This window comes from Ambystoma mexicanum, chromosome 3p, assembly GCF_040938575.1.
Source record: "Ambystoma mexicanum isolate Mex_15411 chromosome 3p, UKY_AmexF1_1, whole genome shotgun sequence".
Taxonomy (NCBI): Eukaryota; Metazoa; Chordata; class Amphibia; order Caudata; family Ambystomatidae; genus Ambystoma; species Ambystoma mexicanum.
Genome location: NC_090925.1, coordinates 231,493,877 through 231,565,965, shown reverse-complemented (window position 1 = coordinate 231,565,965; position 72,089 = coordinate 231,493,877).

The window sequence follows — 72,089 nt, the reverse complement described above, 5'->3', positions numbered from 1 at the left end:
GTATTCATGCACTTGACACTACTTCAAACTCTCAATTGGCCGTGTGCTTTATGACAGCGGCACCTGTGTATCTCTGTCCATCATTTTGATCAATTCTAGACAAACCATCAATAAAGAGAATCTCCCCAGCTGCCAATGCATTTTCCTTTACCCTTGGGAGTTTGTCATAGAACTCTTCATAGTTCGAACAATCATGCGCATGTTCAACCTCTGGCAGTCGTTCAGCTACAAACATGGCAGGATTCACTATTCTACATCAAACTATTTTGATTGCTGGATTCAATATGACCACCTCATAGGCAGAAGCTCTTTGAGATGTCAATGTACCTTTAGGTTTTTCCAGAATGGAAAATAATGCATGTTCAACAAATAACATCATAGATCATCCCATCACTATGCTGGCAGCCTTCTCAATGGTGAAGGCATCAGCTGTCAAAGATTGTTCGCACGGGAAGTGACCCCTAATTATGGGGTATAGAATCCCACTGTAATATGCAAGAGGCTTATATCCCAATGTAGTTCTCTGAGAGAGTACAGCTGTCATAATAGTGCCATTCGTATGCTAAAATAAGAAGAATTCCTCTGCATAATTGGGATTACCTAGAACTGGAGCTGTACAAATTGCTTTCTGCAATTTGTCAAATCCTTCTTCCATTCCCCCGTTCCAAACAATTTTTTCCTGATTTACCTGTGCTTTTTTCAGAGCTTGCAACAAGGGCCTTATGTATGAAATGTTGTCAAAAACCCATGCTCTCACATAATCACATAGTCCTAAAAATCTCAGCATGTGTTTTATTGTGACTGGTTTCACTGTGTTTAATATAGCCTCAGCCCTCTCCAGAGTGACCTTCTTTCCTTCATGCGAAATTAACTGTCCTATGTACAGCACTTCCTCCTGACAGTACTGTAACTTCTCCTTGTCCACTTTATATCCTTTGTCTGCACAAATAATCATCGACTGAACTGAATTGTGTCTGTCCTCTGTGGTACTACAGACTAATATGTCATCCACATACTGTAATTCAATACTTTCTAAAACAATATTGCTCAAGTCCATCTGTAGGACTCTATTGAAAATCGATGGAGACTCATAGTACCCCTGAAGCAGGCAAGTACTTTTCAGGCGGGTTTGTCTGAATGTAAATGCCGTCAGATCTTGCGAGTCTTTGTGGAATGGGATTGAGAAAAATGCATTTTTCAAATCAATCACAGTGATATATCGTGCCTCAACAGGTTTATTACATAAAATTGTCTCCGGACTAGGAACGTTGGCCCTTAAGGAAACAGTTAGCTTTGCCAAATCTTCCTCGTAGCACTCTAGGCGTTTTAGTGCTAACATCATTTACTGAGTAACACCTTGTTTAATGGCTCTTCCCCAATAAGTAATGTTTATCTCAAAAATCACTAGATCATCAAATAGATAATCGCCAAACATCTCCTCATCAGTGACGTCATTCAACCTAGAACCCTCTCCGAATCAACCCATCAAGCAAAGCTATATCTCCTCGCACTATGGCTGCTTGTAATTCTAAAGGAAAGATTTGCCCATCCTCTTCATCCATAGGTATCTTTGGTCTAAATAGAAATTCATCAGGTATTCTCATAGTTGTACCCACTAAGCCTGGTAGCCATGTTAACAGATGCGTACCCCATAAAGATAAACCTCTTTTTCTAATGGCACTCCTCGTATGGCTACCTTTCCTGCAAATGCCATAACAAATTTGGTTACATTTAAATGATACATTCCTGGTGTCAAACACACTGGTCCTCATTCATGGATTATTTGCGCTGAGAAAAACATGATTTGTGCGACATTCTGCCCGCAAATCTCCATTTGTTAAACAGGGATTTGGGGGCAGAATGACGCACAAATCCCATTTTTTTCAGCGCAAATAATCCATGAATCAGGCTACTATGCCTTTGTCAGTAAATGAGATTGTCATATTCAACTTGGTCATTAAGTCTTGACCCAATATATTGACAGGTGTCTGTCTTGAATATAATAATGGTTAAGACATGTTACACTCTCCTATAGAGACTGGTAGTGCATCAGTCAAAGGAACTATACTTGTAGCTCCTGTAGCTCCTGTGAAACCTTGAGTATTCATGGCATTTCCAGGCATTGAAAATTTCCCCTCTCGTATGCATGAGCGTGTTGCACCCATGTCTACAAAAAAGCATTATTGATAGTATAGAACACATCAATTCTCCCAGTGAGCTGTCCTATTGCAGGTATATTCTCATTCCCATACCTGTGAAAGGATTCCCTTCATCGACAGTGATACCTCCTATTTTGAAAGTCATTAGCTCCCCTGTGCTCGTGCTTTGCTGTATTTGCAAAGGTGAATGCTGAGACTGCCGATTTATTGGCGGCTGCTGTCTTTTAAAATGTTGCTTAACTCTCGGCACTTGTATCTGTTCCACTATCATTAATGATAGTATAGAACACATTAAGTCTCCCAGTGAGCTGTCCTATTGCAGGTATATTCTCATTCCCGTACCTGTGAAATGATTCCCTTCATCGACAGTGGTACCTCCTATTTTGAAAGTCATTAGCTCCCCTGTGCTCGTGCTTTGCTCTATTTGGAAAGGTGAATGCTGCGACTGCCGATTCATTGGCGGCTGCTGTGTTTGAAAATGTTGCTTAACTCTCAGCACGTGTGTCTGTTCCACTATCTGATTTTGAGCAAACGCATCTCCATTCTGCTGCAAATATGCAGGAACGTTTAACATCCCTCCTCTTGAAAATTGATTGTTCTGCACAAACCCTTGACTTCCACACATACGTGCAATACGCCCTGTCATTCCACATGTCCAACATACAGGAGGTCTCCTAATCTGTCCTTCCTGCATGCCTTGGTTATCATTCTGCATGTTCTGAAACCCACTCTGATTATTCTTGAAGGTTCTGTGATTATTCTGGAAGCATCTTCCTCGAAAACGTCCCCCTCCCTGTGGGATAAAACCATTATTACCTTGGCCAAACTGTCTTTGATTATTTCCTTGTGGCATGTTTGCAAATTGTTGTGAACCAGATCCGTCTCCACTCGCCAGCATTGCCCCTTCAATGGCATACTTGGAAAGGTTTTTCTGCACTAGTTTTGCCTCTTTGCCTTTTCTAGTATCATATTTCTTTTGATTCTTTTCTTGCAAAAGCCTGCAATAATGTGCAGTGGTCAGCTGAATCTCTGACCATGGTTTGGCCTCCATGCCTACTATCTTCTTGAGCTGCTTTTGTACTGGGTCTGGCAGCCCTTGGCATAATATGTGATGAAACACAGGTATAGATTTTCCCAAAGCCTTGCATGTCTCCAAAGCCCATTGCTCTTGGAAATGTTGAATGTAAATAAGCAGATCATCCCCTTCTTGCATCTTTTTCATCATTATAGCTGCCATATCTGATGTGTCCGGTTATAGTACTCTAAGCACTTTCCAAACTGCTGCTCTGCAATTATTGAACGGTGCTCCATCATGAGCAGTGTTAATCGTGGTGACACTAGAATATCCTGCTCTGGACCAGACATCATCAGCTCTTTCCCCAAGAATAGCAACCATTAATGTCCCCTACAGCTAATATATTTCCGCCTGTCATTTTCTCTTGCTTATGTATCCACTTCCCAGCACCAGAAGTTAAACTCTGGAGTTTACACCTTAAATTATCCTTATCCATTTGCAGTCATGGTATATACTGTGGTCTTGTTACTCCCTTCTCCAACAAAGGAAACTGTGAAACCCCAAACTCACATTTGTCAATCATCGTTTGCCTATCCATAGCCGGAACAATAGTTCCATACCACCTTCTTCCTGGTAGTGATCTTAGCCTGCTCGCATATGATTGTGAGTCCCCCCTCTGTCCATGGGATCTCTCTTTAGGTCGATTTAGCCACATCACGGAATCTGATGCCAGAGACATAGGGGGGTATAAATCTGACCATCTTACGTCCTTGTCCATTGACAAACACCCTTCAGGTCCACATATTGCCTTCTTCCCCATAAGTGGATTCTCTATCTTCATCTGACATCTCATGTCCCCAACGTATGTGACCTCTCTCTTCGGCATCTTTGTTCAGAGTCAGTCTATCTAAAGACAGCTCATTTGGTTCAAAACTACATGAGGCGCCTTCCTTATCGAACAGCTGTGTACTCTGAAGTCATTGTTACCCTTCCCCTGCAATTTTTTTCTGGGACTTAATGTCATGATAAACTTTATTGATTGCCTCTCCTATATTTCTAGATTGAAACTCATCCTTCATATTTCTCTGGACTCACGAGTAATTGGCTCATGTTATCGGAAGAACTCTTCTATGTCCTCCCATTACACTACTGGATTAGAATCCATTACCTCCTTTTCCATGCGATCAAGATCGCGTTCTCTCTGCCTTCTCTTTCGTTCCATTGCATCGTCAAATTCCGTTCGCTTCCTTGCTTCTTTCCTTACCCTATCTTCTTCTTTCCTCTTCATGCTCCTTCTCTCATTTGCCCTTCATATTTCTTCATCTCTTCATTGTTGTATTCTTTTAGCTGTACATTTCTGTTCCTCTTCTTCCCTTCTTTTCCTTTCTAATCTTTCTCGCTCTTCAATTGCCCTCTGCCTGTCATATTTCCTCTGTTCCTCTGCTTTTTCTTGTTTTCTCCGTTGCTCCTCTTGGTACAACTCTTCCCGTCTCTGTCTATCCTTTTAATGTTTCCTCTCTTTCCTTGTCCTTTTTATAAAGATCATCTTGATCTTCTCTTTGCCTCATGTCCTCAATGCTCTTACCATCGAGTTTGAGCAAAATCTGACCACCCATCCATTCGTGCTGTATAAGTGCTAACTCATCAGCCTTATCTTTTTCTCCTTTCCATCTCTTTATTTCTTGCCCTATATCTAGAGATGTATTTGGTCGAACACTTTTCTCCTTATAGTGTCTCTTATTTCCCCTTGGGACCTTAGAAATGTCATCTTTCTCAGTGGTTTTCTCAAGGCCTTCGTCGCTACTTTGCACAGGTGACTAATATGCCAGGTTACTATACCATGTTGCTGCCTTGAGCTCACTTAATGGGTATAGCCATTCATCTTTCTGACCATCGCCGTCTGCTTCAGGCACGATGGAGCTGAAGGCTCTTCACTCCCCTCTGTGCATACATTAAGTATCCAATCTACAGGAGGCGGATCTTCTCTCTCCTCCTGGTACATCTTCCAGAGCTCTAAGCTCGCTAGTCATGTGTCTAACTTTTCCCCCATATATCGCTAGTCGTTTGTCTAACTTTCCCCCCGTATATGCGGCATGAAAATATGTCATCATGTCCTGCAGAACTGCTTTTGATAGCGATCCTCCTTGTGTCCATGGCATGAACATCTTATCCGCGGTTCCTTTAACCCATTCTGCATTATACTGTCTCAGCTTGGGTGTGTGTTTTGGCAATTGCTTGCAAAGTTTTATAAGTGGAGTAATATCCTACATTTTGACATGCACTCTTTGACCATCGATACTCACCGTTTACTCTTTGCAAAATATGCTAATACTTTTTTAATACAGTCAAGCAATATGAGCGAGCACCAATAGTTGCAAGCTCAAAATCTTTTATAATTTTGTTTATTCCTTTAATCTGCTAAAAATGCAATCAAATCAAGTTCTCTAAATATACGCTTAGTCCTTAACAACTCTTGCGTTTTATCTTTTTATCATGTTTTATACAATCGCATAAAACAAACAGACAGACAAACACACTTGGCTGACCACATATACTGCTCGTCGTCTCTCATAAGACTAATTTTACCTCTAAAAATACCCCACATGGAATGTGAACAGCCATTATTAAGTTTGTCTTTAACCGAACCCGTTTCCTACTGCTTCCTCTATGGGATTGTAGGTGCTGTTCCTTCTGTTACGTTCTTTAAAACGCAGGCACTAGGCGTACTTTCTATCGAGGCTCCTATTCACGATTTTTCCCTTAAGTTGCAGTCAATTATTACACAAAATTCAACACTACCTCCCTCCGGTACTCGCTTTCCCTTTCATCACTTTCTTCACCCACTGCCCATTAGCCCATTAACTCTTTTGCCACCTCGCTCGAGTTTGTTCTCACCATTCAAATCTTTCAAATTTCGAATCTCGGGATCGCTCACCTCCTCAGTGACCTCTTCAACTTTCTGTCCGTATAGCTTTCTGTAAACTCCGGGAGGGGTTTCTGCATGAAAACAATGGGAACCAATTTAAAGTGACTTGCAAAGCTTTGCATTATTCTGAAAAAACGCTATCTACAGGGAGCCTCACGTCCTTTGAACCGAATGACAGAGGTTGTGTGATTTTTCCGGTACCTCAAAAGCTTACTTATATCAATGGATTATCTAACCACCAAATCTCTGATACCACGTGAACTGGACCTTCCAGCCCTTTAAGATGAGATAGCAATACCCTTGAGATAGATGGGGATGCAGAAATGTATTCAAACATCAATAATCAAAACAACTCAGGTAGTCAGTTTAGTTTGTTTATTTGAAGAGGGCGGCTGAACCTTCAGGTAACTGGGCGCATTATTTTAGGAGCAGCAGTGTTACATAAAGTTGCACATACAATTAATAACATAGGACAAAACAGTGCAATAGATAGTGAGAGACCAGGTTACAAAGTGGTCGATGGTGTGAGAGACCAGGTTACAGCGTGGTCGAAAACAGGCATGAGTAGGATACAAAGATACATGTGGCCAAATATCCTACCTGTAGAGACATCTTAGATACAAGGAAATATAAGTATAAAAAGATCAGGACACAAATTTAGCTAAGTGCAGTTAATAATCTATTGATAAATTGTGAGTAATTCTTTTTCCTTGGCTCGGTACGACCAGAACGAGGTGTCAGCCCTGATTGTCATGGGTAAGGCATTCCAGGATTTAGCTGCTATTACCGGAAAGCTAGCTCCCCCAGCTGTTTTCAAGTTGAACCTTGGGATGATAAGTTGGTGTAGATATGGGGATCTAGTTGGTCTGGTGGAATTCTGTCTCGTGAATGTGTCTAACAAGTAGCGTGGGGCTGTCAGGTAAAGGCATGTATGTGTAATGACCAATGCTCATAGTTTAATTCTCTCACGGATAGGGAGCCAGTGAAATCTCTTTCTGGCAGAGGAGATGTGGGCCTTGCATGAGAGATTAAGGGCCCATATAAGAGCATTGTTCTGGAGTATCTGTAGTCTGTTCAAGTTGTGTTTCGTGGAACCGAGGAATAGTGTGTTACAGTAGTCCAATTTGGACAATATGAGAGCCCTGGACAAAGTGAGGTGACTATTAGTGGACAAGAAAGGTTTGCAGGCATTTATAAGTTTATTTGTGCAAGCTGTGGATGAGTTGGTGGCGTTGATTTGTTGTTTTTTTTTTTTTTTGCGGGAGAGGGTAGAGTCGAGATACGCTCCAAGTGTTTTGACCTCTTTTGAAACTTTTATTATGTTGCCATCAATGGCAAAGGATTGGTATCTAGGGTCGAGTTTATTGAGACGGGCCTTTGATCCGACTGTTAGCAGTTCCGTCTTGTCATCGTTTAAGGAGAGGCTATGGGTGGCCATCCATGCTTGGATTTCAAGGTAGATCTCATTTAGTTTGGCAACATCCTCTTCATAGCACCCCGAGAGCACGATGAAGACCTGGGTGTTGTCAGCATAGTTAGTATATGTGACTCCCAGGTCATCAAGGTGGTCAAAGAGGAGCTTGGTGAAAATTGTGTAAAGTGTAGGGGAGATGCAAGAACCTTGGGGGACTCCACATTGGATCGGGACGGGGTCCGCAGCGGTGTCACCTGAAGGGGCGAAGGCCCTGGTTGTTCTGTCCGAAAGGAAGGATCAAATCCAATTGGTGGCATCCTGGGAGAATGCAGCAGCCAAGGAGAGGTATTTGGTGAGTATTTGGTGGTTGACTAAATTGAAGGCCGCGGACAAACTTAACAAGAGAAGGATGGCCAGATTGCCCTTGTCTTTGGCTTCATCCATTTGGATTTTTAGGTCCAGGAGATGCCTGGGTATAAAGCCAGATTGTCACAGTCCTAGAAGGTTGTTGTCTTCCAAATTTTGTTGTATTTCGAGGTAGGCTACTCTGTCAATTATTTTTAGGGGAAAGGGGACGGTCATGATAGGTCTGTAGTTCATAGGTGTATTAGGGTCAAGGTTATGTTTTTGAGTAAGGGTAGGACCCAGGCCTCTTTGAGGTTGTGTGGGACTACCAAGTTTTTGAACGAGGAGTTGATCAGGGTGGTGATAAACGGGGTTAGTTCTTTGGCCCCATCCTTTATAACTGATGAAGGGCATATGTTGCCTAGACAATTGGATGAATTTTAGGCTGGCAATTATATTGATAAATTCATCCTCTGTGACTGGCGAGAAGTGGAAGAGATATATTTGTGTAGCTTTATATGTAGCTGCTATTGAGGAGAATTTTTCTTTAGTGGCCAATGAAGGGGCTTTCCTCCAACTAGATTCAGCTGTTCTCTTGAGGTTCCAGAGTGCTTTTCGTTGTGCCAAAAAACATTTATTGACAATGGCAGTATGCTTGATCTTTCCTAATTTTAGTATTGCTATTTGGTTCCGGGTTAGTTCTATTGTGTCATTGTAGAGTTTGACTAGGGATGTGGGATTGGGGTTGGGAGTGGTAAATGCGGCGGCTGTGATAGGGTGCATTAATGGCCTGAGGTTCTCAATGGCGATATTGCATTTGTTCCTGGCTATTGATTGCAGTGGGACGGTGAGGGGTGGGCTTCTTTGTGTAGTTATAGGTATAGTAAAACTGATAATATGATGGTCTGACCATGCGCAAGGTGTGACGTCAGACAGAGAGATGTTGCAGTTGATGTCGGCCAACCAATCTAGCGTTCTACCTTTAGCATGTGTCGGCATGGTAATGTGTTGTGTCTGGCCTAATTGTATGATAGTGTCATTTATCAGGGCTGCATTAGTATGATTAGGGTCATGGGGGCCAAGGTTGAAGTCACCCAATAATATCATTTGCAAGCCTGGTTTTGTATTGGAGGTCAACAGGTGGGAGATGTCCTCCTCAAAAGAGGAGATTGTGCCTTGGGGTCTGTACACAAGATGAGCAAGTATAATTATGGAACTGGACAATGGGATTTTAAAGAATAGGAGTTTGGCAGAAGAAATGTCAGGGTCGGTGACTTCACGCACATTCAGGTTTGTTTTTGTAATGACAGCTACCCCACCCCCTATCCCAGAAGTTTTGTCTTCTCTGATAATAGAGTAGTTCTCTGGGATGGCAATTGAAATAGATGGTCTGGCAGTGGCATGTAACCGGGTTTCTATTACAGCAAGGATGTCTAAATCATTAGCTGTGATCACATCTGCGATATCTAGTGCATGGGCTACAAGAGACCCAGACAAGAGTTGGCAAAAGGTTAACTGTTTTAATGTCAATTATCTAAAACAGGGAGTACAACGGACATCAGCAGACGTCTCTCATTACGATATCAAAGCAAGTCATAAAAAAAATCACACTTATGTACTAAATATTTGTCATTAATGATGTTAACCTGTGTATCACTAACGTCTTCTATGTGGCAAAATTTAAAAACCTATAGGTGAATGTGATAGGGTCTAAACAGATCATCTAGGTATACAATCCATACTTGTTTGGGCCGTAAAATAAAGTGATAGGTTTCTTAATAACAGGTGGGACAAGTAAGCCCTTCCCTTAAAATATGTCACTATGAATGTCACTAAATATATGACGTCTAATTGGCTACACAACTATAGAACCCTTGATGATGCGGTCCCCCTTCATTGGTTACTTTCTAACCTCTGTCAGTACCCTCTCATCCTATGTTAGCAGCACGCAGGCTGAGTGTCCCAGTGCAGATAAGCTAGTCTTAACCGTAGCTTCCCACCAATTACCATGACCATCAATCATCACCTCAGTGGTCTGCTGTAAATTAGGGTTTTGAACTTGTCCTTGGAAATGTTCCTTGCTACTGAAGAATTCAGGGGAGAGAAGTCACACTTGTGCGTAGGTGTGATCATCATGCTCGTCCGACTTCTCCTCCCCACGTGACCAAAGACCACGAAATTGATCTTTCAGTGTATTAAAGATGCTATTTTCCAATAGACCTCTGATGTATTCTTGTTCTCGTTCATGCCTTCTGAACAGGAAGCTTCGCTCTTTCACACAATTTGTATCCAATATCAGCTCACCCAGTCTGATGAGGCTTTAGTTTCTTGGCTCATCCAATCTCGTTCTGAGTTTCACCCTTGTTAATCCACTTGTTTTATAACTTCACCACACTTGGAAACTGGGAAAAATGGCCTTCCTTCTTCTGCTCAGCATTGCTATTGTACCTAGTGCCAACATCCATCTTCTACTAACTCCAATATATATATATATATGTATATATATATATATATATATATATATATATATATATATATATATATATATATCAGTGAAAAAAACTTTGTTAAAGGGACGTTATGGTTAAGTTGCGCTACTAAAAACCTATGAAATTCAGTGAAAAAACTTTGTTAAAGGGACGTTATGGTTCCAAGTAAAACCGAAAAACCCTTGAAATTCGCCAGTTATGGTAAGCTAAGCAACCATAACTCGCGCCACCACCGTGCACTGCTAAGACTAACACCCAGGACATCAAAGATGACATCACAAATGTCATTGATGACATCACTGATGACATCACATGTCTGGCTCACTATTTTTTCTTTTGTTGACATATCTAGGCCACCTGGTATTCTTCAGTAACAATCAGAAACTAAGAATTTTATTTTATTTGTAGACATATCCTTCTTGTAGGTTCTTACAGTAATTCCCTTAGAATACAGTCACATCATATGAAACATATACATATGGGAAAACAGAAGCTTGAAAGACAGCAATCCTTTTTGTGCATAAAGATAATCACTAGACTTATGAACACTTTCTGATAGTTCTGTTGTTTTTTTTATGGCTGTACTTTCCCTGTATATGGTCATATTTGTATACATTGTACTCACACTACTTTCCTTAGGGTCCAATCACATCAAGTGATACATATACATAGGGTAAATAGCAGCTTTGAAACAGAGCAATCATTTATTTGCATGAGACTAATCAGTTAAGTTATGAATTGTTTCTGCTACTACTTGTGCTTTTTTGCTAACTTCACTTTCCCTGTATATACCCATATTGGTATGTGTTCTTGTGTCTTTGTGTTTTGTATATAGTAATGCAATTATGTAACACATGGGTTTATTAGCTACTTATTACATATTTCACAGTACACAAAAATCTATTAAGAAAACAATTATCATTTCATTATTCAACATATTAACATTACAAATATCACACCTTCATCTTGTACGCAGCACACAATGTTATGTTTCTGTATGAGTAGCTTAGTATACTAGATAGAACCCCATAATAGGATGCTATTTATATCAATGCATCGTTCAATGCACTTATTAGGGTATATTTCTTGCAATGATTCTTGACACTTTTTTCGCAACATAATAAGAATCCTTCTGCACATATTTCATGAGAAGTACATACACATGTGATGTCATCAGTGATGTCATCAATGACATTTGTGATGTCATCTTTGATGTCCTGGGTGTTAGTCTTAGCAGTGCACGGTGGTGGCGCGAGTTATGGTTGCTTAGCTTACCATAAATGGCGAATTTCAAGGGTTTTTCGGTTTTACTTGGAACCATAACGTCCCATTAACAAAGTTTTTTCACTGAATTTCATAGGTTTTTAGTAGCGCAACTTAACCATAAGGTCCCTTTAAAAAAGTTTTTTTCACTGAATTTCATAGGTTTTTAGTAACACAACTTAACCATAACGTCCCTTTAACAAAGTTTTTTCACTGAATTTCATAGGTTTTTAGTAGCGCAACTTAACCATAACGTCCCTTTAACAAAGTTTTTTCACTGAATTTCATAGTTTTTTAGTAGCACAACTTAACAATAATGACTTTGACTTTATATACATGTCATATGGAACTGACTAGATCTCTTCTTATGAATTTGATGTCCGCAAACTTATTTAATGTTCGCGGACATGTTCGGAGAACAGTACCACTACCTAAAAACTGTGGGGGAGGGAGTGGTGGGGTATGTTTGATTGATATATCATAATATAGGAACATTTAACAAATTCAAAAAGCAGCACACAAACACATTATATATAGTAATACATAAGAAATGTAACCCATATATGTAACACACTAACCATTCATTTAAATACAGTATGTTCTGAAATGGAATATACCACAAGAAGATAAATTGGCTTCCAACATAATTACCTCACAGACACAACAGAACTGAGAACAAGACCAGACCCACTGAATACATAGGACTTATCTTACCAGAAATAGTAAGTGTACTTCATTTTACTCGTATATTTATAAACTTTCTGTATTAGATTAAAAAATATATTATCTTTTTTTTTTTTCTCACAGAAATGTCTAGTACTCTGGAATAGCTAGTGGACAATTTCCCACATGAAGAAATGTCACAAGATAGTGAAACTAATGGTAAACACTTTATAATATAAACCATTTATTTATTATTATTTTATATACATTCAACATATATATTATTTTTTTGTACAGAGCATACCAAAATAGAAAAAACTTCAGAAAACCCTGTTATGGATAACAGTCTTCACAATATAGAAGAACAAATGGATGTATTGTTGGCTAATTTTAATAATTTAAACACTTTTGTAGAAAATCATTTCAAACCAAAAACCTTGTACCATTGCCCCACATGTACTTGTCCCTCCTCACCATATCCCAGTCAATTATCCCCAAACCCTCTCCATAATCCAAAATGTTTTGATGAGATTTCCATCCCTTCTTCACCTAATACCAATCATGTTGAAACCCCAAATTCTCCTGTTTTTGTTTCTGTTTCTGCCTCACCTTCTCTGTCAGAAATTATTAATATATGTTAAATAAAGTTTAACTTTTATATTGTATTGTGAATAGTTTCCGTTTTTTTAAAAAAAAAAACAATAAAAGTGTCCGCGGACAGTGCGAGTGTTCTGAAATGTTCGTACATAAACGAAAATGGAGGTGTCCTGAAGAACACCACACCTGTTCGTACTGTTCGCTAGCAAGTTGAAACTTGTCTAAGAACACAGGTGGTGTCCTGAAATGTTCATAAAGAAACAAAAATTAAAGTGGTCTAAAGAACACTATATCTGTCCGTAATGTTCGCTATCAACTTAAAACTGTCCTAAGAACACAATTGGTGTCCTGAAATGTTCGTAAATAAACGAAAATGATGTGTCCTGAACAACAGTACAACTGTTCGTAGTGTTCGCTAGCAACATGAAACTGTACTAAGAACACACGAGGTGTCCTGAATTGTTCGTAAACAAACAAAAATTAAAGTGTCCTAAAGAACACTATACCTGTCCGGTACTATTCGCTAGCAAGTTCAAACTGTTCTAAGAACGCTATTGGTGTCCTGAAATGTTCGTACGTAAACGAAAATGGAGGTGTCCTGAAGAACACTCTACCTGTTTGTAGTGTTCGCTACCCAATTGAAACTGTTCTAAGAACACAATTGGTGTCCTGAAATGTTCGTACATAAACTAAATTACACGTGTCCTGAAGAACACTATATCTGTCCTTACTGTTCGCTACCAAGTTTAAACTGTTCTAAGAACACACGCGGTGTCCTGAAATGTTCGTTTCACGTGTGACGCACTTTTAATTACTTCAGAACCCGAACAGTGTCCGTAGGACATCAATGCGCATGCGCTAACCAATCTCCGTGCACTTGGTGTCCTGCGGACAGGTGCTTCCTTCGCGGACTAGTTCGCAAATGGATCATATGACCGCGCCCACGCTCATCGTGTGTCCTGAAATGCGGACACTGTTCTTGTCCCCGAACAATTTAAAAGTACATTTTCAGTTAATCCATAATATTTTTCAATACAATCTCACCATGGCACAAGTCCCACATAGCAATCTTGAGTTTCTATATACCTTTTGAAACTTTCCGATCCTTTTTTTGTGTTCGATCTGTCCACGGACAGTGCGCATGTCTGCGAACTGCGCACAAGCACCCCTATAAAAGACCACGCCCAAGAGCTTATTCCCATTGTGTTTCTGGCTATTCTTCAGAACACAGTGATTTTTGCTGCCACCTGCAGACTACACCATCATCGAGGTGGCATCCTTGGCTGCTGAACTGCCACTTGGTGCTGCACCTGCTTCAGCACCACCCCCACCCCCTCCACCACCACCACCTCCCCAAGGGCCTGAAGAGGGGAACAGGAGTGAGGATGCAGAGGAGGAAGAAGAGGATGATGAGAATGAGGTAGAGGAAATCCCTACTACCTGCACTAGGCGTGAGTCTTGGGTGTGGCGGTTATTTACCATTCATGGCAATGTTCCTAAGGCTCGTGCGAACCGTGTTACCTGCAATGAGTGCAAAATGATACTCAGTCGCGGGAAGCACGGTAAGTACAGCTTTGGGACCACTACTATGAAGCGACACCTGAGGTCATTTCACTCTGGGGCTATTTGCACGGTTGTACCTTGTGAAGAATGTAGCAGGTTGATTTCCTCTACTTCATCCTCTGTTTCTGATCCTGTCACCACAAGGACCACCTCTGTGGGACAGCGTCTTCCTCAAGCTGCCTCACAGGCCATACAGAATGCTGATGACCCTTACCTTTCGAGGGTCACAGTTGTATGTATGTACTGTGACACAGTACTCTGCAGGGGGGAGCGACTTCAGAGTGCTTTTGAGACTATCGTCTCAGAGCACGAGAAGACCTGCTCACTACCCAAATAAATCCCACTCTACATCTTCCTCTCTCAGCTAGCCCTTTCTTATCCCTGTGGTTGGTGTCCCCCCCTTTACCCTTCTTTATCCTCCTCTCCTAGTGTGTCGTGTCTGAAAAACCAAAAAAATACAAAATTACAAAAATCAAAAAAAAGTACGCCTTTCCCAGTTAAAAAATAGAAGTGAAAATAAATGAAGCAGGGCTCTTTGTATTTTTTAGAAGTCCGCGGACAGTTCGCGAACATTAAAAAAATTGGGTTGTTACTCCATCACAAACATTGTAATTTTCTCTGGAAAGAAGTGGTGGCTCTGAAAAGAGCCTTTGGGTGGTGTTTGTAAGTCAAAAATTGTAAATGCTTAACATCTACTTCAAAATCGTTGTTGTAATTTCAATAAAGGTCGCAATGCATTTTGTACATTTTTCAGAAAAATCTGATTGCCAGCATAAGTAAGATGGACTCCATCTCTGCGAAAAATGTATGTACTACAAAACATAATATTTTCATTGTGAAAAGAAGACATGCCAAAATCTCTTAGAAAGGCACAAACAGCCTTATTAACATTGTGCCTCGCTTTTTCCATTTGTGGACCAAATGAAGAAGAACGAAGCCACATTTGTCTCTGCGCAATCCGTGAAAATATCACTTGAGAATTAGGAAACATGTCGATAACCTTCCTAAGTCCTTCTTTCATAGCAAATTGCAAAAAAATTCCAGTCACATGTCCTAAACTGTTCCCTCCACAATGAATTACAATTATGTCTGGATGTTGCTCTGTCTCCAAAGTAGCACAGAGAGGTAGCTATCTTTTGTTCTCTCAGCAAAAAGAGTATCTGAGAAAATCTCTCCTGGCACAACACACCCACCAAACTTTCCTGACCAATCCCTTTCAGTGCTTATTCTCATTTGCATGACTTCTGAACCCAAAAATCCCCGGATGTAACTCCCGATGTCCGCGAACTACCGCCATGTCCGCGGACATATCGTAACATGAACAGCCCTTCTACCATTTCCACTACACTCTCTCTGCCATTCCCTCATTGGATGTACCTCAAAAAGCACATGACCATGCATCAATCACATTCAAGACCTCTACATCTAACTGCATCATCATAGATCAGCACTGCACATGTACTCTGAATCTCTCTGAGTACAAGTGTCATATCATTGGCAAGCAGCATCTACCAGAAATACTGTACAAGTCTTCAAGATTTCTACTTGCAGCTCCATGCATATCCATATGCATGAACACAAACTTCAGGTATGCATATTTTCTGTATAGTAGATGAACACATTTTCAAACAGACTTTTACCTTGTAAAATCTGTAAAATGAATTTACTGTACTTTTTTCAATTTCCTAAAATCAACTATCACTTATAAACCTTTATGCTATTTACTTTCTTTATACACACATACTCAAATCATGTTAAACTAACATTTTTTAAATGAAATATATAGACTACATATATTCAAACAAAATTGCATGCAAACACAATCTATGTTTAAACCTTTATAAAAATACTTATAAAATTTCATATTTTTAGTTTTTATTTATTTATTTACTTAATTACTTTAAATTAGACATGACATTGAGGCGCTATTACCAGTTTACTTACAGAAATAGTGGTATTCACTAATATATTATAAATTTCACAAGACATAGTAAAGATATTTTTTTTTGCTACAGTTAGTCATTCAATACAATTTGTTCATTAAGAACATATCATATGTAATGAACTGATGCAATGTATCTTATGTAAATAAATTAGTTTAATGGTTTTACAGAAGGCACTGAGGATTTCAATTAAAAAAATCAATATCTAAATTAAAAACAGTGCTATATACAAACAAAGTTACTAATTTGAAGCTTTTACAACTGCAGTGAAGACCAGTTTCCTGAAAAGAAGCAGACAAATTCGAAGAAGAAAGAAAAACTAAGGAGTCACCTGTTAATTTAAAAAAGAAAATAAGTAAAATATCACCATAATATTTGTATTATTAATCAAATATACTATAACATTAATACGAGCTATTTTGGTTTCTAAAAATAGAGATTTTGTACCATTTTGTCCAAAAATGTCCATGTCTTAAACAGCGATTTACAGCCAGAATGGCCCACAAATTTCTATTTTTGGACACACAAATTACCCAACTGAACCACTACAATTTTCATATTATAGAACAAACAACTGTTTTAATTGTATACATTAGATTTACTATTTGTACTTTTCCACACCACTAGCTTACTTTTTTTGTGTCATCTGAACCCCAGTTTAGTAACACATAAATTCATGAATACCTATCCCTACTAGTTTTAGTTCCCAATGCACAATCACACACCGTTACATACATCTTTATCATCTTACTCAAACACTCATGCACACAGAACACATACATTCCAGAACACCCCAACCCATATCATCTTTATTTTGTTCAACAGACCCTAAAGAATGCCTACCAAAAGTCAAGTCCGTAGAAAGCAACAAAAAAGTAGAGCAAATGAAAATAAAGGTGTCCAACATAAGCATCCATCTCTAGCAGAATTGTAAAAAAAAGTTGAAACAAAACAGCTAATACAATCATTTAGTGAAACACAAGAAGTTTCAAGTACAACAACTTCGCTTCCTCTATCAAAATGTAAAACAAACCAAAAAACAATTAACAGAAAATCAGCTATCAGTACAGATAAAACTACTTCTTCAAATTTTAATATAGTGCAAAGTAAGCATACCAAGAAAAGTATTTTAGCCAAAATATACCGTCACAAAGTCCTTCAAAATCTTATAAAAACAGGAGAGAAATCAGGTTCAAAGCTTAAAACCTATCGTAGGAAATTAATCTTAGAAGCATTGATGGACAGTGCAATTCTTCTCAAAAGAAATGTATTTATTTTACTGTTAAACAAAATGAAACCACTAACAAAACTAATAACTAAATTACAAAAAAGACTTCTCAATAAGCGAAATGTCAAAAGAAAGAACTTCTTAAGTATCTGCGGAGGTGAATGGAATCACACTACGAGCACAGAACCATATTTTAATGAAGAAGCGTACAAACAAAAGCAAACAAATACAATTGCCATAAATAGCAGTGGTCGAGGTTATGAAAAAGTGAATAATACCATAATGGAACAAGAAGTACTCCTTACAAAAATATGCCCTGAAAACTTAGAATTACCCCTCCATTCAACTGAATCAGAACGTCTAGTGTACAATTGGCCATGCACGTCAATGTGTAACATTCCCAATCAATGTTTCAAATCTTTACGCCAATTCCTCAATAAATATGTAAAAAGCAAAGACAAAATCAAAATTAAATTACTGCAAAATATAGAAACCTGTCCAGTGCGCAAGTACACAGGACTACTAGGACATTCATTGGCCTGCATTACAGGACCTACTTGTAAAACCACTTTCCATGATATCAAAAGGATATAAACACATCATTCAACTATGAGAAATCTAGTCTATAAACTGTACTATGCTAAAAGTCCTGTTTTAGCACTGGCAAAGTTAAATAACATCCTTCTACATGGTACAGCAAAAGACCTACTTGAAGAAATTCACTATATCCAGAAAAAATATTTTGTAAGTGAAAGCCAATTACAGAATGACATAGCTTTAAACCAATTAAGCAACAATTCTACACATGGCAACCTTTTGCCAAACATATACAAAAAAGAAATACTAACATTTAAAAGTACATCAGCTGAAGTACCAAACCATGTATGTGTATGTTGCCGTAGTATTTTTTATAAAAGTAACACAAAAACTGTGGACCTATCATATAAAATAGAAGACAATGAAGATTCTAAATGGTTTGAATTAGCTCTCTACCTTGTAGCAGAAAAAAAATATGAACTAACTGAGCCCTTAATACTTTGCAGTTATTGCACTACAAAACTTGACAACAACCAAACTCCTTCACGTTCTATCACAAATAATTTGGAATTATACCCAGTACCAAAACCTCTACAACAACTTAATTTATATGAGAGCATCATAAGTCAAACAGTACACCCATTTTAAGCAATAATACACCTTCAACCAAAAACAGCAAAATTACCTCCCTCTGAATTGGTAAAAGGCATTCGTGGAAAAGTAGTTTATTTACCATTAAATCTACAAGAAAATGTGCATACTCTAGGAGTGCAACGTCCAATGCAGCAATCTTTAATTATATTAGTAAATGGAGTACCTACAAAAGACAAAAAATATGGCAACAGCTGGTAGATTTATATAAAGTTAGACAAGCCTTCCAATATCTTAAAGAGAATAATGAATATTACAAAGAAATTAATATTGAAGAAAACTTGAAAGATACAACTGAAATAATTCAAGAAACACAAGAAGCTGGTCAATTTGAGCTACTAGATCCTGCTACAATGTCAAATACTTCAGACCATTATACAATTCATCCTTTGCACTGTAATGACACCGTACAAGATTTACTGGAAACTTACCAAATGCGTCAAACAAAAGGATCGCCAATCAGTATATGGGAAAAAAGTATAGAAGTACGTGCTTTTCCTCTACTCTTTCCTACTGGCAAAGGAGGAAGGTATGATGATAGACCTATTCAAATATCAGCTTCAGAATACCGCTCATTACGGATGTATTCTGAAGATCCCAGATTTAGACAAAATGTGGAATACATATTCCACCTACTTTTTGAAAGTGAACTAGCAACTTTATGTTACGGAGTTGCACACATATTAAAATCAGGATCACACTTTCAAAATATGACAGCTACACAATTATTAGAGAAAGTGCAACAAAAGGATGAGGTTTTACAATCAAATATTACAAATCTATTAGCAAATATGCGTGGTACTAAAGAGTACTGGTTTCGACGTCATGGAGATGTACGTTGTATGATCAGAAACCTTGGCCCACCCACTTGGTTTGTTACATTAAGTTGAGCAGAATATGCATGGGAAGATTTACATGATTTCCTACGCATATCAAATAAAAACAAAACAAACATAGATATTCTAACACCTGGAGAACTTTGTTCTTTGGATCCTGTTAATGTTTCAAGATATTTTCACCATCGCTTCATTGCTATGCTACATTTTATTTGTAATAAAACTGTTCCTCCCCTTGGAGAAGTGCAACACTTCTTTTGGAGAAAAGAATACCAAGCCAGAGGAGCACCACATATCCACATGCTTTTATGGATTAAAGACGCTCCTAAATTTGGTCAAGACAGTGATGCCACTGTTTTACAGTTTATTGAAAAATATGTCACTTGTGAAATTCCATCAGAAGCCACAAATAGTGATCTTCATGCACAAATTTTACAATTTCAAAGACACAAATGTGGAAAATATTGTCGTCGCAAATACAAAAACAAAGGCAAATACTACACCAAATGCCGATTTGGTTTCTCTAGACCAGTTACAAATACAGGTCAAGTAAACAACCTCATGTCTTCAGTTAGACATAGTGTTAAAGGTAAGTCACCTAAAAATACATATTACATAAAAAGAAAAGAAGAAGAAAAATATATCAATGATTATAATGCAATCATTGCCCACTTATGGAATGCAAACATAGATGTGCAGTACATTGCAGACAATTCTACTGCAGTTGCACGATATGTCACAGCATACTTAACTAAAGCAGAAAAGACAGAGCTCCAAGACCTCTGGAATGACCTGTCATCAGATAAAACAGTAGCTCAGAAATTATACAGCTTGGGCATAAATATGCTCACCCATAGAGGATGTGGATCTTACGAAGCAGCTGATCGTTTAACTGGTACTTCATTGTATGGTAAATCTGAAAATATAGTAAGTCTTGGTCCAGCTAAATCTAGAAAAAGAGTTCTAAAATCATATGAAGATATAGAAACAATAGCCAAACATGATCCCAACAGCCAAGACATTTTAAAAAACAATTTATTGGACACATACTACCCAAACAGAAGTAATACTTTGGAAAACATGTGTCTATACCAAATAGCCCAAAACTACACATACAAAAATAATATGAAACCTGATGAAAAAAAAGGTAAATATAGAGTGACAGACTGTGAAGGTAGCTTAGTTAAACTCACTAAACCAAATTTAATTAATCATATCAAATTGTCATTGAAGACTCCTCAACATAAAGAAGTATATTACATGTCCCTGCTACAACTCTTCAAACCATGGAGAAAAGAAGAACAATTACTAGATAACTATGACTCATATGAGGATGCTTTCAAAGCAAATGAAAGCACTATAACTGATGTAAACTTTACACAGTACAAAACAATGTTGCACAATGAACAGCAACACTAAGAAGAACTCCAAGCCCAACTAGATAAGGATACTCCTGACAGTAGTCATCCTTCTGTAACAGGATGCCAAGAACCACTGGGAGAACCACTAATAACAAATGAGGCAGAATTAGCTATGATAGAAGTAGAAAACACCATGTGACAGTATGAAGATAAGGAAGACTTAACTATACTACAATCAAAACTAAACAATGAGCAAAGTAGCATTTTTCAAGAAGTAACAAAACAAATTGCACATGGTGTAAAACATGAAAATAAAGAATGTTCCTGCCATAATTATAAACCTATACTACTGTACGTTCCTTCAACAATTGACAAACAACAAACTGTCAGCTGTTGTCACTGCCCCCACAGGTTTAGCTGCCTACAACATAGGTGGTGTTACATTACACCAATTACTACTATTACCAGTAGAACACCAGAACAAATAAGACTATTACAAACTTTCTGCAGAAGCTGCAATGGAATTACGCAGAGTATTGAAACAAATGAAAATGCTACTAATAGATGAAGTGAGCATGGTCTCCAACCTGATGTTAGCTTTGATTCACCTCAGATTACAAGAAGTACTCAAAACAGACTATGAAGAGCTCTTTGCAGGAAAACACATTATTGTTTTTGGAGATCTGCTTCAATTAACACCAGTAAAAGGTGAACCTATTTTTAAAACATTAGGGCACAAACTCTGCCGTAAAACTGTTGGCAGCATTGGAAATGTCAACCTTTGGCGACATTTCCAATACAGAGAATTAACAGAAAACATGCGCCAATCTGCAGATCTAACTTATGCCAACATTTTAAAAAGTTTGAGAGTTGGTATACTTTCTAAAGAAGCAGAAGTAACATTGAAAACCCGGCACATTAATGCACTTTATGGCGATAATGCATGGGCTACAGATGTTATGGAACAATTAGCCCACAAAAATGTCAATTGTATGGCCTTAATGCCAACTCTTGCAAGCTGTCTCAAATTCAACGAAATAATGTTAAGTAAAGAAATGCAACCAATAATGGAAATTAGCGCCACAGACAAACTAGATGTACATGGTATGACACTACCCATGTGTGACCAAGCCACAACAAGACTAAATAATTTAGAAAAATCAATCTCAAACACAGCAGGCTTAGAAAAGATGTTAAAATTATCCTTAAATTGCAGAGTAATGCTTAAATGTGACCTTGACGTGGACCAAGGACTAGTTAATGGAGCACTGGGTACAGTTGTTGGCTTTCAAACATACCCACGTGACAACAAAATTCAGTTTGCCAATATACTTTTTGACAAACTTTCAGAAGTAAAAAGGATAGGACGCTCAACAGCTAGATTCCTTCTCTTCAAAGATATGTATGTACACAGAGAACAATTTTCTCTAACTCTTGCATACGCAGTCACGATTCATAAATCACAAGGTCTTACCCTAGACAAAGCAATGATAGATATTGGGAACACAGTCTTTAAAGAAGGCATGAGCTGGGTAGCACTATCACGCTTACGTACACTTGACGGTCTATTTCTAATCAACTTTGATGCAAGTAAAGTAAACGCTGATATTCCTTGCATTTTAGAATATAATAGACTTCGCTCACTATACACTTCCCATCTAAACATATATTCTGTTCCACAAAAACTAAAATGTTGTAAAAGAAGACTAAATCAAACAGAAATGCAACAGGACGTCACTGCAAATCCTCCAAAGAGAGTAAAAGAAACTAATACTTCATCAAGTACCACAAACAAAAAAGAATCAGTTAGAGAAACTAAACCAGGTACTTCTTTAAAGAAGGAAGACAAACTCCAACAAAAGCAGTTAGATACAGAAATACCTGGACCATTTAAATTCTCAAATATAGTTGGTGTAAGTTGCTATGCAAATGTAGCAATGAATATTCTATTTCAATTACCACCAATTGTTGACAACATTTACTTACACAGTACAGACCCTTTGTGTTTGCAAATGTTAGTACTTCACAGAAATGCAGCAAATAATCCTGACAACACATATAGTGTTTTTGGAATAAGACGACAATTGGACTACTGTGCTGGAATGGTGAAATTCACTATAAACTCACAGGAAGATCCACAAAAATTTCTAATGTACTTACTATTAGTACTGGAAAACAAAAACATACCTATAAATGAAATCTTCCAGATTTCATACATGTGGAAACATACATGCACTCTGTGCAACAATGTGACACAAGAAGAAATTCCCAATGAACGCTTCATATATATATATCAATACCAAATTGTGAATCCATTCCATTTCAGCAACTTGTACAAAATGCAAACCATGGTAGCCACAACCAATTCAGGGCACTACACGGCATATATAAAAAAGAAATGTGGATGGTTTGAATGTAATGATAGTACCATTACTCTAAAGCAGAGATTACCAGCAAATCTTACAAATGCTTATTTTATGTTCTTAAAACCAAAATTTGATAAATAAACTGTATTTAAACCTTTAAGTAAATTTGTGTTAAAAAAATATAAACTGTTAGAATATTCCAAAAGCTATCTAACTGCTCAAAGATTCTACAACAACTAATCAGATAAATGAATACCACTAAATTAGACCAAAAAATACACAGTTAGAAAACGCCAATTGGTATCTAACTGTCCCAAAATTATAAATTTGTGTTAAAATATTATAAACTGTTAGAATACTCCAAAAGCTATCTAACAGCTCAAAGATTGTACAACAACTAATCAGATGAATGAATACCACTAAATTAGGCCAAAAAATACACAGTTAGAATACGCCAATTGGTATCTAACTGTCCCAAAATTTAACAATATCCAAATAGATAAATCAAAACCACTAAAATATATTAAAACAATAGACAGTTAGAATATGCCACTTGGTATCTAACTGCTCCAAAATTTAATAATATCAAAACAAAATAAGAATCTGTTACTGCTCCAAAAAAAATACAACAAAGCAAAGTATAAAGCATTAGCCAGAAACAAAAAGTGAACATTGAAAACAAACAAACAAATAAACTGTAGCATAACAGAAAAAGTTTTATTTTTTAATCCAACATGGATTTTTTTTTTTTTCTCCCACAGACCCAATGATTTTAGCAACAAATACAGAAACTGAGTAAATTGCACAGTACTCTGATTTGTACTCTACTAAATATGAGGGTTGAAAAAAAATAAAAGTATATTGCTTATACCATGTAATAAGTCATTACAAAATACTAATACTAACATGCTATTTTCTTTTATCACAGAAATGAAGAAGAAAAACATGGACCCCCATTACTAGACCAAACAGTAAGTATACAATAATAAGGACAACCATAGCAGCATATCACATCTATAGTATCTAATACCTTTGTTCCTTATACATTTGTTTTTCACCCAAAGTTATACGCAAATATGAATGTGATATACTGCAGTGGTTGTTGCCAGGGCATAGAGTCTTGGGTGCATGGCCAAATGGACAAATGGCCATGCACCCAAGACTCTATGCCCTGGCAACAACCACTGCAGCATATCACATCCATAGAGTCAAACATTTCATCTATGATCTATGGGAAACTTTTAATGTCCGCGAGCAATGTGAGTGTTCTTAGAACGATTTGAACTTGCCAGCGAACAATACGGACACTGTTTTCAGGACACCCCCTACGAAAATTTCAGAACAACGCGATAGTTCTTAGAACACTTTCAACTTAACAATGAACAATACGGACAGCGTCCTAAGGACACCCCCTACGAACATTCCAGGACACCGGGAGTGTTCTCAAAAACGTCTTCAGAACATCCCCATTTTGTTTATTTGCAAACATTTCAGGACACCGCGGGTGTTCTTAGAACACATTCAACTTGACAGAGAACAATAAGGACAGCATCCTCAGGACACCCCCTACGAACACTCCCCGGACACCGCAAGTGTTCTTAGAAGCGTCTTCAGAACACCACCATCTTGTTTATTTGCGAACATTTCAGGACACCGCGAGTGTTCTTAGGACACATTCAACTTGACAGAGAACAATACGGACAGCGTCCTCAGGACACCCCCTACGAACATTCCAGGACACCGGGAGTGTTCTTAGAATCTTCTTCAGAACACCACCATCTTGTTTATTTGCGAACATTTCAGGACACCGCAAGTGTTCTTAGGACACATTCAACTTGACAGAGAACAATACGGACAGCGTCCTCAGGACACCCCCTACGAACACTCCCCGGACACCGCGAGTGTTCTTAGAAGCGTCTTCAGAACACCCCCATTTTGTTTATTTGCGATCATTTCAGGACACCGCGAGTGTTCTTAGGACACATTCAACTTGACAGAGAACAATACGGACAGCGTCCTCAGGACACCCCCTACAAACACTCCCCGGACACCGCAAGTGTTCTTATAAGCGTCTTCAGAACACCCCCATTTTGTTTATTTGCAAACATTTCAGGACACCGCGGGTGTTCTTAGAACACATTCAACTTGACAGAGAACAATACATACAGCGTCCTCAGGACACCCCCTACGAACATTCCAGGACACCGGGAGTGTTCTTAGAAGCGTCTTCAGAACACCCCCATTTTGTTTATTTGTGAACATTTCAGGACACCGCGAGTGTTCTTAGGACACATTCAACTTGACAGAGAACAATACAGACAGCGTCCTCAGGACACCCCCTACGAACACTCCCCGGACACCGCAAGTGTTCTTAGAAGCGTCTTCAGAACAGCCCCATTTTGTTTATTTGTGAACATTTCAGGACACCGCGAGTGTTCTTAGGACACATTCAACTTGACAGAGAACAATACAGACAGCGTCCTCAGGACACCCCCTACGAACACTCCCCGGACACCGCAAGTGTTCTTAGAAGCGTCTTCAGAACAACCCCATTTTGTTTATTTGCGAACTTTTCAGGACACCGCGGGTGTTCTTAGAACACATTCAACTTGACAGAGAACAATACGGACAGCGTCCTCAGGACACCCCCTACGAACACTCCCCGGACACCGCAAGTGTTCTTAGAACAGTTTCACTTTGCTTGCGAACAAAACAGACACATATTCAGTCCTTAGAACACCCCCCAGTCAGTTTATTTAGAACATTTCAGAACACCCGTGATGTCCGCAAACAAATCGAACACAAAAAGAACGTCTAACACATAAAAAACTCAATTTTCATCCTGTCTCATACACTCCCACCCTCCCCAAACACTCCTACACACCAACACACTCTACAAAATACAAATTTTGAACAAAGTTTCACCGTGCTGTCCGCGGACGTCCGTGAATCCAAGATGGCAGGCGCTACCGAAAAATCTGACGCGCTTCACGCTCCACGCCATCCAATCAGCGAACACGTTGCATGTCCGCGAACATCACGCAAGACGATTGGCCAATCAGGACACTGTCCGCAGAGCAAACATGGAAGTGTGTCCGCGAACCGAACACAGATATCAATAATTTTTTTTTACCTACTTTTTGGTCATTTTAAAAAAAACTACTGGACGGATTTTCACCAAATTTGCAAAAGCACGCTTTCGGGACCAAGCCGCTGCTCCTGGTCCAAATTTGGTGGAAATCTGTCCAGCGGTTTGGGCTGTAGGTGCGAGCAAATTTTTTTCCCATTCAGTCTATTGGAAAAAAAAAAGTTTTGGGACCCCCTCTATAACTTTGCCCCCCCTGGACGAATTGTCACCAAACGTTGCCAAGAAAATCAGAGTGACCCAAATACTTTTTTTGCAAAGTTTGGTTAGGCTCCGTCCAGGGAGAGCGAAGTTATAAGCCACCCAAAAAGTGCTCTTCCTATGGAAACAGCAACTTAACCATAACTACATGGTCACTACCATGGCCATGTGATATATGCACATGTTGGCGCATGTCACACTCAATTTACTATAAAGCTAGCCTCAAGAATACTTTCATCTGCTTGTGTTTCTTTGCATATTTACACACGTGAAATTGCTTGATATCTTAATTATTTTTGTAGCATATGTGTTTTCATCTTGATCTCAAGATGTCATTTATCTCAATACTTTCATGATGGCTTGCATCCTCTAGTCTCTGCATCTCTTCTCTATATACGTCAGCTTTGCATTTGTATGACGTCCTTATTTCTCTTTGTTTCTTCAATTTGTCCTGCTTTCTCTCAGACTATTATTCGGACAGTCATCATACTGTCTCATATACGGGTATGGTTGTCTCAATGGGAACCTTGCTTCCAGTATTCCCCTTGGTATCTGTAGTTCAAATGGCTTTGTATGTGTGTCGCATTCTGGTGTCCAGCAGATAGGCAATATGGGGGAAGTGTTTGAGGTGGGGATACTGAGTTTACCGATTATACTTGGGACACGATGGAATGGGGATCAACCTACTTGATCTGGCTGCCGAATCTGCTGGCAGACTAAGTGCTGGTAACAGTAATTCTGTTCGGTAGTATCCCACCAGATTTACTGGCAGGATACCACCAAACTTGTTGTGAGGCCCAATGTTCTGTATTGGATCATCTACTTTTTGTGTCTTATCTTTGCACAGTTCTTCACTGATATTGTACCAATTTAAGATGGCATGCCAGCCCGAGTCACACACCCACCATATAAAATGTAACTCCCTATTAAATCACTTTTTACAGCATGTTCATAGTTACAGTTCAGTACAGGATAGAGCACTTTAGAAAAGCAAAGAACACTCATGCAGGGTTTGTCCTTGTCTATTGTAACAGGTGGTTGTTACAATTCCATTTAATCGTACTGAATGTATAAACTCAGGAGGATGAAAGGTTAAGCCACCTCTGCTACAGGATTCGTACTTGGGAATTTCAACTGTGTATTATTTTAGAGATCAGCACTTTACAAACTTTGGTTGTGTAAAAGATTGCCTACAAGTGACCCTCATTATAATAACGATCAACCAATTGCTGCCATTCTGAACCAACAGTCCATATTGTTGAAAGTGAGTGTATCATTTTTCTGTTTACACTATAGTGTTCTTGGAAGGCCATAACAAATGTACCATTCCAACCGTGGGCCATGGGTGTTATGGCATCTGTTTGTATTGCCTAAGTTCTCCTGCTGGTGAGTGTCAGACCTCAGGTGACAATGTGTCCACAGGTGTACATAGTGTACCTCTGGTATTTTGTAATGTTTTCTTTTATGTCGCAGAGGTCTGGCCCTCCAACCTATATGGTTCCAGGCAGACACAGAAAGAACATATGCAGAGTTTTAATGTGTGTTTGTTATTTTAGTTTTATTTGAATACATTAAATTGAGTAGAATGTATTCATAAATACGTACATTTATTCATAAATAAGTCTACATTCATGGGGGTACTTTCAATTTGAGGTGGAGATAAGATACTTCCTGTGGAGTCATTGAATACATTTCAGGAATGTTGAGTGTTTGCCAGAGGTGGAAGGGAGAGAGTTGTGTCAGACTAAGGAGAGGGGGCAGATGCTGGCACAGATGAAGGAGGTGCAATGGTGTCCAGCATTCCTTTTTCCCATCCTCAAATTGGCGTTGATCTTCTCCTTGAATTCTGAATGTAATCCCCTATCAATCTCACAAGTCCAAAAGACAGAATGATTGCCCTCATATAGAGTCACTGAGTTACATCTTTGTCTGACCCATTACAGTAAAACGTTTGAAATCTTTCTGCATGCTGTTCAAAATTAATATTTTAACAGAATGCGGACCACCTCAGCTAGAGACTGTGTGAAGATGCTAAAAATTATCTGCCCATACTTCATAGTAATGGCTCTCACTGAGTAGATGGGCAGTGACACACATGAGCTATTTCTCTTTGGTACTGAAATACAGATGCAAGTTCAATGCAGTTTTACAGAGCACACTTATCAGCTGCGAGAGTAGCACTGTAAAAGGAGAGGGGGATAGTTCTGATGCCTCCGAAATAAAATCCTAATAAAACAAATCCATAAATACAGGAGCACAAGTAAGTATAATCAAACTTAGTGGCTAAACGAAATGCGGTAAATAGTTCTTAAAAGCTTGCTTTACGCGTCCTAGCATTTTGTGTGTTGCAAATGCTGCTGTGGCTTGTTATTTAGTGCAGAGTTTGCAAGCACAGGCCAGCGCTGAGCGAAGTACTCAGCGGTTGTTATTTTTCGAGGTCACAGATTAGAACTCACAGTTTTCGCCAACGAATAAATAATAAATCACCAGTTTATAATTCAAAATCATTTATGAAATACAATTTCCTAATGGAGTCAAAAAGAACAACAGCGGTTTCAAATTTCCCCATAGGACATTTACCCTGGGAAACGAGTGAATGTGTCCCCGATATGCAACATTTGTATAGTAGTATGTCCGTGGTTCAAGGCTCTGATGGTGTCATGGTGAAAGCACATTGTCATGGGAATCAGGATGCGGCGACCAAGGCAGATGATTGAAGTTCTGCTGGTTGTCTCAAATGTTACAATGACTTAATTTTGTGCTGTGAGAATTGGGGGTGGGTTGTGATGTCACAGGGTGCAAATAAGAGTGGTGTGGGAAGGATTGAGGACCCACACATTAATTTCGATTTATGTTATTCCATAAGGGTTCAAAGAGTGAAGTCCAATCAAATTTTTTGTGGGGAGATGTGTTCATGTCGCAAGATAATGAATACTAATTACTTGCATTGTATAAAAGTTCTAACCTTAGGAATGATTCTTGGACAGTGCCTTTTCATGCAGTTCTTTTCCGCAAATTTGCTGTCCCAGTTGCTTCTGTGGCCCTGAATAAAACTGTGACACTTCTTGCACTGCGTACACTCCTTTTTGACTATTTTTGTCATTTTTTGGTGAGTTCTACGAGGCGCCCCATTACAGTACGATGGGGCATGGAGGAGGGTCATGTACTATCTATGGGAACAATGGTGGAAGGAGGTGCAGGGATGGATCAAGGCTACAGTATATATAGGAAAGCAGCGTCGTGGGCAAAGTTGTCATGGATAATGCTGTCAAGCGAATATATGTCATGGCGGATCAATCATCCTGTCAGTTGGGCTGGCTGTTGAGATGAGTAATGAGGCACTGGGAAAACTGTTAAGGGCACGTAGGGTTTATCAGTTCCAGGAGTGCTAGCAGTGACATTTGAAGGTGCTGGGGTGGATGTTATGGAAAACTGGATTAGAGGTCATGGTCATCAGATCTTTTTCCTGGATGTCTCTCTTAACAATACAGTGCATATAAAAAAAGTCACCCCTGCAAGTGCACGCTGCCACTTGAAATGTGAAGCCAGATGCTGTCTACTTTTCTACAGTGTTTCTTAAACTGCATATATTATTGCCTTGGTTGCATATATGCTGCTTCTGCCTGCATAGCTCATTAGATACGTCTGTATCTAGAAGGCTGAGTGCAGAGGAGGTTAGATATGCATCCATGCAGGTGCTTTGCTGTGTTGCAAGCATCCAAGAGTCAATGTTCATCATTTATAGAAGAACATTCACAGTTCCTGAACCTTAGTTTCAGAGGTGTTGCTGGGGGGGGCAGATGGGGGTGGGAGAGGGCTATAGGCTACCTAGCCCCGAGTCCTGACAGTCCAATATGTCAGCAAAACCCCCAATGTTTTCCAGACCTAGCCACACTCCTGTTTAATTCCATCACCGAGATTGCAGGTTGACCCATTTTCCCTTTCTCGCTCTATTGCACTGGTTTATTGTGCACCTCCACTCGATCACTTAGATTGTAGGTGGAATTTTCTGTACCCCCCCTCCCACCCCACTGTCTCCCTTAATGGTGTCATCCAGTTGTTATATCTTGCCAAGACAATGTTGAGTACTTGTAGGCACAGCCAAAGTGTAGGCTTTGAAGAACAAATATATTCAGCACATTAATGTCACAGGCCTCACTACTGGGTAGGATAGAGTCCAGAGTACAGTACCCCTAAACTGTTTTATAATAGGGGAAGAGATAGGAAAATGTCATGTCATAGGCCCTCATTACAACCTTGGCGGAGGACCATGGTGCTATTAGCACCATAGTCCATGCCGCTAAGGTTGCAATTCCGCCATGGTGGATGGAGGAATTACCGCCCCATTCCAAGGTGAGTGGGGTGGTAATTCCCCATTCACCAATGGCCCCTTACCCATTCCCATTTTTGCCCCATAGGGCATAATGGGAATGGGGAAAGGCAATAATTACGGCACTGTAAATTACGGTGCCGTAATTATCGCCAAGGTCCCTTTGCGGCATGGCTTTTAACGACTACAAAAAGCAGCCGTTAAACAGCCATCCCGCAAAGGGGACCTTGTAATCAGGCGTTAAGGGTCGGCGCCGTTTACGGCGCTGTCAACCCCTTAACGCCTGAGTCGGAATGAGGCCCATAGAGCACAGATTCCTTCCCTTGGAGGTGAAGCGGACGTTGTTCTTCATATGAGGCACATAACTATTCTTGACATTCGCCCAGACATTGTTCTTCTAATGTTGATGTATTTTCTTTGTCATCGCATGTAACTCATGTCCTAACATCATTCTATAAGTTTGCATGACATGGTTATTATGTTGCAAAATATGGGGCTGAGAGAAAGTGGACACACAAAAGCTTGGGGTAATGCTTTAAAACCTCCACATCCCGCTCTACCAAATTTAATTACAATGACAAAGCAGACGAGTGGCACAAAGCACAGATAAGAGTTGTACTGTGCTGACCTGTGTGTTGTCGGTACACTTCATTTTATGCCTGCATGAGATTTTAATGCAAGTGTAAAACAAACGGATACCTATGGAATCCATCTTAATTTAGTACCTGCTAAGGATTAGGCAGATTCCATGTGAATCCTTTTAAACAATGCTGCCTGCAAAATGTTATTTACAGGTAGTAAATATTTTATCACAAACCAAAGAGGACAACTCAACAGTAAAAGTGAATGTACCCATAGTCGCTTGTCAGTATTGCCTTCCACATTACAAACATTCAAAATCACATACAGGGACCCAAAATCACGCAAATGCAAATGTTGGTTTTCCCCTGTATGCAATTTGCATTAGGTATAACATGTCCCCCAGAGTGTTCTGACAAGATCAAAAGTCTCTTGAAATTCCTTCCTGAGTTTTAAGTGCTACAAGAAGCACTGTGACATCAGCAGCGGTACAATCATGCACATTTCTTATTATTTGCTGGATGGGGTCACACTGAGTGCATCAATTTACACACTGCAGGAAAAGCATTGCAGGCAACTTGACTGCAATGCTGAGTGAAGAATTGTTGATGGCGTGCATCTTGTAGCACGCTCACTCAGTTTGATATGAATGAGTTGCGTAGGAATGATTAGGTTGAGCAGCCGTTTTATATATTCTGCTGCTGTCACCTGTCCAGGAGTGGAAGAAAAAGGTTTACTGATAATGGAAGTCACATATTGATACAATTACCACATTTCACTGATTATCAGGAACTCTGCCCGAAATTATGTTATAAAGTGATACTGGAAATATACTGTTTAGGAATATATTGGAATACAAGTTGAACATTTGCTGACTGATAGTCAAACTTGGACTGTTTAGAAATTGATCAAATTAATACATTTGGATTTTGCAGATCTGCCCAAGTTAATAGAGGGGTTTCCAGGCATGTGTCCAACCCTTGAAGCCACCAGCGCGATTAAATGACATATGCCTGGACAATGTGCCCCAACGTGTGTTGTGACCAGGAAATACAGGGGCCAATTCTTTGACCCGATAGATTAAAAAACGTAATTGCATCAGTGGTTCATGTGTGTATTGTCCTTTATTCTGATTGCATTGACTTAAATTGTGGTTTATGTTTAAATACTGCACATGTTCAAGAGTTTGTCATATAACATAGGTCAGTGCGAAAATAAAGCATAACATGGGTCAGTTTGAATACATTGACATTTAAAAGAAAAACTCACTTAGTATGATAAAATATTGTCTGGAGTGGCAATATGCAGGACCTGAAAAGGTGTAAGTGTGTAATTGTTGTCAGAGGCAATAGAACTGACTGCCCTTGACCCACAAGTTGATTGAGGTGCTGAGATGGCTTGGGAAAACCCCCAAATTACACAAAGCATCAGGAGTCAGCGAAAGAATCACTCAATATCAGAAGTAGACAAAGGGAAAGGAAAAATGTAACTTTATTAACATCCAAATAATGCAGGGACAGCATACAAGCAAAAATGTTGTTAGTCTCAGCGGGCTTATCAAATACGTTTATACTACCAATAGGCCTCATTAGGAGTATGGCGTTAAGGCAACAATGGTGCCAGTATCGCTACCGGCACCGTTGCTACGGTACCGCCATACTGGGACTTCTGCTCACGGGTGCCCTAGCAGCCACCTGGTCTGACTAGGTGGCCATACCGGCACCTGCGAGCAGAACATGATTGTAGCAACGGTACCGTTATGAACGGGGGCTCAAATGGGAATGGGGATGTATCGGCTCCGGCACCCGCGCAAGGGGAATTATCGGGTCCGCTGAGGTCTGAATGGCCCGGTGAGTCCCCTTTCATGGGTGCGCAGCCACAGCTGAGTTTGAGGGTAACCATGCCGGTAAAACAGGCAAGGCTACCTCCAACCTCGTAATGATGACCAATGTGTCATCAATAACATCATCATACAATCACAGTAACCAAAACCTAGCTACTGACGGGATTGGTTAAGGGGATAGACTTTATGCACATTCTATAAGGGTTAAACCTCTAAATAGATAACAGCAATCTGATGGCTCCTCCTGAGACCACCTTTAAATTGATAATACTAAAAGACATCATCTCTACAATATGTAATTGGTTGGCCTGAAACATACTGAGTAGCTTCTGATTTGTTGGTATTCTCCTGACCAACCTTGGACAACTGACAGATTGTGAAGACATGAGTGAGACAGGAGTGGGGGTAGAGAGGTCAATGGACTGCTTTCCTTTCAATTAAAAAATAGACCATCCTTTATTCCCAGGCCAGGAGCAAGGGTGATTCCTCTGTAGTTGGCCTTGTACGGCATCTCATGACTAGGATTATGTGTGAGAAGTGAGACAGGATTCCAATCTATGTTCTTTGCTAATTTATAGGCATTGTACTACCATTTTGGGTCTCATGCGATGAGGCTACATTTGGAATTATTTCACCCTGCATTTATTGAGATTATAACTAATATTAGTGTGAGTGTTGTGGTTTTCTCTAAAACCGGCGACACTCTTGATGCATTCCCCATCAAGTCTTTGGGCTTCTAATCATTCTACACCTAATTTACAAAGGCTTGTTGTTCCTCTAATTAATCTAAAAATATATGCTTGCGTCTTGAGAATTGTTATCTTATGCTCTCTCTGAGACATTCTGACCCTCCTTAATTTCTCAGTTACCTTGGCTTAGTCTGCTTAGCTACTGTCTGACCTCTGCACAGATCTATTTTTCTGTAAATTCAGCATTTTGAGTTCTCGTGAAGCCTTGAGGCCTTTCGTTTACTTTGAAGCGTGCTGTGGCTTCCTTTTTGGATTGGATGGCTGCCCATTACTGTTGTTTTTGTATGTTAGTGAGCTGTGTAGGCATGTCATGCATGTTCGATCCAGCTTGTACATTGCTTATGTTAGAATTTTTTATGTCTTTATAGATTCCATGTTAGGATTCTTCATGTATGCATGCATATTTGACCTAGTGTTCAGATTCTTTATGGTGAGTTCATATGTGCTCTCTGTCTAATGCACGCATAAGTCATTTTGAAATGTTAGCTTTGTCTTACCTGTGTCATCTTCAGCTTACAGTGTGTTTGTTTCCTGTTGTACCTGCCTGGGATAAGGGTGGCATGGTTGCCTCAGTAAGCAACGTTTCTCACCTGGTTGGTATCCGGTCGGGTAGGAGCTGTAGCGATGATGCACAACATATTCATCTGTCCCTTAACATTCGGACTCTGGTCGAGTGCTCAACAATACTCTCCTTCATGCCCTCCCCCATAAACTGCTCTTTGGGCTTCCATACTTTAGTCACCTTCTCAGGTAAACTGTATGTCTGACATGTTCATCCACACTCCAGTTCATATAGCAGCATTCCCCTTTGGAGTTGCAACATATCCAGTGATCAGTGTAATTGTGAGTCCTGAGGACAAGTAACAATTAATCCTGGAGGGGCGATAATACTTTCAAATTCCTGGGTTTGACGTAGGACACCTGTTTGGGTATACTCCTGTATGTGAGCATCCATATTTATCAATATTTATATTCCAACTGCTCCTTTGGCAGATTTTTTGCAACCATGTTTGCTATTCTTAAAATGCAGAAGGCTGGTAGTATCAGTAGTACTATTCCTGTTGGATTGTTTAATGTATCAGCCAGCCAAGTGGGTATCCAGGAAAACAGGTACCTAAACCAGTTATCATTTTCAATCTCATTCACCTCCTCCACCATTTTTGTGGGTGATTCTGTCAACATGGCTATGGCATCTGTGAGGGTTGCATTCTTACCATCATTGGATTATTGCGCACACACCACCGTCCATGGCAGTTATTAAATCCACAGCATACCTATTCTGGAGATCTATAAATCTTATGGGCCTCAGCTCCTCATTAATGGCATTAAAGCCTTTCTCGGTTGCATTTATTGTTTGCAACAATTCCCATCTGGTTATTTCCAACCATTTGGCGTTCGTGTTGGCCTGCAACCCTGGAGTAAAGAAAGATGTAAAGGACATTGTTGCACTACTGAACAATTTATGCTCATCTTGTATGCCATTGTACGCCTCCATTGATTTAGCCCATACATGTTTTTCCCTTTTACTGCATTTAAGGGTAAGGGGCATTTTGTTTCTTAGGTGTGCATTCATTTAGGGTAAGTCAACAATTTGTACTTCGATCTGAGCAGGTGTACCTAATAGGACTATAGAACATAGGCCTCCCCAATTTGGAGGCAATTGAATGTAGGCATGTGTACCACAAGCACAGTAGTGATCCATTAAAACAGCAGTGCCTATTTTTATGGCTGGCATCTCGAAAATATGTTTGCACCCCTTGTTTTCTCCCACCTTCACTGAGTCAGTATTCTTAAAATATAATGGGCCTCATTACAACCCAGGCGTTAAGGGTTAACGCCGTCGTTAACCCTTAACACCTATTCTGATTTTAACAGCTGCTCTTAGCAGCCGTTAAAATCCATGGCGCTAACCTGCCATGATTCTAATTACGCCACCGTAATTTACGGTGGCGTAATTAGCGCCTTCCCCACTCCCATTATGCCCTATGGGGCAAAAATGGGAATGGGGAAGGGAAAATGGGAAATGGGGATTTACCACCCCACTCATCTTGGAATGGGGCGGTAAATCCGCCATCCACCATGGTGTAAACGTAGTTTACACCATGGTGGTAAAGTTGGCGCAATTAGCGCCTGGGTCGTAATAACCCCCAATGTGCCATTTTTTATAGCTATTATGGGTAGGGAGCTTCTTCATTCTCCACCCATGTGAGTAAGGTGGACTATTTAGGCCCTTCTTTGAGGCATATGCAGTTTTTACCACCTCTACTGGTGCTATCAAGAGTGCATATGCTTTGCACCCCATCATTCCTTCAAACCAGCCTTCTGAGGTAAATACATGTCAATATATTAGTAATTGGGGGTCTTTAACATCACGTAGCTGCCCAGGCCGTTCTCTCTCTGTGGCATTTATGCACTGTAATATTGTATGGTCTGTTACTCTGACTTCTCCTTTATGTGGTCCTTCTAAAATGTATTGAATCACATTATTTGTTCCTCCAGGGATCATAGCTTTTATTGTTATGTAGATATCTTCATTAGGGAACATCTTCGTTGACATCCATCCCAAGGTTACTCATTTTCCTTGGAATTGCTCCCATAGTCGTCAAAACTGCTAAGTGTGTTAGGCTAGGTGTCCTATGTGTGGTGGTATCTCACTGGCTACGAATATCCTGGAAGCGCTCATGGGTGAGGGAACAAACGTAACAACTCTCTTCAGGTGTCTCTCTCTCTACTCTGTTCATGTGCTCATACCACAAATTAATAGTGAGTTGAGCAGATTGATAATATACTTGATCATGTGGCCAAGGTCATCTAGCACACTTCTTTTCAGTCTCTTCATCTGTGTAGCTATTACAGGGAATTGTTGTGTTATCATTTCATTAGGCATGATGAGAGTAGGTATATTTCTGTACTGGTTGGTTACATTATAAAGAACCAATTGTCTTAGTGACACAAGAATAATAAAATAAAGACTACAAAATATTTATAAAAACCTTTTAGCATAACTGCTAATGTGTCTACCCTTAGCAAATAGTTAGACATGTTGTTCCTTCTCAGTGCCAAAAGCAAATATCTAACAGTATTGAAACATCCCATTGTTCTCACCAAAAGTTGATAATGGTGCCAGTGCTTTTAGATTCTCCATTTCCATGGAGTCATATTGGACTCCCTGGGAATGGGAACTAACATTTTCCATCGCCTGATATCCTGGGATGCTGGGATTTGTAATGTCCTGGTAACACTGGGATCTCAGGTGACGGAAAGGGTATTATAGTCTGGCCGAAATCTGCTTGTAGTACCGGCGGGATACCGCCAGACTTGTAATGACTCCTGATGTCTTTATTCTTCTTGCTGCTGATTGGCTCTCGGCATGGACCTTATCTGGACTCTTCTTGTCTCCCCCTCGCCTTCGTGCTCTGGGTTGGAAGGCAGGTGGGTCGCTCCTTTGTAGATTTTGACATCACCGAGGAGTAGCCAGGCCTGCCTTCCTTGTATTTTAACTGCTTTTAGTGTGACTGCGTATGGGTGTGCTATAAATAAAATAGCATATCATAGCACTGCCTCAACTATGTGGGCCCTCAAAGCATGACTTGTGCCACTGTCTGGAAAAACATCTGCACAGCCCTTTATCACCAGGGAACAATACTAATGGCTACAGCAGTATTCCTAGATCAAAGTGTTCATTGACTTCATTAATCTTCTTCGACTCCCCCTGCTAAACTCAAAGCTGTTGAGACATGAATGTATGACTCTACATCATTTCTTGCCCTTTCTCAGTAGCTATAGCCTCTGCGTTAGTGGGAGGTTGAGTGGGAGGATCAAGGGGTGTGTTCATTTGGCTTCCCGTCACCAGATCATGTAGAGTGAGGTGATGGTCAGAGACAGACTAATAAGGCTAAAGGAAGACAACAGAGCCAACCTTTTTTTCAGTTTCACATTTAGATTTGCAATTTGCTGTTTTAGGAGGCCACTGAGGCATTTGAATATGCCATTTGCTTGTGGCTGGTAAGTGGAGGAAAATGTATGTTTAATACCTAATAGAATAGTGATCTGCTCGAATATTTCATTTATAACATGTGCTCCATTGTCAGATCAAAGCACTTTGCTCACTCCCCACCTTGGGAAGACCTCACTTATGAGGAACATTGCAGCACGTGCGGTAGCCAGGTGTGTGCATGGACCTGCTTCAATCCATCAGGAAAAGGGACATACACTAATACAATATATCTTTAGCCGTTACAAATTCTGAGCATAGATAGTTGATTTGCAAATGCTCAAATGGTCCAGTAAGACAGGGTATTGCTCCTCTCAATGTTCACAAGGTATGACCAGCTGTATATTTCTGACAAGTCAGACAATTTACAATAAAATCTATGACATGTTCTACCAAATTTGAGACATACCACCACTCTGAGATCATGACTGAAAGACACTCTTTTGATGTGTGTGCTGGGTGGTGTGATTGGTCTAATGAAACTTTGAGCAGCCCTAAAGGCATGACTGGTTTTCAGGTGCTGTCCTGCCACCCCATCATATCTGTGGGGGACAATGACCAGCCGCTTTGTTTCCATAACTCGTGTTCTCCCGGTGGGGCTATTCCATGTAATTCTGCACTATGGGTAGTGTATTATGTGAGCATGTGTATTTGGTGCAGTCGCAAATTCAGATATTCCGAGAAACATGCTGCAACTTTGCTTCTAATTCGGCATCCTCGTTGCATCGAGAAATTAAATATGCACCTCTGGTATGTGCTGCACACTTCACCACAGTGATGGCCGATGGGAGATGGAGTACCTCTATGTGCCTGATCTATCATGGCACATGCTGCACTGGTCTACCGTCTGCCCGTAAAAAGCCACACCTCTTCCAACATGACAGTCCTGCATGTACTGTTGACATCACGTAGGCAGAGTCAGAATACACTGTTAATGCATTGTATTAATTTACTTAGAGTGTCACAATCAGAACTACCAATTCTGCAGCTTGTGCTGAGAAATGAGCTGGCAATCTCGTATTTATCACTGTCTCAAAGCTATTAGACAGTGTTCCTTTCTTAATGCTGTCCCGCTGTTCCTGAGCTCTGGTATATTGTCGAGGACCCGTCAATGAAGTCCCCCACAGGGCATTTTCTTTGACATGCGGTATCTCATCATAGTATTCAATCTACTTAGTGCAATCATGCACTTTGCCTCCTTCATTCACTGGCTCTTCTATAAATCTAGCTGGATTGACTATTTGAACACCTAACAATTTTGATCAATGGCTTCGATATAATGACTTCATAACCTGAGACTCTCTCTGAGGTTAATGTGCTTATGGGCTTTTCAAAGATGGCAAATAGACCATGCTTAACATATAGTGTGACCTTGCATCCCATGGTTATGCTGGCAAATGTCTCAATCGCAATGGCTGCTGTTGCCAATGCTTGTTCACATGGGTAATGTCATCTGATCTAAAATCCCACTGGAACATGCTAGTGGCTTGTGTCCCATGGTAGTTCTCTGTATGAGGACAGCTGTCATCACTACTCCATTAGAATGGGAAAATACAAATAATTCTTCATTGTAAACAGAGATCCCCAACACAGGAGCTGTGCAAATTGCTAGTTTCAATTCATCAAAGGGATTTATCATCTTGTCTGTCCAGACTATATCACTGTTTTCACTATGTGCCTATTGGAATCCTTGTAAAAGTGGTCTGAAATATGTGCTGTAGTCAAAGACCCATGCCCAGAAATAATTGCAAATGCCTAGAAATTGCTGTAATCCTTTCTCTGCTCTGGATGTTTTCATTGTTCGTTCTGCTCATTCAGATGTAACTTCCCTCGCTTCTTTTGATTTTAGCTGGCCTTTGTATAGAACTTCTTCCTGGCTATATTGCATTTTCTCTTTGCCAACTTCATGCCCCTTCTCTGCCAGTACTGTCATTGGTTATATTGAGTACTTTTGTACTCTTCTTCTGTCATGCTACACATTAGAATGCCATCTACATATTGTATCACTTTACTGTCATGTTGCATGTTTTCCAGATCCATCTGAAGCACTTAGTTGAAAAGCGAGGGTCGGGGATTTGATGCTGAAAAGTAGACTTTATGTATTTGACAGAGTACTTTTTAAGAACTATCTATTACATAAATATGTATATATGTATGCAAACCTATGTGAACCCCCCCAAGTATCATCTTATAACTGCACCTATAAAAAAATCCAATTAACTCTAGCCAGGGTTTATATTGAAAAAAAAATGTTGGGGTGTTTTTTTCAATGAATGTGTCCATTTATATGTGATGTGTAGTCCTGGGTAAACTGTTTTGGGGTACACTGAGTGTAGTATGTTAGTACACTTGGAGTACTGCTTTGATGTTACAAAGACACTTTGCATTATCTTCATTGTTTAGGTGTCCTCTGTCATGTGTATAGAAATTATTTATGTAGAACTGTATGTTGTTGTTTGAAATCCATAATTGATTGTGGTCTGTCATGAAAGCTGAAACTACTTTATTAACATTTCTCTGTATTTTTTCAATTTGACCTCTTATTGTGGTTTTGATTTTGGAAAGTATAAAACACACCAGTTGCAGTTTTGTGCTTTGGATTGTAGAAGTCATTAAGTACCATATGATCATTCTTTGTGCCCAACACATCCTTTACCTGTTTTTGAACCTCATCCCCACTTACTAACTCCAATCTTCTGTATCCTAACTACTATGTATATTTTCTTTATCATCATCCACATTAAATATGTACATGAGCAGTCATTTATTGCATTGACACCTTTAAAGTACTTTTGTATTACTACTGCCTTTTTTATCATTTATATTCATACTCCGATTTTATTTTGTATAGCATCAGATATAAAGAAAGGGGTGCAATCGGTGCATTGAGAATTTCACCTAGCAATAGCAATGACTGGGGTGCTTACCCGTGGTTATCCACCACCCACCCAGAGTGCAGCATTGCTACCCGTGGGCAAAGGTGGTGCCCTGTGAAGCCACTGCTATATACCAGAAAATGGCACTTCAAGTGTTTTTGGGCATGTGGTAGCTGTGTCTATGAGAGATGCTGGGCAGGGTTAAAAAGGATTTCAGTAAGTTTGATTGTTTGTGGTTGGTTGTTGTTATTTGTGTAACTGTCTGTGCTAGGTTGTGGTGAAAATGTGTCATCCATTTGAGTAGTTTTATTAATATATTGTCCTCTTTATGTGATATTAATTTTTGAAAGTATAAACGCCACCATTTTTGGCATTGTTCTCCTTTGGTTTTCAAAAGTCACAGTGTGCACGTTTCATGAGTGTGGCTGATGTGAAAGTAAGTGTTAATAAATATTTACATATTTGAAGTTTTATTTGCAGTGTTCTATGATTTATTTATAGTAGCCACTGCTATCAAATGCGGTTCATTTTCAAGTATTTCTTAATGTATTTTTTTACTCTCACTAACGTGGACCTACAAAATTAGATTTGTCAATAGATGGCATTTATATGCAGGTATTTAGTTTATGTATTTATGTTATGGAGTGTGGACGTTCATCTGATTGTATTTGTTGTAATTTTAATGCGCTTTCACTATGCAGAACTTGCTGTTTTCAGTTTTCTGTTAGGTAGTACAATAGATGGTGTTTTGCAAGTTTATTTTAGTCATTTTTAAAATGTTTTTATTTTTTTGTGGCTGCATCGTTCTCATCATCCCGAAGGACTTGCACCAGATGTTGTACAGTTAACTCCCATGAAAGGCCAACCCATGTTCAAAACATAAGAGTGGATGGAGGTGGTTGTGGAAGAGGTATTGCTTTTCTACATTCATTATACTAGTGCGCCTGTAACAAGTGGTTGATCAGTACTGATCTCCTTAAGCTTTGGGATGGAACATTGTTCACTAAAAGGGACTGTTTGCAATGATGAATATAGAGCTATTTGTTTGGGTGTGGTAGGTATCTTGTCTATGAAATCTCAGAAGTCCTGCTTGGTCATGGGTGCTGTTTCTATCTGTGTGACTGTTTTGTTTCCCATGTTCTCCAAGTTGAATCTATTGTAATTTCCTAGCATAATGGCCCTTGCTTGTTCTCAATTAGGGGCCGATTCATGGAACAAACGTGTGCCGAAAATCCATGCGCAAGCAGGCGCAAGGGAGTGCAAGTGTGAGAAACGCAGCACACGCGCACGCGTGCGATTCAAAGAAGACGCTGCGCGTGTTTCCCGCTGTCCATGCGCCCAATCCAGCCATGGCGCACGCAGGCATACACGGCGTGCGCTAAGCGCACAGCAAAAGCGCACATAGCGCGGCGCACCCAAGTGGGCGGAACAGTGGGTGTAACAGGCGGAATGGGGAACAACGCGTGAAAAAGAAGGCGTAACTGGGGAAGTACTGCAGGGAACTATACGGAATGCCCACAAGCACGCGAACAACCCGTATTCATGGATTCGAATACGGGAAACCCATGCACGGCAAAAGACGCACACAGGCGTCAACACGTCCGCCACACGAAGGCAGACGGAAGCGTCCCCGCGCACAGTACAAAAGTGCGCGCAAACAACAAACACGTATATACAGCTACGATGAATGCCCCATTTGTCGCAGCACTGATCGTGGAACACCGCAGGAGGAGGAGAATAGCCAGGGCACGCATTTTCGCACCACGGACAAGCCTTTTTGGGATGCCTGATGACCAGGTCTATGGCAGGTATAGATTTCCACCCCATATCATCCTAGACCTGGTCAGGGAGTGGGAAGATGACCTTACATCCCCCACCCTTTGCTCCCAAGCATTGAGCCCCTTGGAGAAGCTGCTCAGTGTCCTGCATTTTTTGGCCACTGGGTCATTTCAGCGGACTGCTGCCATAGTGGGGGGGGTCTCACAGGCCACGCAGTCATGCTGCCTACACCAGGTACTGGCAATCATGACAGCGTGCCCCTCAGTCCGCAGGCACTTCCCCTGAAGTCTTCCCAGAACACCCGCAGAAAGGCAGGCCGTTGTCCTGGATTTTTTCAGGGTGGCACACTTCCCCAAAGTGCTCGGTGCCATAGATTGCACCCATGTGGCCCTACGTCCACCTAGGGCCACTGAGCACATCTACCGAAACCGCAAGCACTGGCATTCCATCAATGTACAGGTGGTATGCGATGCAAAGGGAATCATCACCTCTGTCTATGCAAACTACCCTGGCTCCAGCCATGACAGTTTCATATACAGAATGTCCGCCCTGAGCAGGGCCCTGGAAGCTGGGCAGCATGGCGACACATGGCTCCTAGGTGAGTACAAATGCCCTTGCACATGCATGCAAGTCACACACAGACAAATACCCAAACCCTAATAATCTCAACTATTATCACCTCCCCAGGGGACAGTGCCTACCCTCTGAGCAACCACATGATGACGCCAATCCGGAACCCCACCACCCCACCACAGGTAAAATACAACGCCGCCCATATTGCAACCAGGGCCGTAGTGGAGCACACATTCGGAGTGCTCAAGTTACGTTTCCGCTCCCTTAACCGCTCTGGCGGGCAACTACTCTATGCACCACCAGTAGTGTGCAGGATCATTGTGGCAGCATGTGTCCTGCACAATGTTGCAACACGGCAGGGCGTCCCGGTGGACATGGTGGTGCCCCCACATCCCCAACCACAGGCACTGCCCATGGGAGGGGACAGGGCACGTGGCGAGGAAGCCCGGACCCAGCTTGTGGCCACATTTTTCATCTAAACTCCCACCCCTGCGGAGTGCACACAGGCCTGGCACATACCAGGTGACAATCGATGATGACAAAGAGACAGTCAACTGTCACAACCCTACCACCCTGAGATAGTTGCCATGGAAGTGCCACATCGTCTGCATCCCTAGCTACTTAAACACAAGCTATCCTGTGTGACCAAAAGGCACACATATGACATATGACATGATATGGCCGATACACAAGTATTTCAAGGTGCGATGAGGCAGGGAGGGGGGAACAAGGAAAGACAGACAATGGTACTACTAGGCCAGGTGTCATTTAGATTGTGCAAGTGCAGGGGTAGGGGGAAGGGAAAAGTGCAAGGGGAAGGGGAGGGGGGGAGTGCAGTACAGGGGAAGTAGACCAAAAAACAAATACATAGGTCAGCTGGTGGCAACTGCAAAGGTAAGTGCAGACAAGTGCTGGGAAAGGGGGGGCTGTAGGGATAGAGAGACAGTACCGCAGTGCAGGGGTTGCCAGGGAGGCAGTGCAAGTGGAGAGTGGCTGGGCCAGGGACCGAGGTTGGTGAGAGTGGCCCAGTTGCAGATCCAGTGCAGTTCCAGTGAAGAATTCCGCAAGGGAGAGGCAGAGAGAAAGCAGAAGCAAAGAGGAAGGTCTTGAGGTGCTTCCCGAACCGGAGATGGTTCCCCTCAAGTTCAAGTGAGGCAGGAAGGATGTGCCAGAGGGAGGGCCCTGCCGCGGAGAGAGATCTACCCCCAGCTAGTTGCTCTGAGAAGCGGATGACCCTGACATGCAAGGTGTGCATCACACACACCTGCAAAACAGGCCATGGCCATCACTGTTATGTCACTCAAAACCTCCCAAACCACAACATGACATGGCAAGCAATACCCATACACCAACACAGTAATAATAAGGTAAACATTGCCACGTCCAAAATGTACAGTGGCATGAGACAATGATGCCTGACCTGGAATCAGATGAAATGACAGACCAATAACCTCCCACCCAAAATAAGTCTTTTCCAAATGCATTACAAGAGTTGTAGACGTAACATAAAAATGAATGCCTGTCTACATGCACATTCTGCATTGCAAAATCAACACTGCAGCTTCTGTGTGCTGTGTCCTACTCCTGCAACACACTGCTCAGCGCACAGCACAGTGAACAGCCATTGTGTGTGATGCACACCCTGAGCATCATATCTAAGCGACAGACCACATCAAAAAGCAAATTAGGTGTCATGATCTCTGCTTCCAAAAGGTCAGGGTTTTCCCAACTCCCAAGGAAGCAGATCCATAACCCAGGTTCCGAGTGCCAACCAGTCCCAATTGGGACCTTTTGGACCCAGTCCTGGCGCCAGTGGCACCAGGCTCATAAATATGCCCAGTCCCAGCGCTGGAAGCGCCGGGCTCATAATGCTTGGGTGGACTTACCTGCAGCAGACCATGCTGCTTACTTGCCTGCCAGTTGAGCCTCTGATCCTCTTCTGTTTGGAACTACTTTTCCTGTTGGGTGGGGCTGGAGCCACTCCCTAGATTTAGAACACTGGAACTCTTCTGGAAGGCAGGAACTCTTTTCTTACCAGGAACTCTTTTCTTACTTAGGCGTGGCTGTGGAAGGAGACACCTAAGCACTACAGGAGGCTATTTAAACCACACCCGGTGGATGAATCTTGCTTTGCGTTATTCTGCACCCTCTGCAGCAGGACGCTCATCGTGTCTTCTGCATCCAGTCCTGGGCCTAAGGAAAAAGGCTTACCATCCTGAATCCAGTCTTCAGCAACACCTATAAAGACAAGAAAGAACAGGTTAGCATTCCGGCATCTGAAAGGCAAAGGCTTACCATCCTGAATCCAGTCTTCAGCAACACCTATAAAGACAAGAAAGAACAGGTTAGCATTCCGGCATCGGAAAGGCAAAGGCTTACCTACTCTTCGTGCGCTCCGGAGGTCTTCATACTGCATTCCGGCATCTGAAAGACAAAAGCTTACCAACTCTTCGCACGCTCCGGAGGCCTTCGGCGCTGCATCCCGCATCTGAAAGACAAAACAAGGTGCGTTTAAAGACATTGGGGAACTTTAATACTCACGTGCCATTACTCCTTTCCACATCTAATCCAGTGGGTATTCCGGCACCCTGCAGCCGCTCCGAACTCGTACCTGCAAAATAAAAAGACAGTTAGAGCGCATCGCGAAGCAGGCAACAAGCGCTTACTCTCGTGCTTCCAGGCGCTTCTATTCATCACACGGGCTCCATCTTCAACTCACTTCAGCCCCGTCATCCGCCATCGCCGGAACCCTGCTAAACAAGAGACATCATTACTAAAGACTTTAAAAAGACATTTGAATGACTCGAAACTTACCGTTCGTGCAGTAAACGACGGACAGCAGTCCTCTGAAGTCAAGAGGCCTGCGCTACCTATCCAGTGAAGAAACTGGCTACAGCACCCTGCCCCGAGGCAGATGGAGAGCTCGGCATTCACTTACCTAAGGTGAGAGCGTTAACCTTTGGGGTCTACAGGAGAGGAGAAGAGGAAAGAGATAGGGACACCCCAATAACCCCAGTTCATTAACCCTATATTTTCTATCTGCAGACATCTTACTCTACACGTCAGGCATACAGTGCACAGAGGTCCAGCCCAAAGAGCCAACCGGGTGCTACACATCACCTTTGAAGATACGGTAGTCGCCCAGTCAAGACCGGCGCCTCTGCGAGAATCAGGTGAGCGTTACATTAGGCATGTACAGGGTCCATAATTGGTCACAGAACATGTGCTGCAGGGACACAGTGGCCACCAGAAGGCAAACAGTGTACACGTGGATATGCAAGGGTGGGAGTACATGTAGTGCATCAGAGTGCAAGTGTGTGGTTCTGCAAGGACATGCACTCAACAAATGCATGTGCACTCAAGTGACCATCAGTGTTCTCTACACATCACATCTGAACATTCACCATGTGTACACCCCAGCATGTCAAACCACAACTATCCCCTCACACCTGAAAGGTAAACACAACACATGAACAGGCATTGATCAGCAGAACACAACATGTACATAGGATACCACCATTACAATGTCAGAGTTCCCATCACACTGCAGGGCAAGGCAACTATCAACAACAACACACCCTCCCTCACAAATGACCATGACCCACTGAACAACTGCACCTGGGTCATGGAGCCTTCAACCCTCAATTCCACCTGACCACAGGATCACCTTTACCCTTCGTCACCATCTCCCACCTTGTGTGTAAAAAGGTGCCTGCACCCTCAGAATCCACACTCATTTCCAAAATCACAAAATCCAAGCCATAAAAACGAACCAGAACACCCTCCAGTAGATGACTTGACGTAGCAGTACCTCACAAAGGCCAGGTACTACCACAATGATGCAACAACCAAGGTAGCACAGTAAAACAATGTCACAACAGGATGTGAACCATGTGTGGTACATAGCATAGGATGATGCACCATGAACGGATGTGTACTGTCACAGGTCCCGTGTACAGGCGTGGGAGTGCCACGAAACAACCACCCCCACCGTGTCCCGGGTGCCTGCAAGGTCAAACTCACACAGGCCCCTGAGACCTGGGAAGCAGGTTCAGGGATATGCAGTCAGGACAGGTGTTGACACACTGGATAACTGGAATGAGTGGCAGGAGAGGGGAGGAGGAATGACACATGAAAGTAGGGAATGCACGAAAATGTACTACCTGCATGAACACATACACAATCCAAACAAACTTGGACATCATTGTCATGGCCTTCTGTAGTCCAGGCTTAGGAGTGGTACGAACCAACCACCCCCTATAGGGTTTTGGCGCCTGCAAGTTTGGGTCTTACACAGGCACCCGCAACCCCAGCGGGGAAAGAGGGTTAGGGAATGTTGCTTGGATAGGTACGGCAAGCAGGAACACCGGGTAGACGGTACAGGGTTCAAAATTGCATAGGGTTCTGGGTGATTAGGGGGAAAAAACATACCAAATTGAATCACACATACATCCATGCATTAGTGCACCCCCCAGCAAGCCTATGCAGAGCAGTTTGAAAGAAAAACAACAACACACTTAGCTCTGGTTTTGAGTGCTGGCCTCCTGCCTGTGCACTCTCAGGTCCGGTTACAGGAGCACTGCAATGCTGCAAAGAGAGCCACAGCCAACAACCTGTACGTGCCAATTACACAAAAACACAACACCAAACATGCCCCATAGCAACAAACTACTCTACAAATAGACAATCTGGTGATGATGCTTCGTACCGATATATAACATTACCCCTGTGACGGGTCATACACAGTCAATGCAGTAAGTCAGCCGCCGGTGGGTGTGTGGCAAATGGAACACCAATGTGTCACAATTCACACAACATGCAATGTTCCCTGGGTAAGCAGACAGACCCATATAGCAAACCATGACTTCAGAGCAAGTTGCTTACCACCATGACCGAAACAAAGTTGGCAATGCATTTATCATAAAGTACATGGAAATTAAATGCACTGCACCCGAGTATGTCCCTTGCTGTATGTCCCTGTGAGCTGCCCCTTTCCATGTCTCGGAAGGCTACATGGTTGATACAAGTGCCTCAATGGACCTTGGTGTACCGGAGGGTATGTGCCACTGCCCCTGCAGGTGTCCCAGACAACCTTACAATCAACAGCCATCAGTCCACCAACACATCTGAGCTGCATTGTGTGCTTCAACACCAATATTCATCCAAGATCCCCCTCAGTGCTGTGACTAAGCCTGCATGTGCAACTCGCCTGGTGCAAGCTTTGCTGTGTTGTGCCCCCCCTGTGCTGCTCACATTGCCTGGAGTTCCTTGGAACACGTCAGCAGTTCTAGGATGTAGGTCTGCAATCCCTGTGCCTCTGCTTGTGCACACATGCGCATGTGGGCACCAACAAACGTGTCCAGAATTACGTCGTCCAATGGGCCATGTCTGCTGGCAAAGGTGCTCTGGAGGCTCATCCCCCTGCAGAAAGGTCATGAAACACATGATTAATGCTTCAAAGTTATCTGTGTGTGTCTCTTCAGGCATCTCATTACTTGACCATGTCACATCATAAATCACACCATCAGTCCGTCTTTCACATCCAAAGTGTGGAACACTATCTACAGCATGAATTGCAACAAGCACGTGTACAGTAAAGATAAGAAACATACTACACAATGCATAGCAATGAATGTACACATTCATCATGAAACACCCCATCTAGCAAAAGCTGAACAGTGGACAATAACACCAAAATCATCGCCACTAGGGGTGTAAACACAAGTCACACAACACCAGACATGCCACAGGTATGACAGTCCAAAGCCCTTGTGTAAAGGTTTGTGACACCGAACCATCCTTGCGAGCCCATGGATAAGGGAGGCAGCAGTGGCATATGTGAGTCAAGGACCCCAACCAGCAAACACATACACAAGACAAGCCTGAAGGGCCCAGCTGGAACAGACAATGGATGCCTTCAAAAGCCACAAAGCACCGCACCGTCACATGAAAGCACAATAGACTAGCAATTTTAAACTATATCAACTATTAACTAATTACACTAACTATGGAAAACCTACATTACCTAATTAAACTAACTATCAAACAGAAACTTAACTAACTAAACTAAAGAAAAATCAAAAATGGCCACATACGACCCGGGGTGGATGGGAGGCACCCAGGAGGGGGGAGGTACAGGGTGCTGCTCAACATCCACATGCGATGATGCTGAGCCAAAAAAATAAACCTCCATGGGCTCAACGCCTGCACAGCCCGACCTATGTGGGAGATAGATGGTCATCCGAGTCTGGCTCATCCTGTAAAGGAGGACATGGCATAGTAGCCTGGCCACGCCTAGCCGCAGCTTGCCCCTCGTCAGCAGCAAGTCTGCCGGCCAGGTGAGCCTGGTTCTGTGTGGCGATGTGACGTAGGTCTGCATGCAGAACCTCACGTGATACACGTGCTTCCTCTTGCAAGGTAGCACGTGTAACATGGAGTTCCTCCTGCAAGGCCTGGCTGGACAACCGCTGCACCTCCTGGCAAGCCTGTAGCTCAGCCGAGATGGTATGCTCAAGCTGTGCAGACCTCTCCTCTGCCTGTTGCCTCTTGGACATCATAAGGACAGCCAGAGTGGATCTGAGGGAAGCATACTCCTCCCTCAGGGCATCCATGTGCGCCTCTGCGTGACCAGCAATTGCTTGACGCAGAGATGACATTTCAGCCTGGCGTGCCCTGTCCGAGACCGCCATGCCCAGCCTGAGCGAGCGGGCCGTGGACCGCGCCGCCTGCTGCTGGAGAAGCACCTGCCTAGCAGGGGTGAGCACAGATCGGGCCACACGCTCCATGCTCTCAGCGATGTTCTCCATTGCTGCCCCCTGCCGTTCTGAATTGGCAGTCATGTCTTGCTCCCACTCAGTATACTGCAGTTGCACGCGGCGACCGCGTTGCCGGGCTTGACCCCTGCGGGACCCAAGGACCGGGGGTCCTCGCTGTGTTGGCACCGCCCGCGGCTGCACGACCACATGCCCCCGTCGACGTGATGTCCCAGGCACATCAGTGACTGGTGTGGAGGGTGACCCTGCGTCCCGACCACGGGCGGAGGAACCAAGACTGTCTGATCGCTCAGTGCAGGTGTCGCAGACAGAGGAGTGTCCACATCAGAATCACTCACCCCTGACACATGGATTTGATGCTCATCCAACTCAACATGGACGTCAGAGTCGTCATCAAGGCTGGACTCATAGGCAGCCAGAGACAAGATGGACTGTAGCATTTGGGGGTTTTCGTGGCCTAACACCCCACGACCCCCACTAGTGCCGGGTTGATGTAGTGGTAACAACCCTCTGTCTGGCATGACAACACCATCCTCCGCCTCCATTGCGTCATCACCTGAAAAATAGAGAGAAAAAAGGTCACTACACATGTCAGAAGCACACAAACACACACCGACAGCAAACGCATCAGGCAGACATGTGACACACAACATATAACCTGGCATGCATGCTGGATCAACTTTGAATAGCTTCTGTGACCAGACCTGTTGAAAGGTGCCAGTTTCCATGGAAGTGGGTCTATGCAGTGCAGAAAATGTGTATGCCACTCACTACCTACACATACAAGGACTCCATGGTGTGTGCCAGGAAATGTGAAGGCAGTGCAATGTCAAATTCAGACATCACGTGCATTGTGCATTCAATGTGTACCATATCTAGAAGCCAAGCACCCCTCCACCCCAGTACCAAAGCAGGGATGCCTAGCATGGTATCAAAAGGCTGACCATACACCTGTGTATTGACAGGCAGTGTTGACTGGCATCAACAGCTTAATGTGATTCAAGTGACAACACTGCAAATGCTGGGACAGTAAGCAGGACACATGACGAAAACTCTGGATTCCGCCCATGTGTGAAGAAGACACAACAACAGTTGGACAGAGTCATTGCCCATTGAACAGGCTGAGGCCTGTGATCCACACAGATTGTCAGACCCTAAACATGTGTGCAACGCAGGACTGAGCCACCGTTCACATGGGAAGGCTGATGAGATGGCAGGCAATGTATGTAACCAAGGACTTGTATTACAGTGATCATCCAGTCAAGGACACATAGGGGCATGTGTGCAATGCACATGGAGCATGAATGGGCACTCATTTCCCTGCGGGACATCTGACCTATGCACAGTACAAGTGAGATACCCTGCATCAAGTACTAAGGCTGTGCCACATGGCATATGATTGGCAGATTCTACGCTGGAAGTTAGCATCTACACAGGACGCATGAACAAGAAAGTGCACATTGGCAAGATTGAAGAACACCAGTGCAAAGGTGGAACTGGGGTGCAGAGTGGCGGAGGAGGGGCAAGGGAGCATGCCTACATGGAGTCCCCGCATGCAGGCAGAAGAGACATGCATGACGGAAGCATTGCATTACTTACACATCAGAACCATGTACACGTCACATGTAGCGGAAATCATGCACAACACATCCCACAAGTGAAAACACACGTCCTCAAAAAACACGCATCAACACTCACTGGACTGGGCATCAAAGTCCAGCATCTCTCCCACTCCGTCGACCAATTCAGGTGGTATGAACTCCGCAACGAGAGCCTCATGCGGAGTGAGCTCTTCCTCCTCTGGTGCAGGCCCACTGCCAGTCACCAGAGTCAAGTTGTAATTAGAGGCACGCTTAGCCTTAGTGCTGTGTTTGATGTCATTCCAACGCTTTTTGCACTCTTGCGCCCTGCGCACCTCATGGCCGGATGAACTGACATGTTCTGCAACATGCTTCCAGTGGGTGTCACGTTGGGCAGCCGTAGTCTGACTATTGGCACCCACTAGCATGTCACAGCTGTGGCCCCACACGTAGTCCACGAGGAAGTCCAGTTCCTGCTTACAGAAAGGCTTCTTCCTCGACGTGCAGGAGGTCGTGGCTGTGTGTGGGGTCCCAGCCTGTGCTGCAGGTGCAACCTTCCTCATCTTGGACTGTGGCACAGACACTGGCTGGCTAATGCCGCCCTGACCAGTATGGCCAGTGGGTTCGGTGGATTGAGCCAAGGGAGTGGCAGGTGGAGGGATGACCAAAGGCCTGACTTGTGTCAGTGGCAGCTGGGTGCCCACCAATGGACCCTGCGCAGCAACATCAGCTGTGGCAGGGTCATTGACCGCAACGGTCCTGGTTGGCAGACTCACAACCGGGGTGCTGTTGGGTGCCCCTGCACTTGCCAACACCCGGCTGTTCGGGGCAGCAGATGACATGACTGTCTCAGGGACACGTGTCTTGGTCTGAGCAGCCCAGCTTTCCCCTATGGTTTCCCCCCTGGCCTGTTGGAGATCTACCAAGGGCTCTTCAAGTGCCAACGCAGCCTGCGTTGGCAGACCCTGAGCCTGGATGGCGGTGTCCACAGCTGCACTTGCAGCTACCACTACCCTTGGGCCCGTGGCAGTCGATGGAACGGACTGCCGGGTCACACTGGGGCCAGTGCCAGATGCAGAAGCTGCATCCCCCGGAACCACAGGGGGTGGTGGCATGACTGCACCGACACATGGCACAACATTGTGCTCAAGTGGCGCATCCCTGCCTCTTCCACCTCTGTGGCCGCCCTGGACACCCTGGAGTACCCCTACCCCCTGGTCACCACAGCCATGTCCCCGACCACACCCGCCACGAGGAGGACACCCAGCTGAGGCGCCCCTCACCTTTGGTGGCCTCCCAACCATGGCACATATGTAGTAGTGCCGGCACATATGAAGTGGTGCCAATGGGAGGTGTACACCACAATTGACCTGGGCAATTGGGGTGAAGGGGGTGGGAAGCAATATGTTAACAGCCCCCCTGCACCTGCAAGGCTGTATGTGACCCCAGTGATGTAGTGACGGGTCACGAAACGCTCAGGCACCCCAAAACTGCAGTAAAAACATGCACGCAACCCTGCAGCCTACGTGCGTGGATTCAACCTCCCCCAGTACGCGGTGGCACCCAGTAACATGAATAACGCGTACGCGTGGGACACGCAGGCTACTATGACATCGAAAATGGGTGCGATACACAGGGGCACCCGCAGTGGGAAAAAGAGCGTGTGCGACTCACCGTCTGACTAGCGCGATGCAGAAAAACACGCGTAGCCAATACCCCCGCCAAAAGAATAGATACGTCCTTGATAGCTGTGAAGTTGTGATGGCGCGCAAAACAACAGGAAGCAGCAACACACGTCGGTCTCCACAAAAGGCACGTACAGCGAACTGCTGGGCCCACTCACCTTTAACCCATGTTGAGGGAAACGCACGTGCGCGTCAGTCACTTACGCGCATGGGCCCTTTCCTCATATTACACGCGGACGTGCAGTTTTTCACGCGCGCTCGTCACGTCACAGGGGCGCTTGCGCTTGAGGGGCCTTCTGTCCAATGAAATTGCATATGCATGCAGACGCGCTTACGCGCTAAGGGCCTTTCCTCGAATTACACGCTGACGTGCCGAATTTTCACGTGCCAAATCACTCTGTATCAAGCTGGCCACGCGTAAGCACACGGAAGACCACGCTCCTGCCCAGAAGGTCGAACTACTGCCCCCCAGAGCCCCGAGCACGCTCCCACCTGCCATCTGCTGCTGCCTGACTGCCTGCTGCCCACGTGCCCTGCCATTTGATGCCTGCACATCAGCCAGGGTGCTGTTGCTGTGACCACCCCTGCTTGAACCGAAGACTCCCGACTGGGATTCCATCGCTCCACAGCCCAGCCCCAGGACCCAGTTGCCCACCCACTCCTGCCTCTGGGGTTGTCATGTCGGGCACTGCAACATCTGGCACCACTGACAACCCCCGGCCGGAGAGGCAGAGGGGCACCAGCTTCAGTGCCAGGGAAGTTGGTGTCCTGGTGGAGCAAGTCCTGGGGCAATATGATGCCATCTTCGGAAGTTCCCGTGCTGACAAGGAAGGACGGACTCGGATCTGGACTGACATTGTGACTGCCATCAACGCGGAGGGGGTGGCAGTCCGCGACTTCCAATATGTTAAGAAGCGCTGGGAGGACTTCAGGTCCAGGACCCTGAACAAGGCCCGGCGCCTCTTGAAGGCAGCGGATGCCAAAGGGCGCCGGGGCCACTTGTCAGAAGATCTGATGAGGATCCTGGAACGCATGTCCCCAGCGCTCCACGTCCAGGTCCTTGAGAGGCAGACCCGTCTGGAGTCGAGCGGTAAGTGTACATGCATCCTGATTGTGAGCTGTGCGTGTGGTGATGTTTCAGTAGTGTGCAGGTTGCACATCTGTTTGTATGGGGTCGAGTATGGGTGGGGGTGTACAGGGCCGTGGGGCTAACACATGCGAGGGCTGTAATGTGTGAGACATGGATGGTGCTTGTGTGTGTAGGCTTGCATGCCAAATGCAGTTATGTGGGAACACATGTTTGGATGGATGTGTATGTAAGTAGACAAGTCCTTGATGTCACGCATGTATGTTGTTTTCAGCTGCATGTATCAGCACTGTGTACATGTGCATTTGTTTGTATTTGACAAGGGTGGAACAGTGATGCAACATGGATGCATGTGACAGCAGGATGTGGAAGCCTGATTGGCAGATGTGACATGGATGCCCATCTGAACACTGCGACACTTGGCAGAGGTGTACACATGCATGCAAGTGTGGTGGTGTGTGTACATGTGTGGTGCACTTCCTGTGTTGCCTGTGATGTCTGTCTCAGCTTTGCCTGCTCATGCTGTTGTATGTGTATGGATGGTGCTGGCAGTTGCGATATGGCTGTGGTATGGCTCATGTGTGCGAGTTGAAATGACATGTGTGTTGGGGATTGTGATGGCATGTCTGAGGTTTGCCAATGCCACTCATGTATAACTGTCATGTGTGTATGTGTCCATTGTACAGTTCCCTGATGCCTGTGTTTTATTTCTCCCTGTCTGCAGCGTCAACTGATGAAGAGGGCGGAGAAGGTGCTGTGGAGCACAGCAGCGGGGATCCCACCGCCAGCCGGAGATGCAAGGCCCGGCTCACCTCCCATGTTGTCATCTCGTTGGGGTGTGAGGAGTCCGGTGCCGCGTCCCAGGCCACAGCTGCCGGGGGGAGGTCCAAGAGGCAGAGGTTGGAGTTGGACTCCTCGGCAGCAGAAGGGGCAGCTGGGACCCCACAGGGCCCAACGGGGGAAGATGGCACGGAGTCATCCAGGTTGGTGGGGGGTTTGGTGGAGGAGGAGGCTGTGTAAGCAACAGAGACGGGGTCTGGAGGTGGGGATCCCACTGGTGCTAGTGGTTCAGTGCAGGACCAGGGACAGGAGGCAGCACAGGCCGCCGCAGAGGTGCCTGTGTGCAATCCTGTCCCTGATCCTGTCCCTGCATCATCTTGCAGCAGCAGGGATGCCTACGCCCAGATCCGTTTTCAGGCAGGGGATGAGCAAATGACAACTGGCCTTCCTCTGCTTGCGGACGTGGCTATCCGGGTCCGGGTTGAGCCTGTCCTGACTTGTGTGGCGTTGCGTCAACGGGCCATGCGAGGTAACCTGCAGTCTTTTCATGAGGAGACTGCACATCATCTCGAATGGCTCATTGACCACGTCAGCCTACTGGGATAGGTCTCCCAGGCCGGATTCCTCCATTTGATGGGGCTTGTTACGACCCCCTCCTCAACTGAACCCCCTACGCGCCAGTCGTCCTCTGTGCCATCTTCCCACCCATCTGTCACATGGGTGCCCTGTGGAGCTGCCTCTGACGGTGCGGCCAGGCTGGTGGATGAGGCATCCCTGCCACAGTCGGGAGTCAGACGTCCAGCAGGGGTGGCCACATCAACGACTGCACCCCAGCCGGCGGAGGATGTGCAGGCAGCAAGGGCAGTGCTCGGGCAGAGGCACAGCAGCAGCAGCAACGTGGTGGGAGACATGAAGGTTCGGGGCCTTCAACATCGGAGGGGCAGGCATCGGCCGGAGGGCAGGCAGACCCAGGACAGAGAGTGTCTTCCGTGTGGCAGCGGTTGGGCCACGCCATAGATGCGGAGTGGCACCGGGCGGAAGAGGCACGGCTCACAATGGTCAGGGAGGAGAACTCCATGCGGAGGGACCTGAGGCGGGCCGAGTGCCTGGAGGCAATCCACAGGGGGTTGGAGGTGGACACGTCGACGGCCCTGCGGACCCTCGGGGCCATGGAGGAGGACCGCCTCTGAGACATTGAGCAGGAGTTCGATGATGCCCTAGCCCGGGACATCCAAAAATGAGCCGTCAGACTAGCCCGCTGCCCTTGTACATAGTTATGCAGTTAGTGTTAGGTTTCCTTTGTTTTTTGATTTATTTTGTACCTTTTGGACATTGGCCACATTTTTGTATATGGTTTATTTTATTAGTTAGTGTTGTTAGATTTTATTTTTCTTTCACAATTTACCCATGGAGCTATGGCTTTCAATTATTATTTCCCATTGGATTTTCTTTTGTGGACAGTGACTTTGGACACCATTCCTTTGGATTATGATTTTTGGGTTTGCTTTTTTTCACGGACATGCTTCTTTTCATTTTTGTACATTCCCATTTCTGTTTCTTTTTTTTTTAATCTATTTATGTTTCCTTTAATACATATTTTTTTATCGAACTTCAATGTGTAGTATCATCTCATTGGTTTCATGCATATCATGATATGGGTTTTGAGATTCACTGACACCCATTGGGTGTATGTGAGGGACATGTGTTTGTTTCGAAACTTGCAATTGGTGTTCTGTCATGTAATTGCCATTTCTGAGTGGGGGGATGCAATACTCGGGTGGTTGTTTTGCATTTGGAGGCTGACCATAGGGACCAGGGATCTAGATTGTGATGACATGTTGGTTGGGGAACATGAGTTGGGGCCTGCTGGCAGGTGCCCCACAGTGCTGGGGGATGGGGGTGGTGGGAAACATGAGTTGGACATGGGTGGGGGCCTGCTGGCAGGTGCCCCACAGTGCTGGGGGTGGTGGGGACATGAGTTGGATATGGGTGGGGGCCTGGTGGAGGCTGCCCCTGCACTGCTGGGGGGTGGGGGTGGTGGGAGACATGGGTGGGCACCCGGTGGAGGCTGGCCCTTCACTGCTGGGGAGTGGGGGTGGTGGGAGACATGGGTGGGGGCCTGGTGGAGGCTGCCCCTGCACTGCTTGGGGGTGGGGGTGATGGGGAACATGAGTTGGACATGGGTGGGGGCCTGGTGGAGGCTGCCCCTGCACTGCTGGGGGTGGGGGTGGTGGGAGACATGGGTGGAGGCCTGATGGAGCGTGCCCCTGCACTGCTGGGGGGTGGGGGTGGTGGGAGACATGGGTGGGGGCCTGGTGGAGGCTGCCCCTGCACTGCTGGGGGGTGGGGGTGGTGGGAGACATGAGTTGGACATGGGTGGGAGCCTGGTGGAGGGTGCCCCTGCACTGCTGGGGGGTGGGGATTGGTGGAGACATGGGTGGGAGCCTGGTGGAGGCTGCCCCTGCACTGCCTGGGGGGTGGGGGTGGTGGGAGACATGAGTTGGACATGGGTGGGGGCCTGCTGGCAGGTGCCCCACAGTGCTGGGGGTGGGGGTGGTGGGGAACATGAGTTGAACATGGGTGGGGGCCTGCTGGCAGGTGCCCCACAGTGCTGGGGGGTGGGGGTGGTGGGACAACATGAGTTGGACATGGGTGGGGGCCTGCTGGCAGGTGCCCCACAGTGCTGGGGGGTGGGGGTGGTGGGGAACATGAGTTGGACATGGGTGGGGGCCTGGTGGAGGCTGCCCCTGCACTGCTGGTTGATGGGGGTGGTGGGAGACATGGGTGGGGACCTGGTGGAGGCTGCCCCTGCACTGCTGGGGAGTGGGGGTGGTGGGAGACATGGGTGGGGGCCTGGTGGAGGCTGCCCCTGCACTGCTGGGGGGTGGGGGTGGTGGGGAACATGAGTTGGACATGGGTGGGGGCCTAGTGGAGGCTGCCCCTGCACTGCTGGGGGGTGGGGGTGGTGGGAGACATGGGTGGGGGCCTGGAGGAGGGTGCCCCTGCACTGCTGGGGGGTGGGGGTGGTGGGAGACATGGGTGGGGGCCTGGTGGAGGCTGCCCCTGCACTGCTGGGGGGTGGGGGTGGTGGGAGACATGAGTTGGACATGGGTGGGGGCCTGGTGGAGGGTGCCCCTGCACTGCTTGGGGGTGGGGAGGGTGGGAGACATGGGTGGGAGCCTGGTGGAGGCGGCCCCTGCACTGCTGGGGGGTGGGGGTGGTGGGAGACATGAGTTGGACATGGGTGGGGGCCTGCTGGCAGGTGCGCCACAGTGCTGGGGGTGGGGGTGGGGGTGGTGGGGAACATGAGTTGGACATGGGTGGGGGCCTGCTGGCAGGTGCCCCACAGTGCTGGGGGGTGGGGGTGGTGGGACAACATGAGTTGGACATGGGTGGGGGCCTGCTGGAAGGTGCCCCACAGTGCTGGGTGTGGAGTTGGTGGGGACATGAGTTGGACATGGGTGGGGGCCTGGTGGAGGGTGCCCCTGCAATGCTGGGGGGTGGGGGTGGTGTGAGACATGGGTGGGGGCCTGCTGGGGGGTGGCGATGGTGGGAGACATGGGTGGGGGCCTGGTGGAGGCTGCCCCTACACTGCTGGGGAGTGCGGGGGTGGGAGACATGGGTGGGGGCCTGGTGGAGGCTGCCCCTGCACTCCTTGGGGGTGCGGGTGGTCGGAGACATGGGTGGGGGTGGTGGGAGACATGGGTGGGGGCCTGCTGGAGGGTACCCCTGCACTGCTGGGGGGTGGGGGTGGTCGGAGACATGGGTGGGGGCCTGGTGGAGGGTGCCCCTGCACTGCTGGGGGGTGGGGTGGTGGTAGACATGAGTTGGACATGGGTGGGGGCCTGGTGGAGGGTGCCCCTGCACTGCTGGGGCTTGGGGGTGGTGGGAGACATGGGTGGGGGCCTGGTGGAGGGTGCCCCTGCACTGCTGGGGGGTGGGGGTGGTGGGAGACATGGGTGGGGGCCTGGTGGAGGGTGCCCCTGCACTGCTGGGGGGTGGGGGTGGTGGGAGACATGAGTTGGACATGGGTGGGGGCCTGGTGGAGGGTGCCCCTGCAATGCTGGGGGGTGGGGGTGGTGGGAGACATGGGTGGGGGCCTGGTGGAGGCTGCCCCTGCACTGCTGGTAGGTGGGGGTGGTGGCAGACATGTGTTGGACATGGGTGGGGGCCTGCTGGCAGGTGCCCCACAGTGCTGGTGGGTGGGGGTGGTGGGGAACATGAGTTGGACTTGGGTGGGGGGCTGCTGGCAGGTGCCCCACAGTGCTCGAGGGGGGTGGTAGGGAACATGAGTTGGACATGGGTGGGGGCCTGCTGGCAGGTGCCCCACAGTGCTGGGGGGTGGGGGTGGTGGGGAACATGAGTTGGATATGGGTGGGGGCCTGCTAGCAGGTGCCCCACAGTGCTGGGGGGTGGGGGTGGTGGGGACATGAGTTGGACATGGGTGGAAGCCTGGTGGAGGGTGCCCCTGCACTGCTGGGGGGTGGGGGTGGGTGGAGACATGGATGGGGGCCTGGTGGAGGCTGCCCCTGCACTGCTGGGGGTGGTGGGAGACATGGGTGGGGGCCTGGTGGAGGCTGCCCCTGCACTGCTGGGGGGTGTGGGTGGTGGGAGACATGAGTTGGACATGGGTGGGGGCATGGTGGAGGGTGCCCCTGCACTGCTGGGGGGTGGGAGTGGTGGGAGACATGGGTGGGGGCCTGGTGGAGGGTGCCCCTGCACTGCTGGGGGATGGGGGTGGTGGGAGACATGGGTGGGGGCTTGGTGGAGGGTGCCCCCGCACTGCTGGGGGGTGGCGGTGGGGGGAGACATGGATGGGGGCCTGGTGGAGGCTGCTCCTGCACTGCTGGGGGGTGGGGGTGGTGGGAGACATGAGTTGGACATGGGTGGCGGGCTGGTGGAGGGTGCCCCTGCACTGGTGGGGGGTGGGGGTGGTGGGAGACATGGGAGGGAGCCTGGTGGAGGCTGCCCCTGCACTGCTGGGGGGTGGGGGTGGTGGGAGACATGAGTTGGACAAGGGTGGGGGCCTGCTGGCAGATGCCCCACAGTGCTGGGGGGTGGGGGTGGTGGGACAACATGAGTTGGACATGGGTGGGGGCCTGCTGGCAAGTGCCCCACAGTGCTGGGGGGTGGGGTTGGTGGGGACATGAGTTGGACATGGGTGGGGGCCTGGTGGAGGCTGCCCCTGCACTGCTGGGGGGCGGGGGTGGTGGGAGACATGGGTGGGGGCCTGGTGGAGGCTGCCCCTGCACTGCTGGGGGGTGGGGGTGGTGGGAGACATGGGTGGGGGCCTGGTGGAGGCTGCCCCTGCACTGCTGGGGGGTGGGGGTGGTGGCAGACATGTGTTGGACATGGGTGGGGGCCTGCTGGCAGGTGCCCCACAGTGCTGGGGGGTGGGGGTGTTGGGGAACATGAGTTGGACTTGGGTGGGGGCCTGCTGGCAGGCACCCCACAGTGCTCGGGGGTGGGGGTGGTAGGGAACATGAGTTGGACATGGGTGGGGGCCTGCTGGCAGGTGCCCCACAGTGCTGGGGGGTGGGGGTGGTGGGGAACATGAGTTGGACATGGGTGGGGGCCTGCTGGCAGGTGCCCCACAGTGCCGGGGGTAGGGGTGGTGGGGACATGAGTTGGACATGGGTGGAGGCCTGGTGGAGGGTGCCCCTGCACTGCTCGGGGGTGGGGGTGGTGGGAGACATGGGTGGGGGCCTGGTGGAGGCTGCCCCTGCACTGCTGGGGGGTGGGGTGGTGGGAGACATGAGTTGGACATGGGTGGGGCCTGGTGGAGGGTGCCCCTGCACTGCTGGGGGGTGGGGGTGGTGGGAGACATAGGTGGGGGCCTGGTGGAGGCTGCCCCTGGTGGCTGGGGGTGTAGGGGGACATGCATTGGTTGGCAGTAGTGCAAGTTGACATGTGGGTTGGCTGGGGGGCATGGCCATGGTGGATGGGGTGCCTGCAGGACATGTGCAGGGTAGTCCCCTGTGGTGTGAGCCACCTGCAGGGGCCGTGAAGGGTGTAGAGGGAACACCTGGGAGGACCCACACGTGCAATTCACGTGTGGTGTTCCCCGCGCACCCCTGTAATACACGTACCCTGATGGAATCGCGTGTGATACTTTCCGCGGACCCCTGATATACACGTACCCTGCTGATATCACGTGTGAAACTTCCCGCGCACCCCTAAATACACATAGCCAGGACATTTGCGTGTGTAACTTCCCACGCACCCCTGATATACATGTACCCTGCTGACTTTGCGTGTGAAACTTCCCATGCACCCCAAGATACACGTAGCCAGGAGATTCGCGTGTGTAACGTCCCGTGCACCCCTGATATACATGTACCCTGCTGACTTTGCGTGTGAAACTTCCCATGCACCCCAAGATACATGTAGCCAGGAGATTCGCGTTTGTAACTTCCCGCGCACCCCGAAATACACGTAGCCAGGATATTTGTGTGTGGAACTTCCCGCGCACCCCTGGAATACACGTACCCTGCTGATATCGCGTGTGAAACTTCCCGCGCACCCCGAAATACACGTAGCCTGGACATTTGCATGTGGAACCTCCCGCACACCCCTGGAATACGCGTACCCTGCTGATATCGCGTGTGAAACTTCCCGCGCACCCTGACATACATGTAGCCAGGACATTTGCGTGTGGAACTTCCCGCGCACCCCTGGAATACACGTACCCTGCTGATATTGCGTGTGAAACTTCCCGCGCACCCCGAAATACACGTAGCCTGGACATTCGCGGGTGGAACTTCCCGCGCACCACTGGAATACACATACCCTGCTGATATTGCATGTGAAACTTCCCGCGCACCCCGAAATACACGTAGCCAGGACATTCGCGTGTGGAACTTCCCGCGCACCCCTGATATACACGTACCCTGCTGAATTCACCTGTGAAAATTCCCGCGCACCCCTGAAATACACGTACCCTGCTGAAATCGCATGTGAAACTTCCCGCGCACCCCTGAAATGCACGTACCCAGCTGAAATGACGTGAGGTACTTCCCACGCACGCCAGTGATACACGTAGCCTGCTTGCCGTGCTGGTACAGGGTTAGCGCAGCTCTTTGCGCTGGATTGGGGTTTTTGATGGCTTTTCCCTGCGCGAGAGGCGTTCTTGGGGGCGTTACTTGCGCTGCTGCAGGGTCGCTGCGCCACTGTGCGCCCCGGCTGGTTTTGGTAGCTGGAATCCATGAATACGCTGTGCGCGGAAATGGGTTTTGGTGCACGCGGCTGGTGCAGGTATTCGCACGCGCACACTGTGCGCCAGCCGCTTGCGCCACTTGTGCGCTGAATTCTATGAATTACCCCCATGTGTATCAATGTATATTTACTAAAGTAACGTTTTTATACTTTTATTATACCCCTATTGTGTTAGTGAATTAGTGATGGAAATGCACATTATGTTTGGAGAGATTCATTTCTCAATAGGGTAGTCTGGCATCTCCTGGCAGAAGCACATTGTGGCATAGGGAGCACATTATTTTTCATAACTGAAATATTGGATACATTTTTTAAAACTACTAATGTTTTTTCCTGTGTGATTGTTTTCTATCCCTTATTCTCTAAGTGTATTTATTCTGCACTATTCTGTCTTGTTCTATTTCAGCACATATTTTGGTACTCAAAATTGGGATGAAATGGATGACTTTTGGCAGATGAATTGGCAATCGAAGAAAAGATCCAAGGAAGGCCTCTCGTTCATCCAAGTGGTACTGTTGGAGATGGGAGCAGCAGATCTGTAGACACCTCTCTAGCATTTCTGTTGACTCTTCAAATGGGTTGCTCCACTGCTGCAAGTGTTTCAAGACTTTGATTATTGGTGGCAGCCACTTTAATGTGTAGAGGCTGATTGTGCACAACCGCTGCTCACAGCTCCAGTGAAGAGGGTTAGACCACACGTAAGTCAAAAAATGTTGCAGGCCAGGATGGGGCATACAATCCAGAAGTATGTTTTTTTTAATCCAAGTTGACTTTCTGTTCCCAATGACCCAATGATTAGTATGTACAAAGAAAACCACAGTGTACTGTGCACCAATGTTGTTTCTTATATTGTGTATACTTTGCACTATATCAGAGGGTAAAAAAATGCATTAAATGGTTTTTCATGTATTGAGTACTTTAATGTGGTGTGTTCTTTTACTAATTTTGTTGTCTTTTATTTAACATATAGAAGCTTCTTAAAAATGTATTTGAACTTGTTTCTATGCAGCCATGTTACTCCTGTGTTCTGTATCACAACTACTATGCATATTGTGCTTTTCTTTTCATCGTCCACGTTGAGCAGTCACACACTGTAGTTAAATGCCATTGTATCACTTCTGACTCTTTCATTATTCCTATTTCATACTCATATTTTTTTTTAAATCTAATAACGGCGGCTACCCAGCATCCACCTGTTGTGCAGTGTTGCTACCCATGGATGAAAGTGGTACCCATGGGCAGCCTCGGCTATATACCAGCAAACAGTATGTCAAGTGTTCCTGGATTTGTAATAGCCGTGGCTACAAGAGGGCTTTATATAAAATGATCTTATAACCACGGATATACAAAAAAGGGATTGATAGGTGTTTAGAGGCCACACAATGTCTGCCGTGTTTACACGTGGCTATCCTGCACCCATTTGGTGTGCGACATTACTACCCACGGCTAAAAGCGTCACCCTGTGCAGCCATGGCTACACACCATCAAATTGCAAGTCAAGTGTTTGTGCACTTGTTAGCCACGTGAAACAACAGCCGAAACAGTGAGGCTTGTCTATACCTGTGGCTATAATGAGCATGTGCAAGGGCACATCAGCACTTTTTGACTTTCATTGGTTGTGGTAGATGCAGTCTTTGCCGCATTTAGCTGTGCAATATCATAGGTGTCTGCAGCTATAAAACCATTAAAAAAAACATATGTACATGTATATGTGGGCAGTGTCTTGTAAAGATTTATTAAATTGAATATAGTCTTTGTAAACAGTTAAAGTGACACTTTAATAACTTTCTATTAATCGACTTATACATGTAATACACTTTAAAAAGTTAAGTAAATATGCAAACAATGTTTTTTAAGAACAGGTTTATTTGGGGGGAATGTGGTTGCACAATTTTTTTTTATTTTACTTTTTGCACATGATACATTGTTTTCATTAGTCATTTATGTTAATTATGTATGGAATAACAAAACACCTGAGATTCAAGGAAAATAACTTAAGTTGCAGGGATGTTAAGGTGAGCAATACATTATAAAAAAAAACTTCAATTCAAGGAAATAAAGGTGAGAAGTTAACGCAACAAACCCCATGAAATTCAGATAAAGCCACCTTTACATTGAAGGCCCTGTTAAGCAACCTATGGCCACAATGATGACATCACAGATTACATCAATGATGGCATCAAAAAGTAATTACAACAGTAGCAAGAATTAAGGATGGCCTTCAGCCATGGTCAATGTGCATGGCCAAATACTTGTTAACACATTAATGGGTACTAATCATGGCCTGCAGTCATGGATACTGGCCACAGTCTTCACCCATGTGCACTGTATATTTTATAACACTAACAGACCACCAATCATAGACTTTGGCCTTCATCAGTGGCTACAGCTTTCAGTTGTGTCCACTGTATACTGTATGCACTAATCAACCACTAGCCATGGGCTTTAGCACCATTCTGGGCAGTGGCCACAATCTTTGGCCGTGCACACTACATATTCTAATATATAAATGGGCCTCACTAGCCATAGCCTTTGACCATGAGCAGTTTGTACATCTTTTGGCCATGTCCACTGTATATTTTATAATAGTAACATGCCATAAGCGATGGACTTCGGACGTGCCTACCATGTATTATGCAACACTAACCAGCCCCTATCTATGGCCTCCGGCTGTGCCCACTTTATATTATATACACTAACCAGCCACTAGACATGGTCTTCAACAAAGCACTAGCTAGTGGCTACAGCCTTTGGCTGTGCCGATTGTATAGTCTAACATATTAATTGGCACTAGCTATGCCCTTTAGCTATGCCACTGACTACAGCTTTCAATGTTGCACACAGTATATTTTAAAACAGTGACTGGTCATTAGGCATGGCTTTTAACCATGCACATTAGTATGTTGCAACACTAACTGACCACTAGTTATGGTGTTTGGTGATGGTCAGTCACCACAGCCTTCGACATGGCTTAAGAAAATCAAAGTTTTTATGAGCTAAGATATTAATCATGTTATGTCTAATGCCATTATTGGTTTAATCTGTTATAAAAAATGTAATTAGCTTTGTCACCAGTGATGTCATCAGTGATGCAATGTGTGATGTTATCAGTGTTCTCATACAACATGTAATTAGTGATGTCATCAGTGATGTGATCTGTGATGTCATCATTGTTTCATAGGCTGTGCAAAAGGGACTGCAAAGTTAGGGTTGTTTTAGCTGAATTTCAGGCGTTTTATTGTATTACGTTCTCACCTTAACGTCCATGGAACTGAAGTTTATTCCTTGAATATATATATATATATGATTCTGTCATCTACCTGCTTGAGTCATAAGAATTTGTTTTGTGTCTACCTGCAATACTCTATTGTGTGTTCATTTAGCTTTGTGTGTGGATGCCTATGCACTTCATGTCTCCATGCACCTACATTGTGATGTCAATGGTGACATCATTAACTTCTATAATGACAACTCCACCTCCTCCATTTAGTCAGTCGTGTATGGTATGAATGGCTGTCTGACAGAGTAACATTTCTCGCATCTGCGAAACATCGACAGTGTTGATGAAGGGCCTAAGAATGATGTGCATCTGTCATTTCTCTGTCCTCGGGCTGTAAATCAGGTAGGGGTCATGAGGGTTACATGGACCTCCGTCTTCACTTGTTTTTGTGTCCATGTGAGTTTGCAGAGCGAATGTGTAGAAGGTATTGGCTGGCTTGTCTCGTGTTCATGTCAGTGATGACTTTGAGTTTGTCAACGCAGAGTCCTTGAAGACAATTCTCTGGGATAGGGGAAACCTACTGGTGCTGGGAATGAGCGGGTTTGATGTGTGAATGTTTGTGTAGGTAGAGGATGATTATGGATGCTACAGTTTGTATGGCTTGCAGGGGGCACGTGAAAAGTGCATTTCCATAGTCCAGTCTGGAGGGAACTAGTTCTTGCATTAATGTCTGGAAGTCATCAGGAGGAAGGATATGTCTGATTTTGCATAGGAGATGTAGTTGTTGATTGCACGTTTTGGTGACAGTGGTGATGTGCTGTGTGAAGGAAATGAAGAGGTCAAATGTGAAGCCTCCGGATTTAACAGGTGTGGAGAGGGATATGTGTGGGTTGTCGTGGTGCGTTCTTGGATCCATGGGGTGATGTTGGGTTTGTGCCTTGAGGGGAAGATGACAAGGTAATATGTTTTGGAAGGGTTTCTTTGGAGGAAAGGGTTGGCAATCTAGTTGGTGATGGTGGAGATAAAGGTTTTGAGGGTGTGGAGTTGTGAAGGAGATGATATTTGGAAGTATACTTGTGTGTCATCTGCATATTGGTGTAAATGTACTTTGTACTTGTTTAGGGTCTGTCCAAGGCATTCAACATATAAGTTGAAGAGGAGTGGAGAAAGGTAGGAGCCTTGTGGGGCCGCATACTTGGCAGCGGTGTGGTCAGACCAATAATAGACATGGAGCCAAAGTGTGTCCTATCAGTGAGAAAGGAGGTGAATCAAGTACAGTTCCAGAAAGATACATCCTGTGGAATAGGATGTCTAGTAGAATGGTGTGGTTGATGGTGTCAAAGACTGCAGAAAAGTTGATGAGTACAAGCAGTGATGTGAGTTCTTTGTGGTGCTGTGGAGGTCATCAAGGATTTGAAGAGTGACAGTCTCAGTAATGTGTCCAGGTTGAAAGCTAGATTGGAAGGGGGCGAGTAGGTTGTTTGTGGTGATGTGTTGTTGCAGTTAGGTAGTTACAAAGCATTCCATGATTCTGGACATTATGGTTGGATAGTGATTTGCCAGTAGTTTTCAGGGAGCCTGGGGTCGAGACATTTTGTTTTGAGGAGGGCTTTGATTGTTCCTGTTTTGAGTGCAGTGGGAATAGTACCATGTGAGAGACAGGGGCTGATGATGTTGAGCCAGTGGGGAAGTATGGAGGTGATGCAATTGGATGCAGCTTGAGGTGGACATGCATCATCCAGGAAGTGTGCAGGTTGTGTTTTGCCAGTGAGGGTGATGAAAGCATTGATTGTGTAGAAGGTGTCCCATGTGTTGGATTTTTTGGGCTTGGGGGTGTGAGTGGGGGAGCTGAGGGGAGGTATTTCCTGAGGTACACTTTGAAGATGAAGCAGTTCATGAGGGGGTTGCATACTGCAGTGGACAGTGGTGCAGAAGATGTGGATATTGATTTATAGAGGGACGTGATGATGTTGAATTGTTTCTGGGTACGACTGGTGGCAAATTGGAGTTCTCAGAAAAACCTGCGTGGAGGGGGAGTGGCATCAGTGTGGCTAAGACAATATCTGTCATGTGGATGGTTTGTCTGGCTGGGTAGTGAAGGGAATATGTGTCAGGTGATGGAATTGTGTTTGGTAATGCAAGCGTGAATGGGATAGCACAATAGTCAGACCACGAAACTGTTAGGGAATTAATGAGATAAAGAGCTTGCGCAGTAGATGCATTAGCATTTTGCATTGCAATTGGGAGGTGAGTAGAGTGAGGTTAGATTTACTTAGGCTGCACAATTGCTAGCATAACCACAGGCGCATAAATATGGCAGGGTTCCGATAACCCAAGTAAAATCAGAGGTGAACAACAGTGCCTCATGAAAAAAGATTCATAGCATGGCGAGCTTGTGGTAGAAGTGGGAATGGCCTTGAAAGAAACCATTCATTGTTTGTGCAAGTTAGAACAGGAGCGAATGAAAAAGATGTAGCTAAAGGTTCAGTATGAACCATGGAAATGTGCCAAGCAAAATACTATTCAAAGGTTGCCATGGGTCGGGGTAGGAAGTGGAAAATCAAACGAGTTGTGATGTGATATGGTGAGATGGGACGTTCCATGGAGTAAGTGGGGACATTTTAAGAAAATGTACAGAAGGGCAAAGATAAATGGAGGGAGATAAAATAGAGGAAAAAAGAGGAATTAGAGGCCTAGAGTAGAACTGGACTGGAGTTTGAGTTTGTTGAAGGCAGTGACTGGGGAGGATTTGAGGTTTGGCTCAGGCGCGTTGGTTTGATAAGGATGAGCTGAGGTCTACTGAGTTGCAGGAAAGGAACTTGCTGACTGTGCGCATGGGTGAAGAAAAAGGACACTGGCGAGATGGCCCACCGAAGTACAGGAAGGCAAAAAATCATTTGAATGATGAGTATAAAAAAATAAATAAATAGAATAACAGCTGAAGAATAATTGAAAAGGTGTCATATTTTACCCAAAGCAGCATTTCATTATCCTTTATGATACCAAAAGGTTAATGAAAATGCTAGATCTAAAGTATGAGTTGAAGATTTTTCATTTATCGCAGAGGGTTAAACATAAACGACCCATCCGAAGATAGATGTACAAGGGAGAGTCACAGAAGATTGAAAGTCAAATGTGTTTTACATATTGTTACAGTAACCAAAACATGCATATGTTATGTCATTCCAAAGTAAATGTTGTACCTTAAAATAGCTGTCCCATGTGTGTTGCTGTCAGTGCACATAAAGTTATGTAACAAAATTGTCTGATTCAAGATGAAGTGATTGATTACATAAAATGCAAATTTTAAAATGCAAAAATGTGTGGCAGTCTTTATTTGGCTCTGGTAGTGCATAGGTTTATGTTGTACATCAGTATACTAAGGGCCTCATCATGAGTTAAGGTAACCCTTAATTGCGGCGGTAGTGCTATTACCACCGCATTTAAGGGTCCGCCAGATCATGGCCTTGGCGGATTTCCCCCCAGCTCTGAGCTGGGGGGAAATCTGCGGCAAATTTGCTGAATTTTGGCGCGATTACCGGCGGCGGGAAATCTGCCGGCGGTAATAGCGCAAATTTTCCCCATTGGGCCCAATGGGGAATGAGGAATTCCCAAATGGGCCCAATGGGAAATGGGCAATAACCCTTCCGCCAAACCTGTGATCCGGCGCTAATAGTGCCGGGGGTTTGGCGGTAGGGTTATTAGCGCCAGCGCTAATAGCGCCGGCGCTACCACCCATCTCGTGATGAGGCCCTAAGTCTGCTGGTGCATAGCTGAAGATCCAGAACAAAACAGTACGATTAGCAAAGTGGAAGAGATAAGCTACTTCTTCCAACAATATACAGATTTGATTTTCAATGGAGACATGATTTTTGCTTGCGGTCAAAGTTCCAGGGAGTTGGCAGTAATGTGTGTGGGATCAGTGATGAGTTGTGCTAGTTCATACGGGGTGAGTGGAGCGAGGATAATCTTAAGTATTGAATTGGGGCCTGGAAGGAAACTACCAGGGTTGAGGTCACCAAGGTAGATGTTGTGGCAGGGGGTGGTGTGGTTGTTAGTAGTGAAGTCAGTCGAGTCGGTGTGGAAGTTGGGATTGTGTGTAGGAGGACAATAAAAGAGGTGGAGAAAGGTGCAGTGTTGGTGTGATGGAGGGGAGCAAGTGAGAGACAGTGCTTGAAATGGAGTGTATGGAGGTGTGTGGGGTTACGAAGTGTGTGTGTGTCCTTATATATGATCGTATATGGCTTATATATCGGTAGGAGTATTCCAGTGATATGACTCAAGTCGGGACAAAGGAGTGAAGTGGGACTAAGGCACAGGGGCCCAGTGGAGTGACAGGTGGTGAAGAGATGAAGCAGAGTGAGTTTGAGAAGTAGAGTACAATGATATGCATTTGGTGAGGTCATTGGGGGCAAGACCATGGAGGGAAGTATAAACAAGCAGTAGAAATTTAAAAGAACTATTTTCCTTAGTGCGCCATCCAGCATGGTGCGGGTAGGTAGGGGTGGAATAGTATCCTGGTAGGTGGAAAAGTGTATGTTTGTTGAGCAAGTGTATGTTTGTTGAAAGGAGTAGGCAAAGAAGTTAGTTTGCACAATAGTCCAATTTGCTGACCACAAGAATAGAGATACATGTTTAAGTTGAGCAGAACATGGGGTGTGGTTGGATTTTTTTCTAATGTTCAGAATATTGAGTCTGTCTGCAGTAGCTGTGATGAAATCGGTGAATTTCAGGGCAATGTCAAAGAGAGCCTAATTTTTCATGAGGAGATCAGGGGATAAAAGATAGCATTGTGTTTTTTGTTGTAGGCAGGGAGATAAATGACGTCTGTCTTTGAGAAGTTTCACATGAGACTGTGTAGAGCCATCCATTGGTGGACGATGATAAGGTGGTTGGTTATAGTTTTAGAGACTGAAAGGATTAAGGAAAGGGAGAAGAAAATAAATTGGAGTATCTTCAGTAAAGTGGTGATAGTTAAATCCAAAGGAGGAAATTAGTTTTCTGTGGAAAGATATGTATAAGTGAAGAAAGGTAGACCTTTCAATGTTCATTGAGGACCACCCACTCTGAGGAATCTCAGGAAGGAGATACAGGAGCCCCACTAGATGTAGAAGTGGTGGTATGAGCAATGGGATGACATTCAGTTGAATTGTAAATTAAGCAAATCACAGAAAGATTATATAGGAGGGTGAATGATATTTAGTGTCAAATGAAGAGGAACGGTATTGAAGGATGACAAAGCGGGAGATGTGGCTAAAAGCATTCTCAGTGGAGTGTTCAGATTAGAATCCAGATTGGAGAGGGTCAATAAGTGGGGGCACCTTGAGATAGCTAATAACAAAGTTGAAGCCACCCATTTTGAGGAGAGGTATGACTGTGACTGAAATATAAGAGTCTGGGAAGTTACTAGTTCAGAGAGTGAATAATGAGAGAGGTGAGAGGAGGTTGCAGGTGCACATGTGTTAACAGTGATTTATGTAACCATTCTTAAAATTGGATTTAGGTGTGATTTTCATTGTTTTGTGCATCCGTTCTTAAAACCAAATTTAGGTGTGTTTTATTCATCTGTGAACCGCCTGAATTTCACTGGTTTGTACATCCATTCTTAAAATTGGAGTTAGGTGTGCTTTTCACTTTTTTGTGCACCGTTCTTAAAATTGCTTTAGGTGTGCTGTATTCATCTGTAAAATGCCTGCAGTTCACTGTTTAGTACCTCATTTTGACTTACTATTAGGACTCCTGGTGAGTTTATCTAGAAGGGTACTGTGCAGCCAATCCTCTTTCTTTCCTTGTCCATACCTCTGCTGACCTATGGCTCTCTCCATTTCTCAGATATTCTCTAACTGTTACACTATCACCTAGCCCCTCTCTCTCACTAAGTTCGGCAGTAAAAAGTACAAACCATGCACTGCCCATTGCAGATATTTATTTCAGCACTTCCTCTAGAGAGGTTTACACTGATATCCTCTTCTCTGTCCTCTCTCCAGATTTATGGACACCCCAACTCATCTCTACTCATCTCTACTCTCTGTCCTTCTACATGCTCTAACATTAACGGTGGCACCAAGTCGGAAGTCCTCTTGGCTGGCTTCTCATCCTCTCGATGTTTCATCAATGTCTATCACACTGGTGCTATGCTGGTCCAGGGTCCACAACCCATCCTCCTTCTCTTTGAGCAGATCCTGCCTTCTCTAATTAACTTTCTTCCATATCCTGCATCTTTGCATCCTATTCTCTCTCCCCCTCCTCTTACTGATATCACATGCCCCTGTACATCACCTCAGAAAACCTTCAAAGGCACAGACACCGTACACTTGGCAACAC